A 72,089-nucleotide genomic window follows, 5' to 3' on the forward strand; every position below is an offset into this window, starting at 1 on the left:
TACCAAGTGATTCGGATAGTGACGTTCCTTCAGGTTCAGCGATAGTTCTTTCGCGTGTTGTTCGTACAAGGTGTTCGAGGAACAATTTCTCCGAACCCTCAGAAATTGACCCACCGGTAAGTTATCACGTAGTGACTGCGGGTGAAAACTCCGGTATGACAGTAGTGAGTTCCGAGCCATGGGTTTCTTATATAGTCGACTCTGCAGGCCTCCCTCTCCAGGAAAGATGAGAAGATCTAAGAATGGTAGCTGCTCTTTGCTGCCCTCAATTGTAAACCGGAGGTATCGATTTCTAGAATTCAACCACGTGTGAAACTCAGTGACCTCAAGACTAGTGCCTCTCCAGATGACAATGATGTCATCAATATATCTGCGCCACAGCAACACCTGACGAAAGAATGGGTTGCTGTGGTTTAGAACATGGTCTTGCTCAAATTGGTGCATATACAAGTTCGCAAGGCTTGGGGCAAAGACACTCCCCATTGATGTTCCGGAGACTTGGAGGTAGAGCTCAACGTCGAAGCTCACCAATAGGTCGGTCTCAATGTTGAACTCGGTCTCTGCAAGGAGTCGGAGGACATCACCAGTGTCTTGCAAGTACGTAGGTGTATCTTTCACTAATGGTTTCAGAAAGAAATCCACAAAGGTGGATAATGGCTCAAGTAGAGAACCAATCCCCGAGATAATCGGGCGACCCGGAGGAGGTCTCTTCTCCTTGTGTATCTTTGGGAGGCAATAAAAGTAAGGGACCACAGGGTGTGCCGACCTATTGGTGAGCTTCGACGTTGAGTCTCTCTACACGTGCATCCCGCAACAAGAGACTCTGGACTGTATAAGGCATTTGCTTGAGTCCAAACCACCGGATACTATCACTCCAATACCTTTCATCATGGAGTGCGCCAGATTGGCTATGGTGGAGAACTATTTTCAATACCATGATGACCTCTACCTCCAAGTCTCCGGAACATCAATGGGAAGTGTCTTTGCCCCAAGCCTTGCGAACTTGTATATGCACCAATTTGAGCAAGACCATGTTCTAAACCACAGCAACCCTTTCTTTCGTCAGGTGTTGCTGTGGCGCAGATATATTGATGACATCATTGTCATCTGGAGAGGCACTAGTCTGAGGTCACTGAGTTTCACACGTGGTTGAATTCTAAAAATCGATACCTCCAGTTTACAATTGAGTACAGCAAAGAGCAGCTACCATTCTTAGATCTTCTCATCTTTCCTGGAGAGGGAGGCCTGCAGAGTCGACTATATAAGAAACCCATGGCTCGGAACTCACTACTGTCATACCGGAGTTTTCACCCGCCGTCACCACGTGATAACTTACCGGTGGGTCAATTTCTGAGGGTTCGGAGAAATTGTTCCTCGAACACCTTGTACGAACAACACGCGAAAGAACTATCGCTGAACCTGAAGGAACGTCACTATCCGAATCACTTGGTACGTCGGGCGCATAAAAGAGCATTCAACAACAATCGAGAGGCATTGATTGAACACCAACAAAGTAAGACACCGTCTGATAGGATTACAATGGTGCATACGTTCAGTACCCTATCCAATGTGGTCAAGAAAACGGTACTTAAGCACTGGAAGATCCTCAACACAGCATCCGGTGCAATACCTAGGCCGCTGTTCGCCTTCAAAAGAGGGCCAAGTATTAGAGATAGCCTGGTTCACACCAGACCTAAGACACAGAGGAGAGACACTATTACCACTCTTGATACCATCTGGAATACTACCCCGGTCCGGGGGCACTACCCGTGTTTTGGTTGCACTGTGTGCCCACAGACTCAGAAGACCCTTTCCATTGACATCGGCACATCTAGACCATGGAAGTTGACCAACCACACGAACTGCAACTCAGAGAAATTGATCTATATGATCACATGCCCCTGTGGCCTGGCATACATTGGACACACTACCAGGAAAGTCAAGTTGCGTATCAGTGAACACAAGAGCACGATACGTTGTAGCAAACAATCCACCTGCCTGACGAACCACTTTCTAACCAAGAAGCACAAAGCAGATGACTTGAGGTGGGTGGTCCTTGAACAACCCTTCATCCCAGCACACATCACAGATGTCTCACGGTTTCTGTTCATCAAGGAACAACGTTGGATTTTTAAATTGAAAACCGATGTGTCAGGATTGAACGATAACATCCCATGGGTATCCATATGACCATCTTGTATTTGCCCTAGAGCACTGACCATCATGCATTGTCAACTCTCAGTACTCTATGCCTCTCCCAAAAAGGTTTGCTGTACTCATCACCACTCAGGTTCTCCCTATTAACCATACAATGTACAGCCTACGCTAGGAATCATTAATATCTCCCCTATCTTTTAGAATGGACCAAGATAGGTTAAACATACATTAGATATGGTCCTATCCTCCTTGAGCCTAATGCATTGCCCGCTCTATTTATATAGATCATGATCTTATACTTCGTGGGTAGTACATATTTTCTGGGGTTCACCTACAACAACTGTAACTTTTTTAGTACCCCTAACCGATATGTTCTGTGTACATAACTAGAGGCTCGGATTCTTCCATCTCTATACCTCAATTATGACTTCTCAACATTTTTGACAACATTGTAAACTCAGGCGCATAACGAACTCTACAGCGCCCGTTTAGTTGTTTCACGTTATGTATGCCCTCTCACATAAATGAGGGCGTGCTCCGTCTCTGTAATGTCGCTGTCTCCACACATGCGGGATTGCAGCGATCTGAGCACGCGCAAAGACGCTAACTCAACTTGTAAACCGTAGGCGCGCCTACAATTATTCAGCGCATGCCCCGGTTTTTGACCACATCGCTTCAAGATGCGGCTCACCGGCACGCATGCGCTGTGACTAGAATTCGCGCATCACAAGACTGGAATTAGCAGAGCAGCTGTTCATTGTTAACGCCACCTCCGCCAATCAGAGAGGGTATTTAACGCGCGTCTCACCTCTCCTCGTTGCCTCCCCTTCGGCTTTGGTTTCAGCCGAGAGGTACCGACGGAGAGGTGAGTGGTCACGCCGCGTTTCGTTTACATTGGCCTAAAACTTTGTTTCCTTGATAAATATTGAGTGGGAGATGAAGCGGTTTTGCTTGATAACAGTAACTGCAAAACCGGCTTGAATGGTCAACATCGGATTTCTGCCTCGTTGTACCAGTGAAGCGTTGGGCGTCTGATGTTGTTTTGCCTCGCCGGTTAAGCTAGAGGCTGTACTTTCTCTTAAGAATAAGCCACAATAGAGAGTCAGCTGTACCACCCTTTCATTTCTATTTTCAAGTGCTACAGTACACTTCTAACTGACAGCTGTATGCATGCTTTGGGTATTCACAAAGGGAATCAACACTATGGATAAAAATAGTGGGATTTACACATTATTTGCCCTATCTGTCAGCATCCTCACTAGTTTTAACTAGCTCTCATGCCTTCCACTTTCTTTTGTTCTCCACGGGACTGTGATCACTGTGGGCAACTAGCAACCAGTTGTTTATATGCATAAACTTCTTGAGACATAGTACTGACTAAAGATACTTACCAGATCGTTATAGTCGCTCCGGTCTACATGTTTACATATATTTGTTTGGGCATAGAGCGGGGCCTCAATCTCCGAGCCGTTGCCGGGTGAGGTAAGGCTAGACTCCCACACACTGTTGGGTAAGTCTTTTTCATTGATTTCAACTTTGTATTCAGAAATTTCTGTGGTTTATTTTAAGTGCAACCTGTGATAAATCAAAGTGGCCGGTCTAATTTGGACTGGCCGTGCTAAGTCTTATATGGGTCCTTGTGTTATAATAGTGTAACCTGCTTCGGGGATAATTGCTCCTGTAAGCTTGTTATGTTTAAAGAACACATAGTAGTTTTTTCTTCTGTTTTTTGTTTACAGGACTGCATCCTCTATCAACAAACGGTTCAAGAGGATACGGTAGGATGGTCCTAGTGACCACACTATTAGTTTGACAGTCTTAAACTTCTGGTCTGTCATCTTCACTTTTTTACACCACCATCAGAGTGTACCTTTGCAGTAGCAACATTCCATATAAATGGCCCTGAAGAATGCCGGTGTAATTTCACCTTTTGGCAGAAACATGTTGGCCTATTTAATCACACAGCAAAGTAGACAGTGATTTTGTCACACTGTCTTGCATCTCTTTTTAATCTGACGTCCAGGTGAATACTAATAAAAAGTTTTTCGTTTGCCTTGACCGTCATCTTAACATCACTTATTCACTTTTCTTTTTGCACTGCACTGCACCAGCACCGCCCAGTGGCGTGGACACTTCTATTGTATGAGCCATAATTGTGTGTTGTCTAGCCAAATCATCTAGGCTTGGACACACCAACTTGGTTCTAGACGTCCTACATGACGAGGCTCCGCCAAGTGGGTGGGCTGATAGGCTATCTATTGTACACCTAGTGTCTATTGACCACTTTGGTCTGATTCAGTGCAATCCAAATGTGTAGCTAACAATAAGGACCTTGTAGACTTGGCACTTTGCCTCTCAGACCCTCCAACTCTTCTTGTTCTTTATAGTTCCAATAGGGGTGATCCGAGTTTGGACGGTCTATAAATATATTCCCCTTGACCCTCCTTAAATAGTTGTTTTTCTTTCCCATACAAGAGCTCCAGCCTCCCACAACATCCTGAAAAACATATAACAAGTTCAACCTGCAAGACCCATGGAGGCTACAATACCCAGACACTAGAGACTACACTTTCTACTCCAACCCACACAACTCATACAGTAGAATTGACTACATCCTCATGTCAGGATCACACACACACTTGATAGAGAACACAGACATTACAGCAAGAACGATCTCAGACAACTATTGCATCAGCCTACACTTAGCAGGACGGTACAACGACCACACCACACGCAGATGGTGGTTCAACAACATAACAATAGCGAAAGTAACAGACGAGGACAAGATTGAGAAAGCGATTAAGGATTACATAAAAGAAAACAACACACCTGACATCGACCCTAAATGCCTATGGGACACCCTCAAAGCGACCATCAGATGGACTCTGATAGAAATCAAGGCCAGAAGAGACAGAGAAGCAAGAGGGCAACTAGACAATTTAGAAACAGACATAAAAGACCTAGAATCCAAACACATAAGGGACACCTCAAACGCTGAGATCCTAATAGAACGTACGAGAAAAACATATGAGTTTAATAGGATCCTTAGCGAAAGGGCAGGTCAGTGGATAAGGAAATACAAACAAATTAACCTCTGCGAAGCTAACAAGGCAGGAAAAACACTAGCGTCTTACCTCAAGCGCCAACAAAGACAACACTGCATCTCCACAATCACAGATCAGAACAACAAATCACACACCAGGCACAAAGAAATCCTGCACACTTTCATGGAATTCTATAAAGACCTCTTCACAAGGGATGACAACATTGACCTGGGGGGCAGTTCAGACTACCTAGACAGACTAAACCTATCCAAGATAACAGAAGAGGAAGCCAAAACACTAGGCCAAGACATAAAAGTGACTGAGATTGCCTTAGCTATAAATTCACTAAAAGACAACAAAGCACCAGACCCAGACGGTTACACAGCACCCTTCTGAAAAACGTTCCAAGAACACCTCCTCCTGACTCTAACTAAAACTTCAACTACTGTGCCAGAGAAGGGATAGTAACAGAAACCATGTCACAAGCCAACATAATTGTCATACCCAACGAGGAGAAAGACGCACAATGGCCCACAAACTACAGGCCTATATCACTAATAAACCTAGACTACAAGTTATATGCCAAAGTACTAGTCACCAGACTAAATAAACTACTTCCCCAACTGATGGGAAACACACAGGTGGGATACATAAAAACACGCATGTCCCATAATAATACTGGACTCCTATGCCAAGTCATAGAACACTCTTCAAAATCGCTCGACCCTGCTGTAGCCATCACGCTTGACGCAGAAAAAGCTTTTGACAGAGTATCCTAGCACTTCCTGGAAAGGTGCATGCAGGCATATAACCTAGGTGACAAATACACTAAGAAAGTCATGGCATTGTACAAGAACCCCAAAACACAGATAACCAATAATGGGGGTTCCTCGACCCAGTTCAGCCTTGAGAGTGGTACAAGATAAGGCTGCCCGTTATCCCCACTACTGTTCCTACTAGCACTCGAACCACTGATAAGAGACATTCTGACTAACAACGACATAACAGGCGTATAGATCAACAACACCACGCCAAGCTGGCTGCCTATGCGGACGATCTACTCATAATAACGGGAAACCCAGACCAATCAATACCGGCACTCATGCAAACAATTGAAACATACGCCTCCACGCAGGCAACAAACTCAACAGGGACAAATCAGAATGCATGCCCCTCAACATACACACAACTAGAGAAACTATAGGGTCCTCAGGCCTGGCATGGCAACCTGAGGCTGTCAAATACTTGGGCATCCACTTTAAAAGAAACCTAAGAAGCACTCTAGAACTTAACGAGAAAATATCGCTGGGAAAGATAAAAGATCTGCTAGACACTTGCTCAACCAAGTTCATCACATAGTGGGACAGGATAGACACAGTAAAGATGATGGTAACACCCAATGTTAACTACCTGGCAGACATTCTACCCCTGGCTCGTACAGAAGACTTCCACAAGAAGATTGACCAAATGCTTAACAAATTCATATAGAGGGATAAAAAAGCAAAAATAGGCATCCAAAAACTAAGACTAGGGAAGAAATTGGGTGGGCTTAACGTACTGGATCTGAAGACATTCCAGCTAGCTTTCATAGCCAGACAGGGTATACACTGGCTGATCCCCCAACAACAATACACTCCAACATGGCTCTCCATAGAGAAATCCATTCTGAACAACACAGACCCACTGACATTGCTCACCTCCAACAAACAAGCACTCATTAACAACCCGATCCTTAAAATTACACGGGACGGCTGCTCAAGGTAGACCGAAAGCTAGAAGTCAGCATCTGAAACTCGCAATGGGAAACACTATGGTCAAACACCAAGATTAAATATAGAGGGAAAACACTCGACATAACAACATGGAAGAAGCTAGGAATCCTGCACCCAGCTCACCTGGAAGCAGAAGGGGAACCACACACTTTTAACAGCTTGAAAACATGACATGACCTTCCTGACATAGAATTATACAACTTACTAGCAATCAAAACGGCCTTAACAAAGTCGAAACTACATAAGCAGATACCATCAATCTTTCAGTTTATGGAAACCTTGAATAAGACAGGGCACCAAGTCTCGCTCCTATACAAGCTCCTCCGACCAGTTTCTACCAAACTAAACACCAAAAAGACTGACTACTGGGAAAATCAAATAGGTTCCAAACTCACTGAACAGGAATCACAAAACCTGTGGGCATCTCCTTCGAAAAATATGATATCCCCAGTGCTGGCACAGACTTATTTCTGCATGCTCCAAAAAACGCAATGGACACCGGCCCGCCTCGCCCTGATAGGCCTAAGGGATAACGAAAGCTGCTGGAACTGCGGCGAAGAAAAGGGGAACCTAGAACACCTCATCTTCAGCTGAGATAAGGTCAAAAATTTCTGGAAAAAGGTTTTTGATTTTACGAACAGGACCTTAGGTTGTAGCTTAAACCAAACATTCACCACAACTTTCACAGCGCACATTACGCCAGACATCACCACTCAAGAAGAAAGATACCTCCTTGACTTTCTTCTCACATCAGCAGTCAAAACAGTATTAACCAAATGGAAGGACACCTCCAAAGCCACTTTCAAGGGTTGGTTAAACTGAGTGACCTTCCTGAGAGGAGCTGATAGTACCACACTCCGACACACTCCCTGGAGGCACCCCAACAGAGAGATGTGGACAAAACTAGATACATTCTTAAACAACCGCAAACCTCCATAGACTAGTGCAGCTCAAATATACAACACAGACTGATCCGGGAATTCTGTCAGGGAAAATCGCCAGACACTTTTATGTTTTATGTAACAACCAAAAACGCGTCAATCACAAGGACTGTGTGTTATATGTTATTTGTTACATGTGGGACAATCAGGGGCATACAAATAAAGACTGATAAAAGATCCAATGCGGCCACAATCGACCATCTACAATATGTTATCTTTAGGTATTTTATTATATGTGATTTGCAAATACCAATAACAACATTTTAATTTTTTTTTTTTTTAAGTCAGGTCCAATCAGGACTGGTCAGCAAGAAATCAGAAATATGTCTCAGGAAGCTTGTTGTGTCACTGTAGCAATAAACAGGTCATCCAACTAACCCTTGGGGTAATTTTAGGGGTCTCGGGGTCAACACAAATAGGGACAGTCATTCTTAAATTCTGCAGGCAGCAGAGTATGCCTTCTTCTTTTTGTGCACTGGGTCTGCCCAGGGCCCAAAAATGGGAAAATGATATAAAATGTTGCAGTTGATCTACTTCCTTTAACCCCTTCGGTGCTGATGACGAACCCCAGCCGTCATGCACTACGGTGCTCGTGTGCTGATGACGGCTGGGGTTCGTCACGACCCGCCCCTGTTCATGCTGTTTACAGCACACCAGGGGAATCGCGGCCGCATCGAAGGGGTTAATGAAACACATTGCCATTAACTGGCTACATGATTTTGACTTCCAATTCTGGCTACAAGTGGAAGAGCTCTGCTTGGTAGAGGTCTGCATGGGTAACAGAGACGTTGAAGGTATGAGAGGCTGGAGGGAGACCCACTAGAAGATTTTGGAAGGTGAATACGAAGAATAATTACTTACCGATAAAATGATGCTCAGACTGTTTACTCTGGCATTATGTTCTGGATAACATCAGAGTGTACCTTGCTATGGTACTGAAGAAGGAGCAAGGAAATCCACCTCAAAATGGAAGGTAGGTTGTCCTTTTAGTTTGTTTAATAAAACACACTTTATATTGGTTTTGCATTTTATACACATTACAGGGTAATATAGACATTGTTATGTTTTCAAATTCTGAACAGTGCTTATGGACTGTACAGAATTATAAAAAGAAACAAATGATGGCCTGTAGTCGTTCTCAGAGAAAGGAAGTCCAAATTGAAAGGTAAACAAGATTGTCCACTATGTGTTTGAGTGGATAAATGTGCTTAAACAATTTAAGTTGGAAGCTATCAAATCTGTAAAAATGAAATGTCTTTTAGCTTTAAAATCTCAATATTTTCTAGCAACAGCAAGCAGGCCTTTATGGCGGTCTCATGCATTGCAGCTCTGTTATACTAACTAGAGGTTTGGGAGTCTCTTCCCGGACTTCTTTCAAATGTTGAATCTGAATTATTTTTTAAAGTGTTTATTACATTTTTAAGCCTACAACACATCATTGTATAGTAATCAATATTACCACATGCTGCATATACCTTCCAATAATGTTGATTTTGACTTATTTTAGTATCTCAATAATTATGTTTATTTTAACAAGGTTGTCTTATAACATCATGTAAAGTTCATGTGAAAAACATAATGTATTTTAGTTTTGCTTCATTTGACGCCATGTTATTAAAAAATTGTCATATTTTACTTACCTGTATAACGTGTATCTTTATTTTTGTCAAAGAGGATTAATATAAAAAGATATATATCTATCCGAAAGTATATTATATTTTGTCATTGTCAATCCTTTATAATGCTGTGTTTGATTTTCTATATCATTATATCTCTATTCTGACCATCCATGTGGCCTTTATCTTGATACTCTCTACTTAACTGCCTATTCCCACCCAGATTTTTTTTTTTAAGAAAGCCTAAAATTTGATTTTCTGCCTAAAAATACATTAAAATGTGATTAAGCCTATTCATTACAAATGGTTCTTACCATTGTACAACATGCAATAATTTGTCATTTGATAACATACACTGTAAAAACACAGTTTTAACAATAACATCTTTTAATGACTGTGCCACTTTACAAAGTGAAGTCATTTTAACTCATAAATATGTATTTTTTTGGATCAATCACATAATGTCAACTGCATAAATATCCCCATACACAAATATCGATACAAAAATATTGATATCCAAATGCGGGGTGCCAGAGGGCTCCTCCTTAAGCCCCACCCTGTGTAACCTTTATATGACCCATTTAGCCAAGGTCATTAGGCAATTAGGCTTTACACTTATATCTTATGCTGATGACACCCAAATAGTGGTGTCAATCTCTTGCAAGCCTGAGAAAACAGCTGAGCATTTTAACCAGTGCATGTCCCACATAAACCAATCGATTGGGACACACTGTCTAAAGCTCAATGGAACAAAAACTGAGCTACTCTTATTAGCCTCTGACACATCCTTTTGGTCTCAAAACTGGTGGCCTTCTAGTATGGGCGCGGACCGCTCCAGTCCATAAAGTCAGGAACCTGGGTGTCATTTTTGATGACAGACTGACCTTCCAACAACAGGTCAATAAAGTTGTCTCATTGGTGTTTCTCACTCTAAAATTATTCCGTAAAGTGTGCTCCTTCATTCCCCCTGAAGCAGTAAAAATGCTAGTGACGGTCCTAGTCTTCTCTAGACTAGACTATGGAAATGCACTATACTTAGGCCTTCAAAAACAACACATGATTAAACTTCAGCGAGCAGAAAACGTTTGCCGCCAGATTGCTGCTAGATGTTACCAAATTCCAATCCATCTCAGATTTATAAAAATAGGACATATTTTTATTGTTAAAATGACAAAAATCCAATTTAAGGAACCAGAGATAAGAATTGTTAAAGAATAAACACTTTCTAGACCCTAAATACCAAAGGTGGCACTTTGGGATATCTGGCTGGCTTTACCAGGACAACGTCTGAGCTTCAGGCCTACCGCAATGGAGTGCAAATCGGGTACACTTGAGGTATGGCCCAGTCAAGGTTTTACCTATTAACATTTTTGAACTTTTTCTCTCAATGTTGATCAAGGCTCCCCGTCAGGCCGTCTTTAGATTCACCATCTTGGCTCAGTGCAATGCATTGGTCAACTCCTGTAAGGCTTGTCGACAATGAAAAGCTCTGGAGCTTCAGCAAGGTAAACCTTAATCTTAGGAGAGTCATGGTTTGACGTCATCGGTTTGATTCTCAACGACGGGTTGGTCACCTTGTGAAGCCTCTTGACAAAACTGTACCAAAATCTGAAGGTGGTCATCTTGTTTCTTCTTGCTGGAGATGATGCAGGTAGAGCTCTTCAACCTGTTACTTTCAGGGATTCCACACCTTTTCTTTTCAAAACAGGTCAAAGTCCTTTGGGCTGTAGTATCAAAGTGTCGAGCAGATGCAGTCATTTGGAGTCCCATCCTCTTTGGGGTACAGGGTGCCATCCAGAAGTATGATATCTTCCTCCAAAGGGTGGCATATTCTTGTCCCAGAAGGCACTATTCTTTAAAATCCAAAATGGAAAAACCCTCTTCTAGTGTTTAAAAGTTGGCTAAGCCAACACTGGCATGGCTAACTTTTCAAAACACTACCCTTCCAGCTCCTTTGCTTATTAAATGACGGGGGCTTCTCTCTGGCTGGGTGTCCAGGCAGTGGGGGTGAGTCTATGTCCTGTCTTAACTGTCATTCACTTTTCAAAAAACAGTTTCAATTCCACCCCTATCCTGCCTTTTGCTCTTCAGCAGCAGTTCTCCTCCCACCAGATGTCCTTTGTCGCTATGCAGGCCAGTTAAAGTCTCATCAGGGCAGTTTGGCTCATACTTTCAATCAGGAGAGGTTGCTGAAAGGCTGGATTGTTGTTCATCAGAAAAGCAAGATCTATATTCATTTCTGTTATAGCTATAATATATCTAATCCTGGCAAGCTGTCAGATTTACTCTATTATTTTAATACTTTGAAGTAGATTTTGTGGTTATTCTTTATTAAAGTACTCCTATGTTAGACTATGGAGCCAATGTGTTACAAGGGGGAAAAACTAAATTGGCAGTTTTTCCTTCACCAGGCCACATAAAACATTGTTTAAAATGCCCCTGCTTAAAGTTTCAAGGCACAATGCCCCTGGGGCACTTAGGGGAGAAATTAAGGATAACAGCTTCCTTGTAAAAATAAGGTTATTTAAGGCTTCGGAAGTACCTTTAATTCCAAAGTTAAATTTGCATATCATTTAATATTGAAAGTAGCCTGCAAAGCCAGGCTTGGCAGTTCCGGCTGGACTGTTCCGACATTTTGCATATGGCTGGGTCCAAACTGGGGTGGTGTGGTGAGCAAAAGGATGATGGATTAAACCTATATCCTTGTGACTGGGGTTGAAAGTTTACTTTGTCCAGCATTCCGTCCATCAATAGTTTCTTTTTCATATGTCGCCCTAAGTGGGAAGGGTATGCCCAGATGTGGGTCCTGTGCTCCCTACACCACTGATTCAAGCTAGCTTGGCAGATGAAGGGTTATGCCCTGAAACCAGTCGCAGGATGCTTGTTTCCGGTCCAGGGAAGACCTGGCTTGGCAGTTCGGGCTGGACTGTTCCGACAAGGAACAGGGTCAAGACTGATTTTCATTCGGCTGGGTCAAGAGTGGGGTGGGGTGGTGAGCAAAAGAATAATGGATTAAACCCAGATCGTTGTGACTGAGGGTGAATGATTGCATTGTCCAGCATTCCGTCCATCAATTATTTCTTTTGCATATGTCTCCCTAAGTGGGTAGGGTATACCTAGATGTGGCTCCCGTGCTCACTACACAACTGGATTCAAGCTAGCCTGGCTGATGAAGGGTGGTGCCCTGAAACTGGTCCCAGGATGCTTATATCTGGTCCAGGGAGGACCTGGCTTTGCAGTTCGGGCTAGACTGTTACAACAAGGAACAGGGTCAAGACTGATTTGCATATGACTGGGCCCAAACTGTGGTGGTGTGTTGAGCAAAAGAATGATGGATTAAACATAGATCCTTGTGACTGGTGGTGAATGTTTGCATTGTCCAGCATTTTATCCATCAATTGTTTCTATTGCATATATCACCCTAAGTGGGAAGGGTATGCCCAGACGTGGGTCTAGTGCTCACTACACCACTGGATTCAAGCTAGCCTGGCTGATGAAGGGTGATGCCCTGAAACTAGTCCCAGGAAGCTTGTTTCCGATCCAAGTAGGACCTGACTTGGCAGTTCGGGCTGGACGGTTCTGACAAGGAACAGGGTCAAGACTGATTTGCATACGGCTGGGTCAAAACTGGGGTGGTGTGGTGAGCAAAAGAATGATGGATTAAACCCAGATCGTTGTGACGGGGGTGAATGTTTGCATTATCCTGCATTCCGTCCATCAATTTTTTATTTTGCCCTAAGTGGGTAGGGTATACCAAGACGTGGCTCCTGTGCTCACTACACAACTGGATTCAAGCTAGCCTGGCTGATGAAGGGTGATGCTCTGAAACCGGTCCCAGGATCCTTGTTTCTGGTCCAGGGAGGACCTGGCTTGGCAGGTCGGGCTGGACTGTTCCAACAAGGAACAGGGTCAAAACTGATTTGCATATGGCTGGGTCCAAACTGGGGTGGTGTGGTGAGCAAAAGAATGTTGGGTTAAACCTAGATCCTTGTGAATGGGGTGAATGTTTGCATTGTCCAGCTTTCCATCCATCAATTGTTTCTTTTGCATATGTCGCTGTAAGTGGGAAGTGTATGCCCAGACATGGGTCCCATGCTCACTATACCACTGGATTCAAGCTAGCCTGGCTGATGAAGGGTGACGCCCTGAAACCGGTACCAGGATGCTTGTTTCTGGTCCAGGGAGGACCTGGCTTGGCAGGTCAGGCTGGACTGTTCCAACAAGGAACAGGGTCAAAACTCATTTGCATATGCAGGGTCCAAACTGGGGTGGTGTGGTGAGCAAAAGAATGATGGATTACACCTAGATCCTTGTGACTGGGGTGAATGTTTGCATTGTCCAGCATTCCATCCATCAATTGTCTCTTTTGCATATGTCGCCCTAAGTGGGAAGGGTATGCCCAGACGTGGGTCCCATGCTCACTACACCCCTGGATTCAAGCTTGCCTTGCTGATGTAGGGTGATGCCCTGACACCGGTCCCACAATACTTGTTTCCGGTCCAGGGAGGACCTGGCTTGGCAATTTGGGCTCGACTGTTACAACAAGAAACAGGTTCAAGACTGATTTGCATATGGCTGGGTCCAAACTGCGGTGGTGTGGTGAGCAAAAGAATGATGGATTAAACCTAGATCCTTGTGACTGGTGGTGAATTTTTGCATTGTCCTGCATTTTGTCCATCAATTGTTTCTTTTGCATATTTCGCCCTAAGTGGGAAGGGTATGCCCAGACTTAGGTCCCGTGCTCACTACACCACTGGATTCAAGCTAGCCTGGCTGATGAAGGGTGATGCCCTGAAACTAGTCCCAGGAAGCCTGTTTCCGATCCAAGGGGGACCTGACTTGGCAGTTCGGGCTGGACGGTTCTGACAAGGAACAGGGTTAAGACTGATTTGCATATGGCTGGGCCCAAACTGGGGTGGTGTGGTGAGCAAAAGAATGATGGATTAAACCCAGATCCTTGTGACTGAGGGTGAATGTTTGCATTGCCCAGCATTCCGTCCATCAATTGTTTCTATTGCATATATCACCCTAAGTGGGAAGGGTATGCCCAGACGTGGGTCCCGTGCTCACTACACCACTGGATTCAAGCTAGCCTGGCTGATGAAGGGTGATACCCTGCAACCTGTCCCAGGATACTTGTTTCCAGTCTAGGGAGGACCTGGCTTGGCAGTTCGGGCTGGACTGTTCCAACAAGAAATAGAGTGAATACTGATTTGCATATGGCTTGGTCCAAACTGAGATGGTGTGGTGAGCAAAAGAATGATGGAATAAACCTAGATCCTTGTTACTGGGGGTGAATGTTTGCATTGTCCAGCATTCTGTCCATCAAGTGTTTCTTTTTCATTTAAAATGACAGCAGGTAACACAGCAGTGCACAATTAAGTGCATTACATCTGCAGGACCTCTACACCTACAAGCCTTACCATATACTAGGGGCTTATAGGCAGGTTGTAATACCAATTGTAGATACGCCTAATAACCATGTACCTTTTACATGGAGCACTAGCCCTTGGTCTAGTTGGCAGAGCCCAAGGCACAATAAGAGTCAGTTACCAACAGTACCATTCCAAAAATGGGAGTGTATCAAAACCTTTATTCGGTTATCACATAGCAGAACCATAAAAAGTACATAAAATATTGCAATACCTGTTAAAATCACGATATTTTGATACAGTTAAAAACTGTTAAACATTTAAAAACCTTTACTAAAAATAATTCATTAAAATGCTGTACAAGAGAACATGGAATCAAGTAAACAGACGCTCAAGCTTTACAGCGAATTTTTAAAAATGATTTTAAAAAGCAAGCTACACACTTAGCAGCATATTGGGAATCTAATAACTGCAGAGCCAAATAAGGGGGCCGGCAGGTTCTCAGGCCCATTTTACGAAGGAGGGGAATGATCCAGCGCTTGCGGGGGTGCTCGTAATATCTGCAGAACAAAGTTACATGCATTGTAGACTGGGATGATATTCCGTCACATGGGCATTTCATTAAATCATGCGACCAGTCAAGTTCGCTGGGAAAAGTAACAAGGCGAAAAAAAGAATTGAATCGAAACCTAGTCAAAACATATTTTTCGTGGTTGGTTAAGAAAAATGTTAAGTATGGTTGAATACCAGGAGCGGACTGGACCGTTTGAATCTGCACATTAGATGGTTTAATTACTTCTTGGGAAAGACGCAAATCTCTGAGATGGATTAGACAAAGATTTTTCAGGTCTTTCCTGGTGATGTCTGACATTGCCATAGGCTCAGAGAAGTAAAATGTACAGTTCAAATCCTTGAGGAAATTGGAGACGTATAGAAGCCAAGGAATTTTGCTCCTATTTGCCAGGGATAAGCAGTCGGTTATCAATGAACGGGTTAAATGGCATTGCGTTTTGGTCCAAATACGGTGCCACAACTTGATCGGCTGGCATCTGATGTTATCTGTCAGGTAATCAATACCCAGCTCGATGTGGCAGCCGTATGTTGGGGCACTTTGGGGAAGTGCCAATATGTATTTTAAAAACCCATTTTGAACCTTTTGTAAGTTATCCACAGGAGCGTAACCCCAAACCCCTGCGCCGTAAGTTGCTACGCTATGGCATTTAGCGTGGTAGATTTTAAGCAACTCGGCTGGGGCAGGTTTGCCCAGTTTCCTCGAGAAGGAAACAAGAGCTGAAGTTGCTCTCTGAAAGAGTAACTTTTTACTTATCATGGCTTGTTTCCAGGATAATCGGTCGTCCATTAAGATTCCTAAATAAGGATATTCCCTGGTGCGTTCCAATCTAACTTGTTCGATGAAGACTGGTTTTGGGTTCTTCGCCTTGGGGCCGATGTGCATAACAAATGTTTTATTTTTATTCACTTTCAACCCCAAGGAAAGCATAAACTGACAGTATTTGTCCAACTGTCTTTGTAACTGAATTAGTGTTCTTGCTAAAATTACAGAGTCGTCCGCGTAAAGCAGCGCGGGAATAGGGCGGTGATTAATAGATGGAAGGTCCTGACTCCCTTCTAACATGGCCGGTTCAAGCCCGTTGGTGTAAAGATTAAATAGGAGAGGAGCCAGGACACAACTCTGTCTAACTCCTTTATTTACTGGAAAGGATGGAGATAGTTCGCTGCCAATCCCATATCTCACGCAAGCAGTAGCATCGGAGTAGAGTTCGTGGACAAATTGGATAAGAGGAGGGTCTACCCCCAGTTCACTGAGAATGGACCACAGCCTTGAGTGTATCACTCAATCAAATGCTGCGCTGAGATCAACATAAACTAGGTACAGGTTACCTCTTTTTGCCCCTGCATATTTACCAATCAGAAGGGTTAGGTTCAATGCCTGCTCGACAGTACCAAGTCCTCCTGAAATCCGTACTGGAGATTTGTCAAAATGTTGTTCATAGACGCCCAGTCCTGGAGACGTTCCAAGACTAGCCGGCCAGCGACTTTCCCCAGGGATTCTAGGAGGGAGATGGGCCTGTAACAAGCTGGATTATAACGTTCGCCCTTCTTAAAGATTGGGAGCAGGATAGAAGAAGACCAAGAATCTATTAGGCCTATTTTTGTGACTGCTGCCGTTACCTGGGTGACGAGAGATGACCAGAGTTTCATGTTATTTACAAAGATATCTAGTGGAACCCCATCCGGGCCGGGGGCATTACCAGTTTTGAAGGATGATAGCGCATTAATGACCTCATTATGATCGAAATGAAGGTCAATTGGAAATATTTGGTCCCCGGTACGTTCGCTTGCCATCTGGGCCTCAGTTATAGTATCTGCGGAGGGGCCACCAAATATCTTTGAAAAGTGAGCAACCCACTCGTCGGCCGTCACTGCCACATCTAGGTGTTGGGAAGATGTGGCATCTACCAAAAAGGGTGATTTGACCGTGCGCCAAAACAGAGAGCTGTCTTTGCGTAGGCAGCTCTCATGTAATTGGGCCCATAGATTTTTCTTTATTTCCTTTTTGCGGTTGTGCTGTGCTGTGTGAGTTTAACTATCTCGGCAGGATCTCTGTCTTGATTGTGGAGGGCTCTGTTTAGGTCAGTTAAAGCTTTACAGCAGGTTGAGTTAAACCAACCTTTGGATTCCTTTTTTGGGGGTTTGTGATTGCGAATAGTTCTGCCCGTATAATTTTGATAATTTCCAGAAAACTAGTTATAATCAACTGGGGTGAGGAATCTATTGCCAAACAATTATTCATCCATGGATGGGCTTTAGATATCACTTTGCCAGTAATTACTTCTGGCTCGATTTTGGACCATTTTACAGAAAAGCTGTTTACTTTATCCATGGACAATGTTTGTTGGTTTAATAAGCTGCCCCTAGTAAGCTGAGGTAAAGCAGTGTTAATTGACAGGGTGACACTAATAGGAAAGTCATCACTACTAATATCTGAACCTGTTTTAAAAGTTTTCAGTTGACCCTTTAGTATCTGGGAGCATAGAATATAGTCAATGAGACTTGACAGACCCCTTCCATGAAATGTTGGAAGAAATTACGTGGGTGGATTCACAAGGTCATTCGCATATTCCAACTCCAATGAGAAAAGACACTCATTCAGGCTGTTACCCAAGTTCGTATGTGTGAAATGGGTCAAGGAGCAACCGTTTTCGTCTTGGAGGCCACAGATACCATTCTTATGGCTATTGCACAGAAAAACATTAAAACCCCCCGCCCCCCAAATCACATAGCAGGTAAGAGAGGTGTACTTGTTCCATTGTTCTGTTAGTAAGGATGTAATTTCAATTAGAGTTTTGACACATTCGACGGACTGGAGGTTGTTATAGAAGTTAACAAAAAAGTACAGCGTACACTTATTAAATGAGACCATTAAGATTTGAAAATTCTCGCTGGTAAGAAGAACAGTTAAGTTCATGGATGGTAAGGTATTTGAGGTGTATACAACTAGACCTCCCTTAGGTCTACCGTGAGTTTTAAGGCTAGCTGGAACATAGTATGTTTTGTAACCCTGAATGTGTATAGGCTCAGTGGCCCAGGTTTCCTGTAAGCATACTATTTGGTGTGCATTACTGTGTCTAGCCATGGTTTGTGGTTTATCTTGGAGCGGAGGCCAGCTACGTTCCAAAATAGGACAGAAAGGGTCTGAGTAGGGTTTACCGGATCATTTATGTTAGAGAGAGCGTTGGAAGCTAAAGTACCTGGTTGTGAGTGTGAGTGTGATATCAAAAAGATGGAATGTAATTCAGAGTGGTCGTCACAGATGATAGAGTTCTCTAGCAGTAAATCTGGGTCTATTGATCTTGGGGGAACTACCTTCCCAGTATTACCAGATAACTCGGTAAATATTTATACGTCTGTGGACATTGATGAATCAGAGGTTGTTTCTACTGGAGAGGAAGGTATTAATAAGCTAGGTTCTGTCGTCATATCAGGGATACTGTTTGTGGAAAATGATCTCAGGGAGCGTGAAGATGGTTGTAAGGATTTAGACTCCGAGAGCGGGGGACCTGTACTTTCCTGACTAGTACACACTGATGGTCAATCTACCCTTTCTAGGCAGTCAAATCTGTTTGCAAGTGGAATGCCTCTCCAGCCCAAAGGGGGAGCAGCATCTCTACCTCCATATCCGGGCCAGTCAACCCAGTCTCTTCTCCTGTCCCAGTTTCCTACTTGGGTCCAGTTCCATTCTGGGCCTTCGTTATATCGAGGTGTTGGCGGGTAGAAGTAGGAGAGTCTTTTTGTATCTATCCCGTCGTTTGTTGCTGGCATACCCCAGGAGCAAATGTGCTCAACTGTGAGTGGGTCATCAAAGTTGACAAAAAAGCAGTCTCCCAGGATTCTTTTCGGCTCTTTGCCAATCCATGGGACCCTGCGGACCATTGAGACTCTACTAGCAGAATACGGTGGTATATAATAGACAACCAGTGCAATACTTTATTTTTTAAAGACCAGCCTGGTTCTTCCGTATTTGTGCTCAGCTCAGGAACTCCGGTCATAATCACCACATATAGACTTGCTTCTGGTGGTAGGTGAATCGGGTGTCCACCCCTCCCTCTGGACCTGGAGTTAGTTGGTAGAACATCTGGGTTATAGGGGGAGCTGGAGTTTTTGTTGTAACAGGACCCTTCTTCACCACTGTGGCAGGGGGCTTTTGTTGTTTGGATGACACTTTGGTGGCGGGTTTTGTGGCTTGCGCCCCTTCCTTAGTGGTTTTGTTATTTGATTTTTGCACCACTGTTTGACCAGGGCCCGTTCCCTTTTGGGTTTTAGAAGCTGCAGTAAGGGCTGCTATCTGGTTTTCTATCTTTAGGAGGGTCTGTTCAATGGGTTGCATATAGGTTTTAATTATTCCCCTAATCTAATCAGCAGTTGATTGTTTGTACCGCAGATTTTGCACCCTCCTCCTGTATTACTGTTTACACTGAGGTTTGCTATGTTTGTGGAAAGGTTAATTATTTCTGTTGGTGAGGAGATTAACTCTCTCTGTGTTGGACCAGCTTGACCTGAAGGCTGAATAGTAGGTAAGGCTTTATGATTAGGTTGTTTCTTGGAATGGTTCGCTTTATGCGATTTCTTTGATTTCTTCTGTTTAGGTATCGCTCCCTCCCTTAATCCCCTATTTGGTGCAGTGATGGAATCCTCCCTGTTCGGGTTTGCAAAAAGAACAAGTGTTTTCTCTAACAGCATAGATGACTGTGAGTCTGAGAACTCTAAAGATGCTGACAGGTCGACAGTACATGGCACAGTGTGTGTTTCTACGTGCACTTTCAGTAGTGACCCGGGTTCCAAAAGGCGTGAAGGTGTCTTAGCAACAGCAAGGGAGCCCAATGAGGACCGTTTGGCCATGGCCAAATCCTGCGATACCCTTCGTTCGAGCAGGATTATGCCCTGGGCAATTGCTTCGTTTGCCCTAGTGATACATTTGTCAATTGGGCCAGTTATCTGAGCAGCACCTTGTGCTGTTTTGCTTCTGCTACCTCTAGTTGTCATGGTGTGATAGGGGGATTATCAAGAATAATACAATATATCAAAAGATGTAAGATAGTATTAGTCCGATGAGGATAGGTAGATAGATTTCACGGTGCAAATGTTAATAAGGTGGCCCAGTCCAGTCTTACCCAGTCTTTAACGGGCTTAAATGGGCCCGCCCTTGGCCCGGGCTTTGCCTGGCGTCCCGCTCGCATCCCACGAGGCGGGGCTTACGCTGGTTTTATGCGCCTCCTGGCGTGGTTTGTGACAGCGCTGGGTGCATGGGGTGGTGGGACTTGAAGTTCAGAGCCTGCACTCCACTCGGCGGCCACGCTGCAGCGATGGTAGGACACAGCGAGGCAGCGGGAGGCAGGGTGCTTGACCCCCGGTGTCCACTCATCAAGGAGACGGAGTTCAGAATCGGCAGGTCAATCCTGGCATGTGTCCGCAAACTAAACAAATAGTTCCCCTCTCAGCTGGGGCTTACGCTGGTTTTATGCGCCTCCTGGCACGGTTTGTGACAGCGCTGGGCGCATGGGGTGGTGGGACTTGAAGTTCAGAGCCTGCACTCTGCTCGGCGGCCGCGCTGCAGCGATGGTAGGGCACAGCGAGGCAGCAGGAGGCAGGGTGCTTGACCCCCGGTGTCCACTCAGCAAGGAGACGGAGTTCAAAATCGGCAGGTAAATCCTGGCATGTGTCCGCAAACTATACAAACAGTTCCCCTCTCATCTGGGGCTTACGCTGGTTTTATGCGCCTCCTGGCGCGGTGTGTGACAGTGCTGGGCACATGGGGTGGTGGGACTTGAAGTTCAGAGCCTGCACTCCGCTCGGCGGCCGCGCTGCAGCGATGGTAGGGCACAGCGAGGCAGCGGGAGGCAGGGTGCTTGACCCCCGGTGTCCACTCAGCAAGGAGACGGAGTTCAAAATCGGCAGGTAAATCCTGGCATGTGTCTGCAAACTATACAAACAGTTCCCCATGGGAGTGATCTGGGGAAAATTATGACTTTCTCGCATGGGGTAAGGGAAGGTTTGTTCAGGGTGGGAGGTAGATTTGAAAAGGTTGTTCATGGCAGCTGGGTAGGTGGAGTAAGTTGGGAGGTACCTGGTGATTGAATGTGTGATTTTTTTTGTGAGTGTTAAGCTTTAATGTAGGTTTTCGTTCAATTAGTATTTGCTTGTGTGTGTGGATGTGTCAGTTTGTTGGTGTGTGCCTCAAAGTTTTTGTATCTTTCAGTTGATTTGTCTAGGCCAGTTAAGGTTTCTACGCATGTGTATGTACATGTGTATGTATGTGTGTATGTGTGTGGGTGCATGTGTGAGTGGGTGGGTTTGTGTTACTATCCTTGTGGGGACTTGGGTGTGATAACACACTCACGCTGTGGGGACTTGATTGCACTGTGGGGACCTGAACCCAGGTTTATGTTTATATTTTTGCTCCCTCTGCCCCCATAGACAGGAGGCGGTACTGCAGTCTTAAACACACTTTTCATTTAAACACACTTTGTTCACCAGGAACACAAGTTAGCAGCAGAAAGGACAGATATTTAAAAGGAAAAGCTGCAAAACCCGGGGTTAAAACATATTTTTCATGCAAAGTAACATTTTCCCCATTTAATAAAGTAAAACTTTATTTACATGAAAATTTTGAATTCAGACTATTTGAGTTTAAAAATTGTTAAACATTGTTACAAGCAATTTGGATACGATTTGAATCCCAGATTACATCTCTATTGTGGTATGATCCTTATCTGCAATTAAAGAATGATGGTGCATTAAAACATGATACAATATAAACTGATCTGATCGTTTTTTACAAATTTAATTACATATTAATATGCACTTTGGAATACGTTCTTAAGATGATGGCTAGATGAGTGACTGCCTAGAGTTGCATTGTGCTAACAGCTATGCTCTCTCAGATGCTGAACTGCAGTAATGTCATGCCCACAGGAATGGGAAGTTTAATTTTAACAGAAAAAGCATGTTCTTAGAACATTAGTGACATTCTTAAAAAATATATTCAAATATTGCCATAAGTTGAAATTACATTTAATTGAATTGCTTAATTTTCAAACTGTTCCTAATGCTTTTACAAATTAAATCAGCTTCATTCCCATAGATGGGTGAAGAACAGTCATACAACAAGCATTGGCAAAGCCAACAGGTGTTACCTATGAGACAGCTACAGGCTTTGACAGAGTTTTTTTGCCCTGTTGTACAGCAGCATGCCTGCTCTGCCTCATGGATGACATTAAAATAAAAAAAAATTAAAGCACTATGATGCGGCCGAAACAGACCACATCATGACATTTTTTTTATTGCTGGTAGTAGGGTGGGGGCGTGTTAGGGGTCAACACTATCAACGGAGTGGGTAGGGAAAAGAAAAATCACTGACGCTGCCACTATTGATCAAAGTTCATAAAGAAGTTGTCAGAGCCTTGTTAGCCTTATTCAATTATAAAATGCAGACTCTGATATATATATCAACCGTAGTGAAGTAGGTGCAGAGGCACAGAGTCCTGTTCACCCTAAATAGTGGGTATGTTTTAAAAGCCAAAAAAGGGGAGGTGGATAGGAGACCAAAACCCTGGCTTGCACTTGGGCTCAAGGGGAGGGTTTAGAGATATATGAGGAAGCAGGAAGGATTGTGGGTTTTGAGCTCATGGACATTTAATGGGCTGATGTCAGTTTAGGGGTATAGGAGGAAGCAAGATGGGTGGTGGAATTAGGGGGATAAGTAGGTTCCGGAACAGGGGGAAGTTTAGGAGTATGAAGGTGCAGGGTTGGTTGTAGATTTAGGGGTAAAGACAGTTTTAGGAACAGGGGAGGTTTCAGGCAATAGGGAAAGTGCTATTGCATGTATGCTTATTAATTGTGATGTAGCTGTTGTTTGGGTGGATAGCTATAAGTTTGAGTCTTGTGTGTATTTGAGTGTAAGTAGTTTTTGAGTTTTATAGATGTGTTCTGTTTGGTGTCATGGCTTTTGTTTGTGTTGTGCCTGTAAGTGTGCTAGCGTACTGAATAGGGCCATTGTATTGACTATGGAAAAGGAAAGAAAATGGATCTAGGGGACGTTTTAAGGTTGGGATCTGGAATGGTAGGAGGTGTGGTGTTTGCGGTGGTGTCAGAATAGGCACTTGGGCATAATCTTCTCTCTAGGGCAGACAGGGCAGAGTGAATGTGTTAGACCTGACAGCTTCAGAGTGGTCTTCCCCCAACTTTTTCCCTGCCTTCCTCCATTTTTGCTGGTTTAGGACTATCTGCTCTTTACCATTGCTAAACAGTGCTAAAGTGTTTGTGCTCTCTCCCCTAAACATGTTAATATTGGTTTCCCAATTGACATTTAATTTACCTATAAGTTCCAGTAAAGTGCACTACATGTGCCGGGCCTATAAATTAAATGCTACTAGTGGGTCTGCAGCACAGATTGTGCAGCCTTGTTGGAAGGTGGATCATTCGTAGGTGAAGGTAAGTACCTACAGCTATTATTAACACCATAAACACAAATAGGTCTAGTCAAGTACTCAATGAATTAATCATTGCCTAAACATTGGTAGCTTGGTTAAGAGCAGACAGACTTAATTTAGGTGTGTAAACCATTTAAAACACCAATACAGTAAATAAGTAAGACTTAGCACACAATAACAATCCAACACCAATTTATACAAATAGGATATATTTTATTATTAAAATGACACCAACATGAGAAAAAATCAATGCAATGAATCAGTGATATACATTTTTAAAGATTACATGTAAAAAAATTGCTTTCTAGTTCTTAAAACCCAAAAGCGCCAACTGCGGACATCTGGTTGCTCCTGACTGGGACCAAGGCAAAGTGTAAGCCAACCACAATGGACTGCGGCTTGGCTACAATGGCATGGTTGGGGCTGGTCAAAAAATGTTACCTTGATCCTACGGGCCTTACACGAGTTTGGAGATGTGGCAGTGAGCAGTCATACCAGAGCCTCGCTGCCACAATGCCAAACCCGTACTGAGATCCCCGCCGGATTCCAGCTGAGATCTAGGTCGGGCAGTCTTGCTTTGGCAGTCCCTTGGCGGTGCCTTCAAAAGGTTCATATGTGAGCCTACAAAGGCACTGTATTGGGTGTGCCAAAGTCTGTTCCTGCATGGCATGCTGGAACTGGAGGTGCATATCTACAGGGGCCACACCAGGTGTCCCCTGCATGCACCCTCGAACCCTGAGGCAACAGGGCCCTATAGGTCCCCCTTAGTTACCTCACGAACCACATTTTTCATGGTGGACTTACTGCCATTAAAACTGTGGCAGTGAGGAAACCTATATTATGCGTGGCGGTGCAGCAGCTGCAACGCCAGCATATTGTGGCCTCTGCGCCACCACCATAGGATCCAGGAACCTGGTGGTAGCAGCGGTCCTGTGGTGGTCCCACAGCTGTATTTGTAATGTGGAGGGTCGACAGCCAGTCTGGTGGTCTAGGGCCCGCCACCATGGGTTTGGAGGTCCATTGTACTGCAAAACTGGTAATAAGGGCCTTAGTCTTTTTTTGGGTTCTTTTTCGCTCGATGTCAAGTGGATTCCTTCGGAGGTAGGATTTCGAGGCTGCGGCTTGCTTCACTGCAAAGCCTTTGTGAAGTCCTGGATGTCTTGGAGCTTAAGGAGCATCATCAGGACAAATCTGAAATTCAGACTGGGCCGTAGTTCGAAGATGGCAGAGAGCCTCTTGACGATGAATCGGTCAACTTATGGAGCTTTTTGATGAAAATTCTATAAATGGTCTCAAACGTCTGGATCTTCTTCCAGAAGGTTCTTTTGGGCTCTTGAAGTGTCCACAACACCAAACCAAGGTTCCAGAAGATCTGAGTTACTCATTGGGAAGTTGGGACTACAAGACCCACAATGCCCTTAGTCAAGGTCCAGGTGAAGCTAGTAAGCTAGGTACTTCTTGATGAAGATGACGCAGGGGGAGCTATTTAAACCAGTTGCTTTCAGGGGGTACACTCATCAAAGTTTCAGAACAAGGCTAAGTTATTCTTTAGATGAAGCCCAAAGTGTGCAGCAGGTGTAGTCCTGAATAGTGCAGTCCTCTTGCTGCAGGCCAGAGGTTCAACAAGGCAGTCCATCTTCCTTTTGTTTCTTCCAGACAGGGATCTGAGTTGCTTGGAAACTCTCCCATATTTATCCAGGTTTCTGATCTGGAACAAGGGAGGTTACCTCTGTCCAATGGGGTGCAGGGTGCCATCCTCTGTGATGACAATTTCCTTAGAAGTGTGGCATATTTGTGCCCAAGAAAGCGCTGTTCCACAAAAATCAATAAGGAGAAAATCACTGTTGGAACTTTGGGTCTGGCTAAGCACACCCACATGTGTGTCTAGCGTTAACTAACACTCCTCTTCCACTCCCTCTTCTAATTCAATTACAGGGGCCCCCATCTGGGGTTGCAGGAAGTAGGGATGGGTTTGGCTCCTGTCCTTGCTGTCTTTCTTTCTTGGAAGACCAGTTTGGCTACCCAACCCCTCCCCCTGCCTTTTGCTCTGCAGCTGCAGATCTCCTCCCTCCTGATCTCTCCCTATTTCCTTTCAAGCCACTTCACACCTCATAAGAGCAGTGTGTCTAGTCCTATCAAAGGCTAGCCTGTCAGAAGAGGCTGCCCCAGAGCTGCATTCAGGCACATCAGATAAGCAAAATATTTAACTTTGTTTCAAATCAAATCAAAACAACACAACTTTATTCGGTGACAGCAAGGCAAACACCATAAAAGCATACTTCAACACATGTATCTAAAAAATACATTCTGACTGTACAAATTTAAAATACATGGGAAATAACACTGTAAAATAACAAGTCAATTTTTCAAAGATCCTTAAAATGCAGTCTACCACTAGTTCATACAATAAAGTGCAAGTGCGATCAGTGCAACAGAATGTGATTAAAGAATGTTATTACTCATCATCTTTTTCATACAGCAGAGCGTCCAAAAGTGCGTAATCTTTTCTTTTTCTAATTGATTTTTGTATGAAGCAGATTACAGAGCTTATAATTTTCATAGTGTCTAAGCTGCATATAAAATTAAACGCATTATAGTTAAAAAGCATATTTTTTTTAAATAGTGGTTTCAATACGGTTTTTCGAATATCCATATAAAAAGGGCAAAAGAGAATGAAGTGCAAAGTGGACTGTGAGGTTTTGCCATCACATGGACAAGGGGGCAGAGTTCTATTCCATTTCTCAGTTCTTGGGAAGGCATTTTAATCATATAAAGTGCTCATCCTCAGCCTGGTCCGGTAAAATCTGTGCTGGACGTTCTGGACCAAGATAAGATATAACTGAGTACCCCTCATGTATGGACGTTCACAGTAAGCTGTCACTGTCTGTTGTTGCTTTATCATCCTGTCCCTATCATATTCTGTGGCAGTAAGATATCTCGATTTCAGGTCGCTTTTACTATATTCTCGTATGCTTATGGGGTCATCTGTGCCTATTTCACATTTAGTCAGAAGTTTAGAAATGTGACACAGCGATGGTATTTTCATAGTATGATCTAATGCTAGGCAATCTATAATTAGGTCCTTAGAGAATTTTGTTTATTCCTTTGTCCATAAGCCATGCCAGAGTGTAAGGGCAGCTACATTGAGGGTATCACTTAAATATGGGACGGACAATTCTTTGTGTACGATCATGTTTGCGGCTGCGCTAGGAATTGCCAATAGTCTTTTTAGAAACTTATTTTATTTACTTTGAAGGATTGTCGTATTTGCTCTCCCCCATATGGCGGTTCCTTAATTTACAGCTGGAACACACTGGCTCCTATACAGATTTAACATTTCTTGTAGGGGTTTATTCCCAAGTTTAGCCGCAAACCTAAGAATTCCCTTGGTCGTTTTTTTAAAAATTTCATTTTACATAATTCAATATGCGAATTCCATGTACCGTTATTGAAAAATAGCAACCCCAAATAGGAAAAAGTCGGGGTTCTGCTTATAGAAACCCCACCCACATGATGCTATCTACACTTTTGTCTCTTGCCTCCACATGACATCACAAATGTTTTTATTAAATTCAGCTGTAAGTCTATGTTAGTCATATATTGGGAAACATGTTCTATTAGGCATTGTAGGCTTTTTGCAGTTCTGGACATTAGGACATCATCATCTGCATATAATAACGCAGGGTGGGGCGTATTCCAACTTTTGTGGCATCTACAGCCAGTTCTTGTAAAAACAGATCCAATTTATTTATGTACAAGGAAAATAAAAGGGGGGCCAATACGCATCCCTGTCTAATGCCAAGCTTTACTGCTAAGTCAGGAGTGCATTCCCAAGATTTTCCATACCGTACCATTGAGGTTAAATAAGTGTAAATTTGCGATTATTTGTATGGGAGCAACAAGCCCTCTTAAAGTTTGCCATAATTTTTGATGATTGACTAAATCAAAGGCACTAGTCAGGTCTACAAAACAAAAGTGAAGAGTGCCTTCCTTGGCTAACGTTTACTTCTCAATTATCATGTCTAAATTTAGACATTGCTCCACTGTCCCAATACCCCTTCTGAAGCCATACTGTGCCTCTGTTAAGATGTCATTTTCACTGGCCCAGTCTTCAAGCCTTTCTAACATAATTCGGCCCATGATCTTAGAAGAGGAATCAAGAAGGGATATTGGGCGGTAGCAATTTGCCTTTTCACTGTCCCCTTGTTAAATATGGGTACGATGATACTTTCAACCCATGTGATTGGCAAAACGTCTCCCAAGGCGGCATTTAAAACTGTCACTAGTATCTGAGTCCAGAAATCCACGTCATACTTAAAAACATCTATCGGCACACCATCTGGACATGCTGCTTTCCCACTTGCACTTTTCTGGAGTGCAAGTTTCACTTACTCTGGTGTGACTGGCGATGTTTTAACTAAATTTACTCTAATGTTTGTTGTTTTCCCAATCTATAATATTTATATCTTCTGGATTAAAAATACTCTCAAAATGTGACACCCAGTCTTCTGGTGGTACCACTGTATCAATCCTTACTGCATTATTATCTTTAAAGTATGGATGGTTAACTATCTTCCAGAAGAGAGCTGGGTCTTTCAGCTCTGCTGCCCGGTTTAGGCCTTCCCAAACCTCATCACGGATCTCCCTTTTTCTTATTTCTAGTGTCTTTTTATAATCTCTCCTGGCGGCACTTATTTTTTGTGGATCCCTATTTTTTTGTTTAAGCGCAAGTTTCAGTTCCCCATTTAACCTTGTGCATTCATGGTTAAACCATCTTTGTGTTGGGCTATGTGTTTTTTTCCTTCTTTTAGTCTTTAAGTCACCTGTAATTACTTCAGGGATGTTAAAGAAGGCATTAATGACCACAGTGTGTGTAGATGAACCATCCAAACTAATTTTTAGATCTTTTGGTATTTTCATTTTAAGGGTTTCCATAAATCTGGAAGGATTACCACCTGTCCATTTTACAGAAAGACTATTATTACCTTGGGTGACAATATTGGGGTCTCCATCCTTGCCCCTTTGTTTTGTTCGTAAATTTATCTCTAAAATCAAACTTAGGGATGATCACTACATATACTGGTATTTATCAGAACTTCCTTGGCCAAATCATTGCCATTAGATGATATAATGACATGATCTATATTTGAGGATGACCTTGTTTCCACAAAATTATGCACATTTTCTTCCCCATCTAGGGTAACTGGTTCTAAGATTATTAAATCATATTTGTGTATTACATTATTAATGGCTTCCCCATATCTATCATGTTTAAAGTGTGCGATCTTTTCGCCAAGGTGGTCACAATACCCACATGGCTCACCAGCTTCGATATCACATATAACACAGATAAATTTCCCAGCCCAAATTAAAACATAAAACCCTACAATTCCCTTCATAAAAAAATCTAAATCCCTTTCTAGTGAATCAATTACAGTGCTCCTTGAATTGTCAAAAACATTATTATAGAAATTTATGATAACAAAGTTGTAATTTTCATTAGAAGTTAATTTTAAAAACTGATAATATTGTCATTCAGTAAAGGTTTTCCCTACAATCAGGGGGGAGGCAACTGGAATTAAAGTTGCCAGGCCTCCCTTCGCCCTTCCCTTTCTAGCTGATATTGCACTTGTGCAAATGCTTTGGTACCCATTTGGACAAAAAGTTTCAGGGCACCAAGTTTCTTGTAATAAAACAACCCTAGTCCCTCCAGTGTGTTTTGCCAGTTGGCAACATTGATCTTATTTTTGATGCCAGCTTTATTCCATGTTGTAATTTTAAGGGTGTTACTCAGTCGTGGTTCAGGGTCTGCTATCATGGGATTAACAGGTCTGGCACTATAATCCTGCTCAGTTACTTCCTCCACCTCCCTTTCACAAGTATCTATTAAGGTGATCTTTCTCGCATTTGTTTTAGGATTGCCATTTCTCATGTTAGTGCTTGTAGTACAATAATGATCACCAATGATCGGCACCCTGCTGCCCCCGTCTGTAGCGCAAATATCAATGCCTGCAGACAATGGGGTTTTTACTTCTAGGTGTATCCTATTTAGGCTTGCGCTTTGCTCAATAACAATAGATTTGGCATTTGGATCACCTTGTAGGATAAATTCTGGAAGGGTGGAATCCCCTGGGTTTTGACTATTATGGTTTAAGACCGACACTCCCTTGTCCCTTGTAGCTAGATGTACAGGTCTAAATCTTTTGGGTATCAGACCCAGTCAATCATTCTCGTTGAATGTGCTCAATGCCTCATATCTATTACTGGTTGGCACTTCGCAGATAGTAGGGCCCAGCAACCATCCGGGGATCCTTTGTATTCCCCCTCTAGGGAGTACATTTGCTTGATAGAAGAACCCCAGGGGGAGGACATTAATAGCGTCATTCCGTATTGTCAAAGAAGCTGCCTTTCCAATATGCACCTAAAACTTAAGACCACATTATCCCCAGTATAACCCTTTTCATATATTCCCACCCAGGCAATGCTTCTGACTATCATAAAATCATTAAATAAATGAGTTCCAAGCCCAGTTTTTAGATTTAGGTAGTGGAGGGCCTTATTCTTTGTTGACAACCAATGTTCCTCCTCTTGTGGTTTCAATCTCGGGACATTGGCTAACACTACAGTATGCGGCGTAGCATCTGGTGGAAGGTTAAGAACTACCCCTTCGATCTGTCCCCCTCCATCCCCTGCAATCTTATCACAGGGCCATTTGACGTTTGCATGCGTGTATGTGAAACATTGGGTACTAATAATGATGGCACAGGCTGGATCGGAGGACACACTAAAGCAGGGGAGGGAGGGTGTGGTTGTACTTCTGCCTGATGTTGTGACCTAGGAGTATTTCCTACCTGGCTAGGCTCCATAGTATTTGTAGAGCAATTCCCAATGCAAATTGCTGGAAACTTCGCCAAATGGTCCTCTGTTTTGGCTAATCTCTAGTCTATTGCCATTAGCCTAGACATGAGAGGATCAATTAAAGCCATATGTTTTGCTTCCATTTGATTAAGAAACACATCTAAATTTGGCGAACCAGGCTGTTCACTATCAATTCCCTCTATACCTTGTTCCTTCTCAGCCGATGGGACTGAAATCAATCCCATTCCTAGGGTCACACTCTTGTTCTTAGCTGGATTTGCGGCTTGTTGACTGGCTTTGGGGGCAAACCGCGCTTTCCTTTTCTTTGCTTATCCATTATTTCCGGAAGCAACTGCTGATTTTTTCTATCTAGTGCAAACATTAGTGGTATTAACAACAGAGATGGATGATTTACTGGCTTTGTTACCCAGGTCTGAAGCGCCTAACAGGGAACTATCTATAGTGATTTGTTGTGGGTCATGATGTAGAGTTGAGCCAGTATTAGAATCTTTAAAAACGGTTTGTCCTATAAGTGGATTTAAGGGATCCAGTGAAAGCCTCTGTCCGTTATCTCAATTTCGTGCATAAACACGGATTCAGCTTGGTTGAGAAAAGCATCTAGAGTCCCTGCCACTCCCCCCCCCTCTTTACATGCATTCTTGCTCATTCCCAATCAAGAATTAGTGGCAATACGGTGTAGGAGTCTATTTGTGCCAAGTATCAAAGTTCTTAAGCAAAATAAGCAGATCAGCGCACCCCCCTTCAATCCAATCAATCCTTAACGATTGCTTACTCGAAGTCCTGGGATAAGTGTTGGAGGGGGGCCAGCCCAGCCTCTTCTGGTTGCAAGACCCAAATGGCAGCAACAGGAGTACTGGCGAGAAGAAACAAACAGCAGTGGTGGTTAATCAGCAGCGCGTCCCCGCTTCGTTTCTGTCACAGTTATAATACATCCAACCGATGCAAGTTGCTGGATATATTTTCAACACTTTGAAGTAATACTTTCTCACATTCCTGTCAAAAGCTAGACTTTATTAATGTTAAATAAATCCTTATCATGTGAGACTCTGGAGCTAATGTCCTACAATGAGGGAAAACAAAATTGACAGCTTTTTCCTCACCAGGGTACATAAAACAGCAGGCAACACAGCAATGCACACGTAAGTGCATTACATCTGCTGTGCATCTAAAGCTACATGACCTACCATATACTAGGGGCTTACAGGTAGTTTATCATAACAAGGGTAATAACACCTAATTACTGTATACCACATAGCACTGGCCCTTGGTCTGGTTAGCAGGGTCTAGGGCGCCATTAGAGTCAGTAAACACTAGTATCAAGGCAAAAATGGTGGCAAAATGTGGGGGTAGACTCCAGAAAGCCATGGTTTCTCACACACCTGCATAAGTACCCTAGTAACCATGTCTCAGGCCTACCACTGCAGAGCCTTTGTACGCAGTTTTACACTGCTGTGTTGACCTGGCAAGTAAACCCTCTTCCCTTTTTAAACATATAAGTCACCCTAAGGTAGGCCCTGCATAACCCACAGGGCATGGTGCAGTGTATTTAGAATGCAGAACATGTACTTTTAAGTTTTACATGTCCTCGTAGTGAAAAACAACTGATTTAGTTTTTCACTACTGCAAGGCCTATCTCTCTCACAGGTTAATATTGGGATTACATTATTACACCTTTTAAGTGTATTTTTCAAATATGAAGAGGTAGACTTTTCAAGTTGGTGTAACTTATGGTGAAGTTGGATTTTAAATTACAGCTTAGCAAATGTAATACAAAATAATTATGACACCATACTTTAAGTCTTTTTTTAATAGTGCGTGCAATCAATGCTGTGGATCGCCCCCACCTCAGAAAATACAGTTGTATCCAAAACAGAGCACTCTTCTAGTGCTCATTACTGTTGCACTGCAAAAACCCGGAACTTATCCCGCCAGAGTTTCGGTTTGGGTAATCAGGGCTCAGCATGATTTGTATGTGAGGGGGTATGCAGGGGTCATGTGTTTACATAAATATAGTTTTGGATTTAGTGTATATGCGCGCAGTGTTGAGGATCAGTCAGTGAAACAGTTTATTTTATCTGTTTTAGAACTCCCTGACGAAGAGCCTCAGGGGCATGAAATGCATTGGAGAAACAAAACTCTGTGCCTACTTCTAAACCTATTTTGTGATCAATTTGTACATACTGTTATATAAATCTCAGAATGACATACAGTTTGTAGAGGAAATGTTTAATAAAGATTGCAGATTGATTCACGCTGTCTCCGTTGTGATAAAAAGTACTAAGGAAATGTCGGATAAATGGTAATTGAAAGCAAGTGAATACTGGTGGACTTTGGAATACCAGGATGAATTTGAAACTCTGGCAGAATAAGTTCCAGATTTTTGCAGTGTGACATTAATGAGCACTAGAAGAGTGCTTTGTTTTGGATACACTTTTAGAAAGTTGACATTTACTTAATTTAGCCATTTAGGGGCCAGATGTAGGTAGGCTTTTACCGGTCGGTAACAGCCGAATCGGCCGTTACCGACCTGTAAAAGCCTTTTTCTATTTAGGAGGCTTATTTACTGATTCGGTGCCATGTGACAGACATACATGCCCTTAGGGCATGTATGTATGGCACATGTGCACACCAACACTAATCAGTTGTGTAACAGTGTGTCAAAGTGACACCCTGCCACCCTTGACTTTTTCCAAAATTTACCGAATCGGTAATTACCGATTCGGTAATTGACATTCATTCCTATGGACCTCCAGGCCCACAGGAATCAATGGCAAATACCGGTTCTTACCGATTCTGTATTTTTTACCGATTTTTTACCTACATATGATTTACCGATTCTTAAATACCGAATCGGTAAAATTCTGTATTTTAGAATCGGTAAATCCAATTTACCTACATATAGCCCTTAGTGCCTACTGTCTGTCTCTGGGCTAAGTTACAGTTTGCTTCCTGCATTCTCTCTAGCCAGCCACACACAAAGGAATAGTAGGTGTGACTGAGTGGCCATTTGCATCTTGATGGCTCATCCTGAGCATGGTGGGAGGGAGGTTGACAGACCTGATAGTGCTGTGTCCACACACAAAGGTGAAAATACCCCCTGTAGTGAGTCTGGATACAGGGCATGAAGGGTAGACCTTTGTGCACCCCAAATCTTTCTTTGAAGTCTCCCCAAAATCAAAGACACAACTGGGAATAAGTAGTGGACCCCTGACACCGCAACTTTAGTACACTTCTGGACATGTGCCACTCTGCCAGAAAGAAGAGGAACTGCTGTGCTGCTAAAGGGCTGCCACTCTGGTGGATCTGCTGTTTGCAGAACTCTTGCCTTGCTCTGTTGCCTTGCTGCTGCTGCTCCCTCTCTGCCTGGGTGGGAAGGACTGAACCTGCATCACTTAAACTCAGAGTGACTTCAAGGGTTTGCCGTCTTGCCTTCTTTTGCCCAAGTGTCAGGCACACAAAAGATGTGCAGCTCTCCTTTTCCAACCCTTGGGCTCATCTGCTTGTGAGTCTGTCCTGCCAAAAACCCAGTTCAGGGCCCCTGAAAGTGGACCTAGGGGTGTGCTTCAGTTACATTGACTTCTAATAAAAGAGAGAGGGACCCTCTACCAAAGGGATGGGGTACCAACTAATGACTTTGTCAAAAAAGAGATTCCCTTTGGGCACATTAATGAGAACACAATGACATGACGTACAACAACATTACAGGCAGACTCAGAGCAATACAATGGTAAACCAAATTCTGAAACAACAAATAAATTCAATATGCACAGTTTTATTATATAATTAAAAATAGAATTAAAAAACTGATTAAAACATATGTCAATCAAGGGAAAACAGACAATATATGGAAACAAATTATACTCTAAAGTTCATCAAATGAGTTCCTAAAGCTAAATCAAGGGAGATACTCAAAAAGGTATATTCAGCGTAGTCAGAATACTCCTTTAGTTATTATAAAATGGATTCTCTCCCCCAATCCTCAACGCGTTTCGACGGACCAAATATCATACAGCCGTCTTCATCAGGAAAAATATTAGCTGTCTTCCCCAGATAACTGTAATTTAAAGTAAAAAATATCTCAGCAACAATAATGTAACAGATTAAAAAACTGAACACAAGGCAACAATCCATCTGCTAACCAGAATTGTTTTTTTTTAACCATTGCTCAACACATTACAACACCTTACATCATACATATATAGATTTGACATATCTCACAATATTAAAATAAAAACAAACATTTTATCGTTAACATTGGGTGTTTCCTCAATGTCATTCACATTGCAAACCATACAAAGTATGCTCTATATACAGCGTGGTCACTCAATTACATTTCACATGATTATGTTTGTCTATTTGAGCATTTCACCAACATCTCAGGATGGTAATTGTGGTTTCAAGATGGTTTAAATTGTTAATACTCAGGAGGTTCATAGTCCCAGGCCATCCCAGATAATACTTGCTATATATCATCTAACTCATTTGTCAAGTCCCATACTGACCTTAAAATGAGGCGTGTTAAAAAGTATATAGGGGATAGATATCTCCCTTCTTTCTGATAGGACGTGCTTCCTGTTGTTAGCAGTCTTTTATAGGTCGTATTGCCAACTGAAATGTATAAAGGAACATAAAAACGACTTGTAAGTTCGGTTTCTAATTAGCTATGTTATGTGACTCTTATAGTACCATGTCGCCTATGGGGTAGCTATGATAACTATCTAGATTAGCAATAGTTAACTTAAACAGGCACAGAGATATACTCACATCTTATTTGTGCGGTCATATTGATAGAAGCTAGGCATAGTCACTTCAGCGAGTAGGTATATCTATCTCTTCATTATATCACACTCCTGCAATATGGGGATATAGTTACCAATCTATACTTTCAGCTTAGCTGACAGATTTCTAACAGTTGTATCATGCTTAATACTTACTAACAAAGGCAGATTGTCCCGTTTACACGCAGTAGCTAGGTTCCGATTTGTTAGAATTCAAAACTGGGGCATCGCTGGTAAGAGATAAACAAATGGGATATGTTAAAATCCCATGTTGTGCTTTGTATTGTCATAAGCGTTTATTAGGCAGGGTTCAGGCAATACTCACATTAAAAGGATTTATTTAACAAGCCTTAAAAGAGGATGCCTTCGTCTTCCCAGTCTTTAACAAATGCTGCTTCTGAAACATATTAACGGCGTTTTTTTAGTTGTTAATAGGGCATACTAGGCAAGTATAATGCTCTAGAGACTATCTACAGATAGCGCATTCACATACCTTAAGGGACAGATGAAACCGATTCCCGCGTGTAGTCTCCGTAGTGTTCAGTAGACAACACGGCTGGACTAAAGTGCGCCGGTTACATACTTTTCCGCTGGCGTGTAAATGCGGAAGTAATCAGGCGCCCTTGAGTTTTGTATATGGAGCTAGAAAGTGGACTCCGATTTAATGGTACACGGGCCGCTCAGTCGGCGCCAAGATACGGGCACTTAATGTTACAGGCAGCACTAAAGTAAAAATATAGCGCATATGCTGTCCATCCAGCATTTATATATTATGTGTTTAAGTCTGTAATTGTGTGCGCGCTTGATCCAAAATTTTAGGTGTCTTTCCGACAGTTTTACAGAAACTATTCTTTTTTACAAAACGAGATTCCCTAATCTTATAAGGTATTATTGAGGCAACATCTACATATTTTTTGTTTAGTTAACTCTTTATGTGGAAACAGGATCAAAACAAATGATAAACTCTTGCGAATATACTACTATTGTATATAATTTTTTCTTACACCCTATATCTAAAGGGAAGTACTTCAGAGGTACTGTGCTAGTTCTATAGTTCGCCGTGAGCAGCATCGACTCCCTACTTGAGCCTATCAGCAAATATGTTGATCATTTTTTTGCGGCCATTAGTGTGCAGGTTAAAATCGTATGTGAGAGACTCTGCACACATTATTTCTCTGGTTGAGGGAATTCACGAATTCGCAATCCGCAAAATCCGCGAACTCTCGCAAATTTGTGGATTTTTTCTTTCTTTTTGTGTTCACAAGGGTTTCTTCCAGTTCGCAAGGGTTTTGTACTAGTTCGCAATTGCGAACTTACTTGTCGGCTCGCAACGGTCGCAACTATGTTGTTTCTACATCTGGTTCATCATCACAGGTTCACAGCACCCTCTGTTTTACCACTGCCACCCTCTGGTTCACCCATGCCACTCTTTGGTACATCACTGCCACCCTCTGGTTCATCACTGTAGATTATGAGGGGGAAAAGCAAGCACACCTGCCCTGCTTCAACTGACATGAATTAATTTGGTGTTGATTAATGTTTCACTGAATTTCAACTTCCAGTCTGGCACCTGCTTCCTTATCTGTAATTTGCTTTCTGTTGCAGTGCAATTTTTTTTCAAAGGACCTTTGTGGCCAGCTATTCTATGAGCCTGCTGTGAGGGTCAGAGCAGGGTCATAGAACAGTTGCAAGTAGGCAACTGAACTCTGGAGGTGCCCCTCAGGAAGCACTACAGGGAATGGTTACTAATGATGAGTTTGAACTTTTGCACCTGCTGAGTGCTTTCAGTTTTGCAAAACTCGTTTTCTGCAATTTCACGGGGCGCAAATTTGCTCGAGATCGAATTCGGAAGCCGCGAATTTGTGCGAATATGCGATTTGTTTTTTTTGCGGCGTGTTAGTTCGCAAGGTTTTGTGCGTTTTAGCGAGACGCTTGTAGCGCAACGGCGCGAGGTTACCCTCACGGTAGTTCACGGGCCTGGCCATCTTGTTTGCATGACTTATTTCGTTTCCGGGCGCGATGTGTAATCTCGCAAAGTGTGCGGCTCGCTAGTACAAGTTTGCGTGTGATCGCGAGGGAAATCTCGCGCGAACCTACCCACGCGGTCGTGAACGGGCGCGGCTATCTTGTTTCTCATTAATTGCTATGGTTCTGGGCATGCTTTCTGTATCCTCTCTGAATTTCTGCCATCCTTTGCTTGTTTGAAGTTTTTTTTAATCTATTTTACTTATTATCTATCCCTCTATTTTTCTAGCTCTATATTTTTGTGTTTTCTGCTACTTTTGGTTAATTTTAAACTACTTTTTTAAACTCTTTTCTTTTCTTCTTCCCTATTCTATTTATTATTTAGCTTCCTTTCTGCCCAGACCATGGTAAAGGGAGCCCGGAAGCATCCTGAGAAGGGGAAGGGTCCCGCACCCCGTGCCCGGCTCCTGTGCGGACGTTTGAGGGGGGAGACAGTCACAGCCCGGGAGATCATCAGCGCGGAGGAGGTGGCCACACTAGTTGTTTTGTTCAGTGCCGCCTCCCCAGGACCATCATGGCAGGCGGCAAGATCGCTAGCGGGTACGGGTCCGGGAGCGCCGGAAGCGGTGGGAGAAGGTGTGCCAGGCCATGTACCAACACTCTCGGGTCCGGCGCACCTACAACCAGGCCACCCACCGTTAGACGGATCTCCTGGACCGGAACGCGACTTGATCGACCTGCTCGGCCTTGAGATCCCCGGGCTTGGTCAGTAGTAGTAGCTATTTCTTCACTACCCTGTTTTCTCCTGCTCTGTGTGTTATTATATTGCAAATTTTTGTTTTTTACCAAGAGCAATAATGCTGCTGATTACATTGTAGGTAAATTATATTTCAAAATCTTCTGTGCATTTCAGGTGCACTGCTCTCCTTCTCAGTAGCGTTGCTACTCTGCTTATTTGTTTTCGATTTTGTGTTCATTTCATTGGCGTGAGAAATTATGTATGAGTGTAGTTTAAAGAACTGCGTAAAGCTAGACACTAAGGGTCAGATTTTTAATTACCGGCGCATCCCTGCAAAGTAGCAGGGATGCGCCAGTAATTGTGCGCCATGCCACCACCACCCATGGTGCGCCGTATTTACAATGCGGCGCACCGTGGGCCCAAAACGTCACTGAAGCTTTACGCATCTGTGCCGTAAAGGCGGCGCATTGCTGGAGTTGCGTCGCAATGATGGCGCAGCTCCAGCAATGCTCTGGGATGCCCTATCTCCCCAATGCTGCGTCAAGCCGTACGTCTGCTTCAAGCAGGCACAGGGTTTGAGTCACGCATCATTGTCCTAAAAGTGACTGATTGAAATCTTGTAGATTTCCCTCAGCCACTTTTAGGATGAGTTGCTGAGCAGAAACGCCCTCCCTTGCGCCGGAATGCCCCCTGATGGCGCAGGGCTTTACAACGTGTTGCATCTCCCATATGCGTCACGTTGTTAATATACGCCTCTTTTGTTCTGCCGCTGCGTCACAAAAGTCACGCAACAATGGAGCAAAAGAGCCGCAAGGGGCTTCTAAATCTGCCCCTACAGACTCAAGTCCAGTCCTTCCTTTGTACACCTGGCAATAAGAAGAAATAGTGGTGGTGGATTGATAGTTTCAGTATTTTAATGACTGGTTGATGTAGTATTAAACTTTTTAGTGTTGTCACTGATGTGCAATCACAATGGACTTTGTCACTTCGCGTGCTGCGGACTGCTGCCTGCCAGTCCTAGGCGAACCTTTTTAGTAGTTTGTTTAGTGAGTTACATAACTTTCCAAGTCGACGGTCCGCAAATCAAGCAATACTAATATCGTAGTAGACCACATGAGCTGGGTCAATATATCCCGTGGAATAGTTGTCTATTTGCTATTTCGCCAAAATATTTTGTTGTTGTTCTTTTGAAATGTTTGATTTGGTTGACAAATATCATCCATGTTTTCTGGTCTTTCTTTCTTTCTTTCATGTTGTACATCAGCTCCCCCCAGGGGCAAGAGGGCATTGGAGGAGGCTGCTGCTGCTGCTGAACAAGGCCAGGATCGGTCAGGCGAGGGCTCCTTTGCTGGCCCCGGTAAGTTTTAATTTTAATATAGAGTACCTATTTTTTCCTAGAATTCCTCATTCAAATTTTTCTAAATCATCTTTGATCTTCTTGTAGACTGTATCTAAATTCTTATCCTGCCTCGACTATGACTCCCTGTGGTATTACTAGATTATTCTTATTAGTCTGTCTGTGTAGCTAACTAAGATTGCACATTTGGCAAAAGGTGTAAAACGAAACTCCCATTCTAGTCAGCAATAGCTCTATGCACTGAGTGCAGTCCTCTGGGATTGTCCACAATGTCTTTTCAAGTCTTCTAAATGTTTATGCTTTGACAATTACCAACAATAAAAATGTGAATGACCACCAAGAAAGAATAAGATACTACTTTACTTTTGTTTTGGATAGGAGGACAATCCATACTACTACTGTTGCAGGGACAAATCTGCACACACAGAACTATGGACACTAAATAGTTCATTGTTTATCAATTATAATAGGCGCAGGTAGACTTTCCACATACCTCAGTGATATCAGACTTTGAAGAACCCCCAATCTCCTTACTAACTACATAGTGTGGCAGAGTCATTTAGCTCCCGAATTCATCGATGATTGATCCCCAATGATGATTATCCAACGCAGGACAAGAGTACGGAGTCAGAGTCCAGAAGTGTCAGAGGCCCGGACTCATGCTTGCAAATTGCAAAACCTATTGCTCATTCACTCATGACCAAAAACCACAGAGTCTATTTAAGTTTTAAAGCTTTATTAAAAGTAAAAATATTTATTATAATCAAGCTTGTCATAAAACATAAACGGTTGATTAAAAATGGAAAAGTTCTTATAGTGATTTATTTCACACATTTATTGTGGGCGAGCCGAGCCCTCACCTGGTTTGAACTTTCAGTTTTCTTTTTGGTGCTGAATCATTAGTCCCTTCGTCCTAGTTATGATGATTTGTTCTTAGAAGTGAAGCTTCTGTCTGTTATGAGAAAAATGGTGCGTGTTAAAAAGCAAGCATTCATCAGTTGTGCCAAAAAGTGCAGCAAGACAACACCCTTCCTTGGAAAAAGGGACATTTTTACTTTAGAGTAGACAGTCACAAATTATTAGATTGGTTTCTGTATTCACATTTCTTCATTCCTAGACAAAATACTAGTGTGTGGTGTATGTCTATGAAATCTAACATTCTTAAATGTACTTTGTAGGTGGAACATCTGGTTCTGGGCCCAGCACTAAGGTGGAGGAGGAATGCTCTGGGGAGGAGGCGGTGGAAGTGCCGGACCAAACTGCTGTGCGGGTTGCCACGGTAGTGGCGGGCAGTGATAAGCTCTTATATTCGTTACTTATTGAGATTGCAGACTGCATAGTGTGCTCCCCATAAGAAAACGTAAGGTTTGTCCAGATGAGAGACATGAAGAAGAATGATTGACATATAGTTTGGATGGATGGATGCCTGGATCATGTTACTATCTGACTCTTAGATAGCATATGTGTATCTAGAGAGAGTAGACGGTCACTGGATGAGCTAAGTGTTACTTTGAAGAGCATGTAACACCGCACCCGCACTTCATTCCCAGTGTAGGAAAGGCAAGGAAAAGAAGTTGTAATTTTGTCTGAATACTACCATGAATAGTAGCAGTAGTTTGTATTGCAAGCACAGCATACATCCGGCTATTACGATGGCCACTCACTACCTCTGTTAATAAGTTTAGTAGAACTCGGCCATTCATGTGTGAATGTATCACTGTTTACTCAATAAAAAGCAAAGCACCTAAAGTCATCCCATATATAAGCAAATACATACTATGTGCAGTGATAGATAATCAGATTATTTATCTTCTTCATTTTCCTTTCCTAGTATTCATTGGCACTGTAGGGTGAAAGTTAAATTAATTAAGCAGTAGCCCTTGTAACAGAGTATTCTCAGTGCCAGTCATAATAGAAAAGTAAGAGCATCACCACCTGCATGTACTGGACTGGTACAGTAACGCAAGTCTGTCTCACTCATCATGGCGGGCGTCTGTTTTTCTCGGGTGCAAGTTGACTGCGCTGGCATTATGCCGGCTTGCAGAAGTTAACATACCAATTTTGCTAAACAAAAGAGAAGAAGAAGAATAAGACTGGTGTACTGTCATAGTCGACTCTAATGGAGTGAGTCCATAGTGCTCGTAGAATTGATTCCTTAAACTCCCACTAATGTTAGAGCAAGGATGAAGAAGTGGGAGGTTAGATAGATACTGGCCACAATAGTTATGTACTGCGCTTGCAAGTTGCTAGTTCTATTGTGACACAACTATCTGCTGAATCTTTTTGTGTTAATCTTAAAGAGCATTGGTTACATATAGATGCTCCTTCCAAACCAACACAGAAGGAGCTGGCTAGACGGGCCCGGCAACGGAGGCTGGAGGCCACTGTCGCTGAATATCGGCGGCTGGTGGCCCAGGAGGAGGAGGACACGTAGAGTACGTCTACAACATCTACGGCGACACCTGCATCCTCCTCCGTGCGCCCTGGGTCAGCCAGTCAGCGCAGCAGGTCTCCAGCGGTACGGAGCGGGGGTACCGCAGCCACCCGCCACAGCCGAGCACCATGGATTTTCTTCAAACTTCTTGCAATCAAAAGTATCCATACCCAGCAGTGCTCCCAGACCCCGAAACCCACCCACAAACACCAAGAAGCACCCCAAAAAGGCCCCCGAAAACATGATAGTGAGCAAAAAGGCAAAAACGTTTTCAAGTCTGATTTTGCCCCAAGACCCGCCAACTCACCCGCAAAAAAGCACATATATTTTTCGGCTTTCTGTCCAAACGTGCTGTGCAGCTCGGTCAAGACTCCACTTTTCCACCATGGATTTCCTAGAAAACAAATGCAATCAACATTAGACTGTGCCAGCAGTGCTCCCAGATGCTGAAACCCACCCACAAACACCAGGAAGCCCCCCAAACAGGCCCCCGAAAACATGATAGTGAGCAAAAAGGCAAAAACCTTTTCAAGTCTGATTTTCGCCAAACCACTTTTATCCGGTATTAGACCTTCCCAGCAATGGCCCCAGAGCCATCAACTCACCCGCAAAGAAGTAGAACACCCCCACATGTGCAGAGACTTTCTTCATTGGGCATAATTCAGCCCTCTGCTTTGAGGGAAATAGGAGTCTGGAGGAGGAGGATAGAGGAGCATGTTCTTGTGAACTTGTGAACCTGAGGAATGCAGACTGCGGCACCTTCAAATAAATAAGGAAATAAGTGAAGACAGCTCTGCTGATGGGCTTGTTTTTGTGATTAGGTGATTAAAGTTTTTTATTTATATTGACTTTGCAAAACAAAGAAAGACATACACACAGGAATAAAAGTTAATGTGAACGAAAAAGAAAGTTATTGATTTATTGGCTTATTTTCAGGGCTCGGTGTCAGGGAAGAAGAGTTTGTCCTCATACTCTGCGAATTCAGGCAGGAGTAGGTCACCTAACAGAGAAGAAATTCCCTCTAATTTGGTGTCTTCCTCGTCTTGTTTCGACGTGTACTCTCGTACTTTGTAATCTGGTGGTATGAGGTGCTGATTCATCTTGATCATTGTTAACCTCTCCACATTTTTGGGCGAGAGTCGGGTCCTTTTGCAAGTTACAATGCCACCAGCAGCACTGAAAACACGTTCAGAAGACACGCTTGCGAGTGGGCAAGACAAGTAGTTTATAGCCAAGTTGGAGATCTCTGGCCACAATTTTTTTTTCCCATGGCAATACGCCAATGGGTCATCATGAACATAGACCTCTGTTGAGTCATTCAGGTAGTCCTGCATCATCGACTCAAGGTTCTCCACGGTTCCTCCACTTTGCTTACTTTTTGCTGGGACCTTTTGAGAAGCAAACCCAAGCTCAGTTAGCCAATACTCTTCTTCACACAATGTTACTGTTGTGTCTAGTGCAGATGATCCGGTTGCTGGTGTCTTTAACGATTCAGAAAAGGGGGTGGTGATGAACAGAGTGTCTGAATTAAGCTGACCACTCTTACCCAGTCCAAAGATCAGGGCTTGATCCATCACCGTTATTTATCTCACTGCACCATCCCAGCTCAGAACCTGGCTATATGCAAATCAGTCTGTCCCTGGCCCAGTGCATCATGGGAACAGGGCAGACTAAACTACCAAGCCAATTCTTCACCAGAAAGGCGACAAGCTACCGGGGACCGGTTTCTGGCATTTCAGCCGTCTTCGGCCCGGCTTGCTTGAATCCTGATGGTGCAGTGAGAAAGGGACTCATGTCTGAGTATACCCTGCCACACCTATAGTGGCCAAAAACGATTCAGAAAAGGGGGTGGTGATGAACAGAGTGTCTGAATTAAGCAGACCACTATTACCCAGTCCAAAGATCAGGGCTTGATCTATCACCGTTATTTATCTCACTGCACCATCCCAGCTCAGAACCTGGCTATATGCAAATCAGTCTGTCCCTGGCCCAGTGCATCATGGGAACAGGGCAGACTAAACTACCAAGCCAATTCTTCACCAGAAAGGAGACAAGCTACCGGGGACCGGTTTCTGGCATTTCAGCCGTCTTCGGCCCGGCTTGCTTGAATCCTGATGGTGCAGTGAGAAAGGGACTCATGTCTGAGTATACCCTGCCACACCTATAGTGGCCAAAAACGATTCAGAAAAGGGGGTGGTGATGAACAGAGTGTCTGAATTAAGCAGACCACTCTTACCCAGTCCAAAGATCAGGGCTTGATCCATCACCGTTATTTATCTCACTGCACCATCCCAGCTCAGAACCTGGCTATATGCAAATCAGTCTGTCCCTGGCCCAGTGCATCATGGGAACAGGGCAGACTAAACTACCAAGCCAATTCTTCACCAGAAAGGAGACAAGCTACCGGGGACCGGTTTCTGGCATTTCAGCCGTCTTCGGCCCGGCTTGCTTGAATCCTGATGGTGCAGTGAGAAAGGGACTCATGTCTGAGTATACCCTGCCACACCTATAGTGGCCAAAAACGATTCAGAAAAGGGGGTGGTGATGAACAGAGTGTCTGAATTAAGCAGACCACTCTTACCCAGTCCAAAGATCAGGGCTTGATCCATCACCGTTATTTATCTCACTGCACCATCCCAGCTCAGAACCTGGCTATATGCAAATCAGTCTGTCCCTGGCCCAGTGCATCATGGGAACAGGGCAGACTAAACTACCAAGCCAATTCTTCACCAGAAAGGAGACAAGCTACCGGGGACCGTTTTCTGGCATTTCAGCCGTCTTCGGCCCGGCTTGCTTGAATCCTGATGGTGCAGTGAGAAAGGGACTCATGTCTGAGTATACCCTGCCACACCTAAGCGCCTTGAAACCCTCCGGGTATGTAGTGCGCTATATAAATCCTTTGACTTGACTGACTTGACTCTGAGTATACCCTGCCACACCTATAGTGGCCAAAAACGATTCAGAAAAGGGGGTGGTGATGAACAGAGTGTCTGAATTAAGCAGACCAGTCTTACCCAGTCCAAAGATCAGGGCTTGATCCATCACCGTTATTTATCTCACTGCACCATCCCAGCTCAGAACCTGGCTATATGCAAATCAGTCTGTCCCTGGCCCAGTGCATCATGGGAACAGGGCAGACTAAACTACCAAGCCAATTCTTCACCAGAAAGGAGACAAGCTACCGGGGACCGGTTTCTGGCATTTCAGCCGTCTTCGGCCCGGCTTGCTTGAATCCTGATGGTGCAGTGAGAAAGGGACTCATGTCTGAGTATACCCTGCCACACCTATAGTGGCCAAAAACGATTCAGAAAAGGGGGTGGTGATGAACAGAGTGTCTGAATTAAGCAGACCACTCTTACCCAGTCCAAAGATCAGGGCTTGATCCATCACCGTTACTTATCTCACTGCACCATCCCAGCTCAGAACCTGGCTATATGCAAATCAGTCTGTCCCTGGCCCAGTGCATCATGGGAACAGGGCAGACTAAACTACCAAGCCAATTCTTCACCAGAAAGGAGACAAGCTACCGGGGACCGGTTTCTGGCATTTCAGCCGTCTTCGGCCCGGCTTGCTTGAATCCTGATGGTGCAGTGAGAAAGGGACTCATGTCTGAGTATACCCTGCCACACCTATAGTGGCCAAAAACGATTCAGAAAAGGGGGTGGTGATGAACAGAGTGTCTGAATTAAGCAGACCACTCTTACCCAGTCCAAAGATCAGGGCTTGATCCATCACCGTTATTTATCTCACTGCACCATCCCAGCTCAGAACCTGGCTATATGCAAATCAGTCTGTCCCTGGCCCAGTGCATCATGGGAACAGGGCAGACTAAACTACCAAGCCAATTCTTCACCAGAAAGGAGACAAGCTACCGGGGACCGGTTTCTGGCATTTCAGCCGTCTTCGGCCCGGCTTGCTTGAATCCTGATGGTGCAGTGAGAAAGGGACTCATGTCTGAGTATACCCTGCCACACCTATAGTGGCCAAAAACGATTCAGAAAAGGGGGTGGTGATGAACAGAGTGTCTGAATTAAGCAGACCACTGTTACCCAGTCCAAAGATCAGGGCTTGATCCATCACCGTTATTTATCTCACTGCACCATCCCAGCTCAGAACCTGGCTATATGCAAATCAGTCTGTCCCTGGCCCAGTGCATCATGGGAACAGGGCAGACTAAACTACCAAGCCAATTCTTCACCAGAAAGGAGACAAGCTACTGGGGACCGGTTTCTGGCATTTCAGCCGTCTTCGGCCCGGCTTGCTTGAATCCTGATGGTGCAGTGAGAAAGGGACTCATGTCTGAGTATACCCTGCCACACCTATAGTGGCCAAAAACGATTCAGAAAAGGGGGTGGTGATGAACAGAGTGTCTGAATTAAGCAGACCACTCTTACCCAGTCCAAAGATCAGGGCTTGATCCATCACCGTTATTTATCTCACTGCACCATCCCAGCTCAGAACCTGGCTATATGCAAATCAGTCTGTCCCTGGCCCAGTGCATCATGGGAACAGGGCAGACTAAACTACCAAGCCAATTCTTCACCAGAAAGGAGACAAGCTACCGGGGACCAGTTTCTGGCATTTCAGCAGTCTTCGGCCCGGCTTGCTTGAATCCTGATGGTGCAGTGAGAAAGGGACTCATGTCTGAGTATACCCTGCCACACCTATAGTGGCCAAAAACGATTCAGAAAAGGGGGTGGTGATGAACAGAGTGTCTGAACTAAGCTGACCACTATTACCCAGTCCAAAGATCAGGGCTTGATCCATCACCGTTATTTATCTCACTGCACCATCCCAGCTCAGAACCTGGCTATATGCAAATCAGTCTGTCCCTGGCCCAGTGCATCATGGGAACAGGGCAGACTAAACTACCAAGCCAATTCTTCACCAGAAAGGAGACAAGCTACCGGGGACCGGTTTCTGGCATTTCAGCCATCTTCGGCCCGGCTTGCTTGAATCCTGATGGTGCAGTGAGAAAGGGACTCATGTCTGAGTATACCCTGCCACACCTATAGTGGCCAAAAACGATTCAGAAAAGGGGGTGGTGATGAACAGAGTGTCTGAATTAAGCAGACCACTCTTACCCAGTCCAAAGATCAGGGCTTGATCCATCACCGTTACTTATCTCACTGCACCATCCCAGCTCAGAACCTGGCTATATGCAAATCAGTCTGTCCCTGGCCCAGTGCATCATGGGAACAGGGCAGACTAAACTACCAAGCCAATTCTTCACCAGAAAGGAGACAAGCTACCGGGGACCGGTTTCTGGCATTTCAGCCGTCTTCGGCCCGGCTTGCTTGAATCCTGATGGTGCAGTGAGAAAGGGACTCATGTCTGAGTATACCCTGCCACACCTATAGTGGCCAAAAACGATTCAGAAAAGGGGGTGGTGATGAACAGAGTGTCTGAATTAAGCAGACCACTCTTACCCAGTCCAAAGATCAGGGCTTGATCCATCACCGTTATTTATCTCACTGCACCATCCCAGCTCAGAACCTGGCTATATGCAAATCAGTCTGTCCCTGGCCCAGTGCATCATGGGAACAGGGCAGACTAAACTACCAAGCCAATTCTTCACCAGAAAGGAGACAAGCTACCGGGGACCGGTTTCTGGCATTTCAGCCGTCTTCGGCCCGGCTTGCTTGAATCCTGATGGTGCAGTGAGAAAGGGACTCATGTCTGAGTATACCCTGCCACACCTATAGTGGCCAAAAACGATTCAGAAAAGGGGGTGGTGATGAACAGAGTGTCTGAATTAAGCAGACCACTGTTACCCAGTCCAAAGATCAGGGCTTGATCCATCACCGTTATTTATCTCACTGCACCATCCCAGCTCAGAACCTGGCTATATGCAAATCAGTCTGTCCCTGGCCCAGTGCATCATGGGAACAGGGCAGACTAAACTACCAAGCCAATTCTTCACCAGAAAGGAGACAAGCTACTGGGGACCGGTTTCTGGCATTTCAGCCGTCTTCGGCCCGGCTTGCTTGAATCCTGATGGTGCAGTGAGAAAGGGACTCATGTCTGAGTATACCCTGCCACACCTATAGTGGCCAAAAACGATTCAGAAAAGGGGGTGGTGATGAACAGAGTGTCTGAATTAAGCAGACCACTCTTACCCAGTCCAAAGATCAGGGCTTGATCCATCACCGTTATTTATCTCACTGCACCATCCCAGCTCAGAACCTGGCTATATGCAAATCAGTCTGTCCCTGGCCCAGTGCATCATGGGAACAGGGCAGACTAAACTACCAAGCCAATTCTTCACCAGAAAGGAGACAAGCTACCGGGGACCAGTTTCTGGCATTTCAGCAGTCTTCGGCCCGGCTTGCTTGAATCCTGATGGTGCAGTGAGAAAGGGACTCATGTCTGAGTATACCCTGCCACACCTATAGTGGCCAAAAACGATTCAGAAAAGGGGGTGGTGATGAACAGAGTGTCTGAACTAAGCAGACCACTATTACCCAGTCCAAAGATCAGGGCTTGATCCATCACCGTTATTTATCTCACTGCACCATCCCAGCTCAGAACCTGGCTATATGCAAATCAGTCTGTCCCTGGCCCAGTGCATCATGGGAACAGGGCAGACTAAACTACCAAGCCAATTCTTCACCAGAAAGGAGACAAGCTACCGGGGACCGGTTTCTGGCATTTCAGCCATCTTCGGCCCGGCTTGCTTGAATCCTGATGGTGCAGTGAGAAAGGGACTCATGTCTGAGTATACCCTGCCACACCTATAGTGGCCAAAAACGATTCAGAAAAGGGGGTGGTGATGAACAGAGTGTCTGAACTAAGCAGACCACTCTTACCCAGTCCAAAGATCAGGGCTTGATCCATCACCGTTATTTATCTCACTGCACCATCCCAGCTCAGAACCTGGCTATATGCAAATCAGTCTGTCCCTGGCCCAGTGCATCATGGGAACAGGGCAGACTAAACTACCAAGCCAATTCTTCACCAGAAAGGAGACAAGCTACCGGGGACCGGTTTCTGGCATTTCAGCCGTCTTCGGCCCGGCTTGCTTGAATCCTGATGGTGCAGTGAGAAAGGGACTCATGTCTGAGTATACCCTGCCACACCTATAGTGGCCAAAAACGATTCAGAAAAGGGGGTGGTGATGAACAGAGTGTCTGAATTAAGCAGACCACTCTTACCCAGTCCAAAGATCAGGGCTTGATCCATCACCGTTATTTATCTCACTTCACCATCCCAGCTCAGAACCTGGCTATATGCAAATCAGTCTGTCCCTGGCCCAGTGCATCATGGGAACAGGGCAGACTAAACTACCAAGCCAATTCTTCACCAGAAAGGAGACAAGCTACCGGGGACGGCTGAGAGGTCACTTCTGCCACAGCCACAGGTGCAGAAGTGGATTCCTTTGACTCGGGATGGCCTGCTGATGCTGATGTACTGCCTTTTCCTTCAGTTTCCTGCCGTTCTCTTTCAAACCGAGTGGCTGACACAGCTAGCCGATGTTTGTGCTTTGTAACTTCTGCGTCATCAAAAGGAAAGAATACTCTGCCTGCCAGTGCCTTTTTGTACCGTGGATCCAGAATAGTAGCACAAATATAATGCTGTTCTAGGTGGATCATTTGAAGACGTTCATCGCCAAGTAGGCGCTATAATAATTTCTCCGCCAAATCAAAAGCTTCTTGCTTTTCTTCATGTTTTTGAAACATAGAAGACACCACCTTCAGTTGGTGCTTTAGCATGCGGCCTAGGTCTTGTTTTGGAAATATATAATTGAGTGGAGGGCGACCAATGACCATTTTTTCCCCTCTATACTCCTTTGTGTGTACTGCTCTAGCATGCGCAAGAATGGGATAGCTTTTCCCAAATTACAGTCCTCCCTGCTGACTGCACGCGTGAAGACCTCAAAAGGACGAAGCATGTCTGTCAGGCTTTTAACTAGCTCCCATTGCTCCGCATCTAGCCTCAGGTCCTTCATAGCTGTATCCAGTGTTAAGAAATACTGATCGACCACCGTAAACTGCTCATACAGACGCTCAAGCATGTAGAAGGTTGAGTTCCAATGTGTTGCCATCTCCTGGATGAGTGCTTTCACTGGCAGTCGACGTTCATGTAGCAGGCCCCTCAGATACTTCCGAGCCTTAAAAGAATGGCTGAAATGTGTGCACATTCTTCGGCAGGTGATCAGTAACTCGCACACTGGACTTTCTTTACTCAAGAATTTTTTAACAACCAGGTTTATACAGTGCGCCAAACACGGCACTCCGAAATATTTACCCAGTTCCATGGCCTTAACTACATTGGCGCCATTTTCCGTGGAAACATAACCAATCTTGCGTTTTTTGGGGGACAGCCATTGAAAGACCTTTGTGTTAAACTCCTTCAAAATGTTTTCTCCTGTATGACTTGTCTCCATGCCAAACATGGCTAGTGTTGCATGTTTCCGAGCAGCTTTAAAAACGTTGTCCGGGTCAACACCTGCCCTTACCTTTGCTGTAACTCCTGAAAAAGAGACCCAGAGTGCAGTGATGCACATGTAATCAGTGCCTGCGCCACTGGTCCACATGTCTGTTGTCATATGTATTGTGTGAACAGCACTCTTCTGCAAAGCTGCTCCAATCACCTCCAGCACATCTGCATGTAGTGCTGGAACCGCAACTCTGGCAAAATAGAACTGGCTCGGAACCTTCCATTTAGGGCTGAGCATTGCCACTAATTCAAGAAAACCAACCCCTTCCACAAAAGAAAAAGGGAGAAGGTCCAGAGCTAGCATTTTAGCCAGCTTAGTGTTATACAGACGCGTCAGTGGGTGGTTGCGTTCAAATGGCGCTTCTGAAAATAACATGCTTCTAATGGTGGGCTGGACCATGATTTTACGGGATGATGATGATGACTTATTTGACCCAGTTACGCTCTGTGATGATGAACTTTTTCACATTGGTGTCTCACTCTCTCCCACACTCTTAGTGTGGCTCACAGGGGGTGTGCTGCTGACAGGGGTACTGGGTGTAAGTGAAGAAATGTTTGACGCTTCTTCCTCCTCATCATCATCAGATGAACATCAACGTATACAGTTTGTTGACTTCCAATTTGGGCTTCCTTGATCTCCTTTAGGTGTGCATGCCATTGGACAGTGTGCTGTCTCTCAAGATGACCTCTCTGGCCTCCGGTACCATAGTTGGTACCAAGCTTACCACGACTAACTGCAAGCTTACAAATGCTACAAATGGCTATGTTTTCCCTTGTTGTGCAAACACTAAAGAAGTCCCAAACTGCGGACTTCAAATGTCTGTGGGGGGCGGAGGAGGCGATACTGGTAGTCATGCTGCTAATGCCAGATGAAGTGGAGGATATGTGTTGCCGAACTTTACTACGTTGTGCACTTGCACCACCACTAATTGAGGTCGAGGAGGATGGAGGTCCCTTCTGGTGTGAAAAAAATATGGAAGCGGTAGGTGGTGGTATACTAGTTAACTCCAATGATGCTGTTCCCATTGCCTCCTCGTCGACAACATCACGCTCAGCAGCTTTTCGGGCTGGGGTCAAAATGTTTGTTTGCTGCATGCCCGCTGAGGCTGGAGTGGCGTGTATGATGACTGCGTCGTCGTCGTGAGAGTCTTCATCATCAGGAGTAGTATATGCCACTTCTTCTTCACCACCACACTCCATAAGTACGAGAGTTTCGGGGACCTTCCTTTTACGCTTAGCTACCTTTGTCAGATCATGGTGTGCCTCACTTTAAGACGGCAGTGGTGTTTCCCAAGTTAGATCCATATCATCAGAAGGAAGGGGGCTTGAAGAAGATGTAGACACCATCCTTGATCTTGTCCTTGCTAGGGATGTGGAAGACAATTAATGATCAGGAGGAGTGGCTTCCTCAAATGATAGCTCGGCTTGAATGTCGATTTCCTGATGTGCCCCTACTTTGGGAGGAACAACTATTGTGGGCACTTGTGCCCCTCCATGCACCTCTGCTTGCGCATCTCCTTGCGCTGCTTCTCCTTCCACATGTACTTGGGCTTGTACTTGCACATGTGGTTGTTGTTGCTGCTGTGGTTGTTGAACACTCATCAGATGAGTTACAACAACCTGTGTTGATTGAGGGACATTGCTGCTACTTTCTGGCGATGAGCCAACATCACTGGTCGATGGTGATTGAACAACTAGACTAAGTGCCTCTGCAGCACTTAAGGGCTTGGACTTAAGTTGGCTTGGTGGTGGTGGCACTGAGCCCAATGGAGCGGGGGTGCTGCTCCCAGCTTGGTCCCCAGCAGATCCCGCTGCTGCTGCAGGCGTACTTTTTTTTTATTCCCCAAAAATGTGGGGGGTGGCACACCAGTCTCCTAGGTAACTTGCTTCTTCTGCTCCTTACTGGCAACTTTCTTGCTAGAGGAGCTACGGGGACCTTTTTTTGGGGCCATCTTCTTAAGATGTCAGAACAGCAGGCCACAGTTGCACGAATTGCAGAGTTGTCTTTTCTGTGTCCACACGTGACGTCGCGTGACGTTATGCTGCACACAACACCGCTGCAGGACTTCTTCCTGGCACTGGTGGTTCTCTTGTGCACCTAAACGCAATGGAAGACAGAGGAAAATCAGTTATACACCCCAAAAAGTCAAAAAACACATAGAAATCAGCACAATCCCATGCCATCCATGCCCTCAATGATGTTTAAATTCAAGACACCCCACAGAAAGTCTAGGCCCATGCACTACTGAGTACCCCTGGGCATAATGGATGAACGCTAGGCAAAATGGGTGCAGGCCTGAGAACACTGCCTACCTTCAAAATGGCCCCTTGCCCCCCAGCACATGGCCAGGGACTGCCTGTACCAGCACTCAAAATGGCCCCCAGCCACATGGCCAGTCCCAACAACACCCCCAAAAAGTCGAAAAACACATAAAAAACAAAAAATCCCATGCCATCCATGCCCTCAATGATGTTTACATTAAAGAGACCCCACAGAAAGACTCTGTCCATGCACCACTCACTAGCCCTGGGCAAAAGGCCCCAACAGCAGCCAAAAAAATCGAAAAACACAGAAAAATCAGCACAATCCCATGCCATCCATTTCCTCAATGATGTTTAAATTCAAGACACCCAACAGAAAGACTAGGCCCATGCACAACTCACTACCCCTGGGCAAAAGGCCCCAACAGCAGCCAAAAAAATCGAAAAACACATACAAATCAGCACAATCCCATGCCATCCATGCCCTCATGATGTTTAAATTCAAGACACCCCACAGAAAGACTAGGCCCATGCACCACTCACAACCCCTGGGCATAATGGATGAAAGCTAGGCAAAATGGGTGCAGGCCTGAGAACACTGCCTGCATTCAAAATGGCCCCTTGCCCCCCAGCACATGGCCAGGGCATGCCTGTACCAGCACTCAAAATGGCCCCCACCCACATGGCCAGTCCCCATCAACACCCCAAAAAATAGAAAAACACACAAAAATCACCACAATCCAATGCCATCCATGCCCTCCATGATGTTTACATTAAAGAGACCCCATAGAAAGACTCAGTCCTTGCACCACTCACTAGCCCTGGGCAAAAGGCCCCAACAGCAGCAAAAAAAATCGAAAAACACAGAAAAATCAGCACAATCCCATGCCATCCATGCCCTCAATGATGTTTAAATTCAAGACACCCCACAGAAAGACTAGGCCCATGCACCACTCACTACCCCTGGGCAAAAGGCCCCGACAGCAGCCAAAAAAATTGAAAAACACAGAAAAATCAGCACAATCCCATGCCATCCATGCCCTCATGATGTTTAAATTCAAGACACCCCACAGAAAGACTAGGCCCATGCACCACTCACTACCCCTGGCCATAATGGATGAAAGCTAGGCAAAATGGGTGCAGGCCTGAGAACACTGCCTGCATTCAAAATGGCCCTTGCCCCCCAGCACATGGCCAGGGCCTGCCTGTACCAGCACTCAAAATGGCCCCCACCCACATGGCCAGTCCCCATCAACACCTCAAAAAATCGAAAAAACACGCAAAAATCACCACAATCCAATGCCATCCATGCCCTCCATGATGTTTACATTAAAGAGACCCCACAGAAAGACTCAGTCCATGCACCACTCACTAGCCCTGGGCAAAAGGCCCCAACAGCAGCCAAAAAAATCGAAAAACACAGAAAAATCAGCACAATCCCATGCCATCCATGCCCTCTATGATGTTTACATTAAAGAGACCCCACGGAAAGATTCAGTCCATGCACCACTCACTAGCCCTGGGCAAAAGGCCCCAACAACAGCCCAAAAATCGAAAATTCCAAAATTGTAGTTGCAGCAACTGTAATGCCCCAAACAAACTTACTTGTGAAATTTCTAATCCAAAAGTGATCCAACGAAAGTCAAAAAGGCCTCACATCCAAATATCCAGCACCATCCACAAAAAGTAATCCTTCCAGGTAAAGATTCGAATGAAAGTGACCAGCACATGAAGAAAGCACTGGGAGGAGCCTGCTGACAGGAACAGGAAGTTTGAGACTGTGGGGCACTTCCTTCCTCCCAACCCCCCCCACCCCCAAAATGGACTCCTTGCAAAAAAAAGTGCAGGCAAATGTCAACCTGAGGAGTTATTCTGATAAAAATCATCATTTTCAGAATGTTTATGCTGCTTGCTGGTGGATTTCTTGTGCAGAATTGCAAATTTTGCAATTTCGCGAGTGCGAGATTGTTGCTGCCCGCCGCATCTACGTGTTCGCAATTGCGAACTCCCGCGATACGTGATCACGGCGTACTCGCGTTGACAAACTCTCGCTGTGCAAGGTGGCAAGCCGCGATGACGTAATTGCGGTCGCCAAACTCCCGCGGGATCCCGCAGCAAGATCCAAAATGGCTCAGCACACGCAAAATATTGAGAAAAACAACTCGGCAAACGCTGAATGACGGTAAGTGAACGCCGCGCGCCGAAATATTGTATCACCAAGCAAAAAAATCCGCTGCGTGCGAATTTGCGGATTTTCGGGAAATTCGCGAGAGTTCGCGGATTGCGAATTTACTGAAAATCCGCAAAATCCGTGAGCGGAACGGATTTTCTGCCCATGCTCAGTATACACCGGAAATGATATTCTCAGCACTTTGCCAAGTTCCCCCCAATAATTTGAAGGTGTCGTCACAACTGCTACTTCCTACATGCCTTTTTTTAAAAAAAAGTGTCCTCATTTATGCGAATATTGAGTTTATGGTAAACAAGATCCACATGTCACACTTCCTACCAAGGAGATGAAGACCGCCTTCTTCACATCAAGCTAGGTTCATGTCCAAGAACCCTCAAATTCATTGAATAAACCAGTCATATATCCACCAAGTTAATTCTTTCAAATTTGTTAGATCACATAGGGTAAAATCATTGGACAACCCTCCCTACCCTACCTACTATTCTTATCCCAAAGTTCAAGGTATTTAGTTCTATTGCTCCTCCCTCTAGCCCTATCAAGCATACTGACCTTCCTTACATAGCAAAGCCATTCTACCCCATTTGGAGGAGTAGCAAGAATCCAGTTTGCACATATCTCGCATCTGGCTAATAAAATTAACATAAGAATTTTTGTTTTTTACTTAAAACAATAGTGGAAATATTGTTATCCAAAATACCAACGATAATGATAAATGAGCTTACCTCAATAGTCGTAGCTAATGCTTTATCGATAATCTTACTCACTTCTTCCCTGAAAGTATCAAGTTGAGGGCACAAGCAAAACATGTGGATATCATTCGCCCTTAGTTCCCCGCATTTTGGACACTTTTTCTCCACTTGGTTAATCATTTTGGATAACTTTTCCGGTGTCCAATATGACCCGTGTAAAGTAAAAAGGTGGTTTCTCCTAAGAGGTGCAGAAACTATAAATTGCCATAAAAAGGTGCAGGATACTTGCCAATGTGCTGGAAAGATATTTTTCCAAACATCATCTGGGGTAGTAAATTCTTCCTCTTCTCTTTGTATGAAATGCAAACACCAGATTGATACTTCCTTCCTTATTGGGTCACGTTGAATCTCTGTCTCTAGATGTTCCATGGTTTCCAAAATGTTCTCTTGATCCTTTGACCAACTCAAGAGTTGATAATGTTTGAATCTAGAAATTTTCACCTGTGAGTCTTCAAGCATAGAATTCCAACTACGTAACATACCACACTCCAGCAATTGGTGCATTTTGTAATTCCTTCTTCCTCAACCCAACTGCTAAAGAATCTTTTGAGCAGTCTGGGGTTCCTGGGGACTTCCCCATAGGTGCTAACTGACTGTAGTAGGGAATCTCCCACCTTCCTCTTATTTCATACCATAACTTATATTCTGAGTGCAATATCTTTCATTTAATCTTTTTAAAGTATTTGGGGTGACCAAATTTATATGGACAATAGTCTTCCTCTGTAGCAGCTTCCCAGTAGGAAAAATAGAAGACATGAGGTCTGAAAATAATTCTTACATTCTTAAATTGGAAAGCCCTAAAATAAGAACGCATGTCTGGGCTTGCTATGCTGCCTCAATGTTTTTTTTGGCATAGCTTTTTCCACAATTTTCTTACGCCTATGGAAGCCAATATGAACCCATTAATTTTGCTCTAAATCTTTTTTAACCATTGGGTCTTAAACTCCAGAGGTATTGTGTTAAATAAAAAAGTTCACTTTGGAAGGATAGACATTTTGATACCATTCGATCGTCCCAAACAGGAAAGAGATAAACAGCTCCATGATTTTAAATATTTTCTCATTTCCTTAACTTTTAAATTCAAATTTTCCTGAGCAATTTCGTCGATGTTTTTTAAAACCTCTATTGCCAAGTATTTAATTCTGTTTTTTGTTACATTTATTGGTGATTCTAAGTTCCAGGACATTATTTCTGTTTTCTGAATATTGACTTGGTAACCTGAAATATCTCCAAAATCAGTTAATAGCTTTGTAATATTGGGAAAGGGTTTGTTTAGATCACTTGTATACACCATTAGGTCATCGGTGTATAGAGCCACTTTATTAATCCATCCCTTGAAATGGGACTTTTTCCTGGGACCTTCTTATCATATTTGCCAAAGGTTCTATATATAAATTGAAAAGGTGGGGGGATAGCGGACAGCCCTGTCTCGTCCCCCTTTTGATTTGAATTGCTTTTGATAGGCTGCCATTTATAACTATGTTTGCTGCTGGGGCTGTATATATATTTCCTACTGCTCTCAAAAAGATCCCTCCTAGGCCATAGTAAGATATGACTTTCTGCAGAAATAACCAGTTACTCTATCAATCGCTTTAGCAGTGTCAAAAGTAAGAACTGCTAGTGGGATCTTTTCTTGAGTAGCAATGTCAATTGCTCAGATAAGTTGGTGGGTAAGGTCATGTAGTTGTCTCCCCCTTATGAACCTTTTTGGTTAATATGTATAAGTTTACCTGTGATATTTCCTAATTGTGTGGCTAATATTGAGTAAAAATCTTGTAATCGTTATTTAAAAGAGATATGGGTCTATACGACTCACATTTAACAATAAATTTTATTGAACAGGTCCACTTATCTTGGAGTCAATGTTTCTTTTAAAGCTACATAAATCTCATTGGCGATGGCATCAGGGCCTGCTGCTTTCCCTTTTTTTGATGTATTTAGCGCATTCAACACTTCCTCGTTACTAATTCCTGCATTTAATTCTTCGCTAACCCCAACCTCTAACTTTGGAGTCAGGGAATCTCTCAAATAGGAGTCTACTTCATGATTTATGGGTACTAGATCCTCTTCATATAAAGATTGGAGGAAATATTCAAAGGCTTTTTCTATTTCTGTCTTATTCTCCACCTTTCCATCCACCAAACCACTATGTACTGCCATAATTTTATTTCTGTTGGAGTCAGTTTTAATTTTCCATGCTAGAAATTTCCCACTGTTTTCCCCATATTCATAATTTGACAATCTGCTAGATTCCCATCTTTTCCTTACCCTTCCCTCAAGATAATTAGATTAGTCACAATTCTTCTTGGAAAATTCCTCTTTTGCTCTTTCCTGTTCTATATTAGAGGTTGTTGTCTCCCAAACATTATGCCAATCTAAAATGTCTGATTCCAATTGACATATTATATGTCTATTCTCCTTATTTCTTTTTGCTGCAAGGCCGATCAGTGTTCCCCTTACAACCTCTTTATAAGCGTCCCACAGTACTTGCAAGGGGATTTCCACATTAGCATTAATTTGAAAAAAAAATTCAGTTATATCCTTCATCTTTTCCATAACTTGTTCGTCAGACAAGAGTGTGTGTTCTAAAGTCCACCTGACCTCCCCCTGAGAATAACCTTGACTTATTTCTATTTGAACTAGAGAGTAATGGTATGGGGGCAGGTACATGTTCTACTTTCGTTACACTTTTACTTAACAATTTGTCTATCAAGAAAGAATCAATTCTTGATGCATGCCCATATTTTGGATTTTTATAGGTGAATCTATTTTTTTGATTGGCTTTACTCTTCCAAATGTCGACTAGACCCAGATCCTCTTTAAGTCTATTCATCCATCCCTTTATTTAAGGGAGATTTAAAGTTCTCCCTGGCGATGTCTTTCATTTATTGGATCTAATAATAAGTTAAAATCCCCACTCAGGATAATTGGAATGGGTATGCTAATCAGCTGGGCATATAAAGACTGTAGGGGAGCTGGGTCGTCCGTATTCGGACCATAGTACCCAACTACAAGAAGATGCCTCTCCTCTAGTTTAATCTTAGCAGTTGCCCATCTGCCTCTGAAGTTAACGTATTCTTCTACTATAGTTATAACAATTATTACCACTCCCTTAATACAGCACGTCTGGTTTATACAAACATATTTATCCACCCATTTTTCGTATTTTATCATTTCGGGCCATTCAGATTTTAAAAGATGCGTTTCCTGTAAAATTATTGCATCGCATTTTAATAATTTAAGGTAGTCAAAAATCTTTTGTTGTCTTCTCCTTACTCTCAGCCAATTTACATTCCAGGTTACAATTTTTATTTTAACCTTAGTATCAGTCATCTTTGTTTCCACCTCTCTTCCTCACCGACCTTACAGGTATTGGCTTAGTCATACAGTTACCAGGATCTTGGCTTAATTGTTTCTTGCATAATGGACAATAATTTTTTTTATTTTCTCCCCACATGCTCCCCACCCAAAAAACGTGAAATTGTGCTAAAAAAATCAATACAATTGCACCCATCACCCACCCCGGAGAACCCTTGCTGCTATCATTGGGCATTTCTGATTGCCCTTTTGAGCTCTGTTTTTAAGAGGCTTTATAATATGTCATATGTTATTTGGCCCTATTTTTTTCTCTTCAATTTGTTAAAGTAATGTTTCTACTTCTTTCGACTCCCTGATGTTATATGTCTTGTCATTCCACATGATCCTTAACAGAGCTGGGAACTTCATTTGGACTGTGGCTCCTAGTGATCTCAGTTCTTGCATATAGTTCCCAAGCTCCCACTCTATCTCTAGTGTAGCTTTAGATATATCAGATCGCATTTTAAAGACGTGATCACCCCTGGGGAGATGTTTTCTTTCAAATTGTAGGTTTTAAAATTCATGAGTATTTTCCGGGCATTTTTCCTTAATTTGTTCTGTCTAAAATGGTCCCTATGTACTCTTTAAATATCTTCGTCTAGAGTTTTCTCTTCTAGTTCCGGAAAAACATTCTTTCAAAAGAGTTACCATGACATTTTTTATATTCTGTCCTTCTAAGCCTTCCGGAATATTTCTCCTTGAATTATCTCCAGGGTCTCACTCTTATCTCTAAGCACTTTTTCATTAGATCTTAGTTTGTCTATGCCATTCTGACAGGTTTTCACCTCTTCCCTGGTTTGCTCTACTTTATTTTCCATATCTAACACCCGGTCTATTAAGGCGTTAACTCTACACTCCAGTGCCTCGCCCGCCCTGCAGTGGAGACTCCATGTCTTTTTATCGTGGTCAATGTGAGGCATATTTTGGCCTAAATGATCATATAATCTCTATGCCTTCCTCAACTTCTGACCTGTTTCCTCTGCATGGTCTTTTGACATAAGAACTTAGTAGCGGTTAGGGGATTCCACACTTTTTTGCCGATAAGAGATGTTACTTTCTGCATGTTTTGAACTCCTCTGTTAACACTTTCTCCCTTGTGTTTTATATTACTAATTTCCAATTTTTCTTGTACTTTAAAGAATGAGCGAAGAAAGGGCGTCATTTTAAGATTTGCCCCTTTCCTGGCATGCTCAATTTTTGCAGCCTTAACAGCTCTAGTTGATACTACTGCTGTATTTTTGGCCTTTGTTTTCTGAACCCTTTGCTTCTTATTTGTATATTTTGTATCGTCTCCACCTGTGGTAACTATGAATTCTTCTTCTATTGAAATCTGGCCCCTTTTTTCTAAGGGGTCCTGTATGGAATGTGTATTCCTCAGGGAGTAAATTGTGCCTTGAGAACCACTTGTACCACTAGTAGTGGTTTCTTTGTGTGTTAAATCTTTTGGCTCTGTTGCTCCATCTTTTATGTAGTCCAAAGCTGCTGCTTGCACTTGTGTCGAGTCTTCCTGAAATAGCTTAGGTTTACAGGTTAGAGCAGCTCCTCTCTTAGCCCTTCCCCACCTCCTTACCAAAGTCATACACGCCGAGTGTCCCAGCTCTTCCTCCTTGCCTTCCTTCCCTTCAAACCAAACTCCAGAGTCCACAAACCATCCAAAGCGGCCGCTCGGCGGACCTCTGAAGGTGACTCTCGCCGATAATCTCCTTTGCGTCTGAAAACCGGACTCTGCTTCTGCCCAAATGCCCCAGTTCGGCAGGTAGGAAAGTCGTTTCCCACAGGGCCCGCCTCCACCTCCTTCCCAGCGTAGCAATGAACTGAGAGCTGGCTTTGAAACTCCGCCGTACCTTTCATAGAAGCTCCAGAAATTGCAGACGTGGACGAGCACCAGCCTCGGATTGGTAACGCGGGCATTCGGGCAATGCCCGAGGGGCCGGTGTCTGAGTTACTGCTGGGGGCTGCTTTTGGGCACTCTGGGGCCGATTTGGGCGGTGTCTCTATTTTCGCAATACAGCCAGCGGCCCAGTGGTTGGCTGAGTGGCCTTTCTGCAGACAGATGGGCGCTCATTACCACCCTCTCCCGCCTCCAACACCGCCGATTCCCCACCCAGGTTCAGCAACAGGCAGCGGTATCACTCCCTTTGTCTCGCTAGCCGGCCTATTAATGTGTTCACATACATAGCGAGGCAGAGGGCCTCAGTAGAAATGGCCTCACTTGTTTTCAGGTGTGTTTCCGTAGTGTAAACTAATGTGTGCATTTTTTTAAGCCCCCCCCTCCTTTTTAATGCAATAAGGGCTAAAGCAGTGATTTGAGGAAAGGAATTATGCAAATGAGGGCCGATTTTTCTGTTTGCCCGGGCTGATTTTCAGTCCCAATCCGACCGCGACGAACACCCACCCGGAAAGAAAAAATACAAGTCCAAATGTTTAAAATGTTCCTTGTATTTTCCTGATTCAATTACAGGTAAGGATCATATCGTCTTAGGGCAGTAGCAATCAATTTTGCATGTCTCCAGCAGAGTTCGCGGCCGGACCTCTTAGCAGTCTGCCATGTTCTCCCAGCTACTTCCTACATGTCTTGTTCATTCTTGTGTTTGTCTCTAATAAATTAGTCATTCCCTTTATGTTGGGAGTCTACTCTAAGTTTTGGATATGTACATTTTCTTCTAAGTTCATTTTCCTCCTTTTTCCATAAATTTTCGAATGCATCTCCCTTCTGATCAGCATTTTTTTTCATTCTTATGTATTTTTCTCCTAACATCATATTATATGCCTTCTCTTTGGGATGCATTAAGCAAGTCAATTTTCTTTTGTAAGCTTCTACTTTGTTCACTGGTAAGGGGGGAAAATAATGCCAAGTTGTCTCCATTGTTTTCCTTTCTGGGTGTAAATTCATACTTTCCCTTAGAGGTACTTGTGACAGCCCTATGTCATAATTGAAATAGAAATATTCAAAATGTTCCTGCCTATAAACTAGTGAAAGCAGAATACTACATGAGATTGCATATGATAGGGGTAAGTGATAGTCGGTGACTTCTTCTGAAAGTGAAGATGGCAAAGGTGAGCAAACATACCATCCTTAACGCCTAAAGCAGTTATATATTCCTGTACTAGCCTAGAATAAACATTAGTAGAATAGTCTTTGCCTTTAAAATTTCTAAAAATGTTTAATAAGTGAGCTGTCTCTGAAATGTTGTGCATAATCATCAGTAGTGTTAACCCTAGGTGTTTCAGGTCCTGGAGTCAAATAGAACCCTATTAGTACTATTGATATTATAATAACTTATTATGAAAATCACATACATAATGCATTTACAATGCCAACTAATGCCACATATCCGTTTGAGTTAAAATGTTGTAATTAGAATGTCTTTTCTTCTGGACTGGTCCCTATCAGGCAATCCAGAGCCCTACTCTGTGTTCTTCTAATATGTTATCCCTTTTCTTCTGTAACTTTCTTCTTTGTCCTAGGCTAGTTTTCAGTAAAACAAATAACCAGAAAAATAAACATCTAATATACACAGTTCAGTTTTTCACTCTTGTAACACTCTATAATTCAATGGGGTTGTAAAGGTCCTGGTTCCTCCTCCATCTACCAAAGTTTGTAAGCTTTGTTGAGATCTCCAAAGCACTAGCTGTGTGTTCTGTGTAGTCGATACTTTGACAACTAGACTCGCCATTAGATCTGGATTTCAGTCAATCTGGGATGGTGCAGTAGGGGTTACTTGTGACACAGCTGAGTCAGTGTCAATAGGGACCACAGTTATTGGTTGCCTCATTATTGACGGGACAATTTGCAAAACCTCTAAATGTTGTTCTATTGAAACTAATTCTGGCTGTACTAAGGCAGTAGGCACAAACTGAATCACACTAGTGCTTATGTTTTAAATAGTTCATCTCCTGAATCAGTGTTTGATCCTTCTCCTTCTCCTCTGATGTGAGAACTTGATACAGTCTAGTTCCCTCAATAATTCCCTTCCTCCACCTACACTGCTCTTCATCCAATCAAGCATTTGCATAATTTTTCTTTGCCGTTTCTGCTCTCCCCTGATATTTCTCTATCTCTTTCTTCCTTGCAACCTTTTCCCAGATTTGTAAAGCTTTATATTGCACCCTCCCCAGTCCCATTCACCTCCCTGTGGCCCAATGCACTGGGTCCCCCCCCCACCCCAAAGGAAAGCGTGAAGAGCCTGGGAGTGTGGTTGGATAACAAACTCTCCTTCTCCACCCAGGCCACAAAACTATCTGCCACATGCTTTGGCCTACTGAGAACCCTGAGGAAGGTTCTTCCACTGCTGCCGCTAGAAGCTAAAAAGGTTGCGGTTCAAGGGTTAATCCAGTCCCGCCTTGACTCGAACAATGCCCTATATATGGGGGCACCTGAGTTTACACTCCGAAAATTACAGGTTGTGCAAAACTGTGCAGCACGTTCCCTGCTGGAAATCCCGCGCACTCAGTCTGCCAAACCTGCCCTAAAAAGTCTCCACTGGCTGCCAGTGAGGCAGAGAGTAGCCTTCAAAGCGCTATGCCTGGCGCATCGCACCTTCTGGAACACAAGTCCAGCAATTAACAGAAATCTTGTCACCCCCTATCATCCCAACAGGAACCTGCGATCAAGGGAGGCCTTCCTTGCTGTCATCCCCAGAGTAAAGCGAGCCAGAGCCGGGGGAAGACTGTTCTCGCTGAATACCGCCAGGCTCTGGAATGACCTTCCCCTTTCACTCCGGTCCAACTCAGATCTTCTTTCATTCCGCAAACACCTAAAAACATGGCTGTTTGACAAACTCCCTGTACCCTAGCACCCCCTCCGCCACTTCTGGTCAGCTCAGCGCTTGGACGCCCACGGGCAGCAATCGCGCTTTACAAATACTGTTACAATTACAATTACAATTATTGCATAGGTCAAGGTATTGGCTTCACTTCATACAAATTTCCCCTAAAATGATCTAAAATTCTGTTTTTTAAAATTAACCCCAGGCATAGTAGGTGTAGCGCGACTACGCGGAGGGCCACAGAGTTGAGAACAAACTCCGTGGGAACTCCATGGAGCTCAGCTACCCCACCCACCGCCCACCCCTTATTAACAATTGAGTAAAACTTAAATATAAAAAAGTTTAAAGTAAATAAAAACTACTTACCTTGGCTGCGTCGTCCCTGGCCTGCCCTACTCCTCTTCATTGCTGTCTCAGGAGAAACTACAAATGCATTTCTCGCTTGCCAAGGTAAGTGGTTTTTCTTTACCTTAAACTCTTTTATTTAAGTTTTACTCAATTGTTAATAGGGAGGTGGGCGGCGGGAGGGGTAGCTGAGCTCCATGGAGTTCCACTGAGTTTGTTCTCAACTCTGTGGTCCTCCGCGTAGTTGGAACTAAATGAACATAATACTAAAGCCAGCACATTTCTAACATGGCATCAGTGTTAGGCTGTTGCACAGAACAATTTGCTATGAGCAAAGGTCGAAACAGAAACACCCAGGCCTAGTCACTGTACAGGCTAAAGTATAGTTGCTTGGTGCAAACTTTTAAATTACATGCATTTGCAATGAGGCATTTCTAATAGTATATTTCCAGTTTATGTTTGCCATTATACAAATGTTTTGGCTCTTTTTACTTATTCTACTAAAAGGCATTCACACATTTTGTAAGTCATTTCTAAATATGCATTTTACTTGTATCAATATATGTTCTAAATTGCATTTCTAAGGTATTTTGATTTCTAAATGTGCAGTAAGTTCTCTGAAGCTTCTTTTGTTTATATGGTTCTTCGCTGATTTCTCGAATATAAATGCCCCTACATAAGCATTTTATACACATGATTTGGTACAGCAGAGTGTTAGAGAAACAGGTGAATCTGCCCCTTTGTAGTTTTTCCTCATGGGTTGTGTTGGGATGTTGTGAGAAGTGTTGAGATGGTGGATGTGGTGGCAAGCTACACACCTCTTGATTTGTCTGGCATTGTTCCATGGTCTGTTTAGATATGATGTTTCGTATTTTCTAACTTTGTGTACAACGTTGATGTTTTTTTGTTGAGAGGCACTTAAAGAATAACAGTCACCATCTGCAGCAAACTGTTTACCAGAGCATAATCCCATAAAACCACAGTGTTCATTTGTTCAATTTGTCACAGAGGGATAGTTGGAACTTGTCAGCAATGAGTGAGAGACATAGCCAAAAGTTCAAAAGGGCACTATCATTAGAACGCACATCTACATGCAGTGACATGTCCACAAAGTGCTTACTTGAAAACAGTTAAGACACAGAGAATTGCACCATGTCATTTCAAGATAGTTGCATCATACCTGCCTTATGTACGTTCGACAATGCAAATGTCTTAAACTACCGACTACCAGGCATCATACTTGCATACAGTGGGCAAAAAAACTAATCAGATGTAGAAGCATCAGGAACCAGTTTTTGCAGAAAGGTGCACAACGTCACCATGAGGATTACACTTTCAAATATACTGATGATAAAAATGAGAGGAGAAAAAAATGCATCTTCAGCATTAGCAAAGGAAAGCTTTTAAAGGGACTACAAATATAGGCAGCTTAGAGCTAAATATAAAAAATGAGGCAAACCTGAATCCCAGCACAATGATGGTAAATAAATCAGGGCAACACAAACAACTTAGTCCGTGAAGGAGTCACAGTCATATGTTAAGCGCACTACATACCCGCGAGGGTCTCAAGGTGCTGGGGGTGGGTGCTACTGATCGAACAGCCAGGTCTTTAGTATCCTCCTGAAGGTCAGCAGTTCTTGGGTCTGTCGTAGGCTCAGTGGGAGGGTGTTCCATGTCTCGGCGGTGAGGTGGGAGAAGGATCTCACGCCGGTGGTTGTTCTTCGGATGCGCGGTACGGTTGCGAGTGAGAGGTCGGCAGAGCGTAGCTGGCGGTTGGGGGTGTACAAGGAGAGCTATCTGTTGAGGTAGGCTGGGCCGGTCTTGTGGAGTGCCTTGTGTGAGTGGATGAGGAGCTAGAAGGATATCCTCTTGTTGACAGGGAGCCAGTGCAGGTTTCTCAGGTGGGGGGTGATGTGGCTGTGTCGTGGTACATCGAGGATCAGTCGTGCCGAGGCGTTTGGATGCGTTGTAGTAAATTGAGGAGCTTGGTCGGGGCTCCCACGTAGAGGGCGTTTCCGTAGTCGAGTTTGCTGCTGACGTGGGCCTGGTTGACTGTCTTTCTTGTATCTGTCGGGATCCATCTATAGATCTTGCGGAGCATGCGGAGGATGTTGAAGCAGGAGGAGGAGACGGCGTTGACTTGCTTGGTCATTGAGAGCGTTGAGTCGATGATGTTTCCCAGGTTGCGTGCGTGGTCGGTGGGGGTCGGAGCTGCCCCCAGTGCCGTTGGCCACCACGTGTCGTCCCAGACTGACGTGTTAGAGCGGAGGATGAGGACCTCCATCTTGTCCGAGTTCAGCTTCAGGCGGCTGATCTTCATCCAGTCGGCGATGGCCTTCATTCCTTCTTGGAGGTTGGCTTTGGTGGTGATGGGGTACTTGGTGAGGGAGAGGATCAGTTGAGTGTTGTCGGCGTAGGAGATTATGTTGAGGTCGTGCTGTCGGGGGACATGTGCGAGCAGGGCCATGTAAATGTTGAACAGTGGGGGATACTTGGGGTACGCCGCAGATGATCTTGGAGGCTTCGGAATGGAACAGGGGGAGGCGGATGCTCTGGGTTCTGCCGGAGAGGAAGGAGGTGGTCTATTCCAGAGCCTTGTCTCGGATCCCTGCGGCGTGGAGGTGTGCGCGTAGTGTGCAGTGGCAGACAGTGTCAAAGGCGGCGGAGAGGTCTAGGCGGATGAATGCTGCAGTCTACCCTTTGTCTGGCAGGGTGCTGATGTCATCGGTGGCGGTGATGAGGGCGGTCTCTGTGCTGTGGTTGCTGAGGAACCCTGACTGGGAAGGGTCCAGGATTCAGTTCTCTTCGAGGTATCAGTTTAGCTGTCTGTTAACGATTTTCTTGGTGACCTTGGCCGGGAACGGGAGCAGAAAGACGGGTTGGAAGTTCTTGAGGTATCTTGGGTCTGCCTTGGGTTTTTTGAGGAGGGCGTTGATCTCAGCATGTTTCCAGCTCTCTGGGAGGTCGCGGTCTCAAGGGAGAGATCGATGACGTAGTGTAGGTGGGGTGCGATGGAGCTGCTTGCTTTGTTGAAGACGTGGTGCGGGAAAGGGTCTGACTGAGAGCAGGAGTGGATTGTGCTCATTGTCTTGATGGTGTCATCAACGCTAGCAAGGGGACGTGGTTGATGGTGTGCGGAGTTTCAGTTGTGTTGCTGTCTGTCGGGGCTGTCTTGGTGGTGAAGCTGTCGTGGATGTCTGCTATCTTGCGGTGGAAGAAGGTGTCGAGGGAGTCGCACATGGCTTGCGACGGCGGGATGTCGTAGGCATTGGAGCTGGGGTTGGAGAGTTCCTTCACAATGTTTAAGAGATCCTTGCTCTCATGTGCGTTGTTGTCGAAGCGGTCTTTGAAGGCAGCCCTGATGAGGTGGTGTTGGTTGCAGACGGCGTCCTTGTGTGCTGCGTGGCTATCCGGAGTTTGTTCACAGTGCCATTTCTTCTCTAGTTTCTGGCAGGTTTGCCTGGAATCTAGGTGTTCTGGGGTGAACCAGCTGGCCCTCTTGCCAGTGTCTCTGTGGGGGGATTTCTTCAGCGGGCGAGGGTGTTGATGCAGGCCTCGACCCAGCATCTGAGGTTGTGGGCAGCGATGTAGGTGTTGGAGGGTTCGGTGGGTGGGCTGAGAGTGAGGTTTGCATGTAGTTGGTCTTCGGTTATTTTGCTCCAGAGGCGGTGGGGGATCTGTTGGGTGCGGTGGTGTGTGGTGGGTTTCTGGAAGGTGAAGTGGATGCAGCAGTGGTCGGTCCAGAGGAGTTTGGTGGTGTGGCTGACGGAGATGTGCAGGCTTGAGGAGAAGATGTGGGTGGGCATTGTGACGAGTTGCCTCAGTCTGAGGCTGGCAAGGTTGTCGATCAGGGTGGTGGTGTTGCTGTCGTTGTTGTTTTCAAGGTGAAAGTTCAGGTCTCTGAGGAGGATGTAGTCGGTGGAGGTCAGGGCGTGCGTGCTGATGAAGTCGCTGATGGAGTCGCTGAACTGGGGGCGGGGTCTGGGGGTTTGGTAGATGAGGGTGGAGTTGGGGTCTGTGCAGATCTGGAAATGCATGTGTTCGGCGGTGCTGAGCGTGTCGTTGGTGCTAGGCGAGACCCTGATGCTGTTCTTGTGGACGATGGCGATTCCTCCACTGACTCCGTTGGTACGGTCTCTGCGGGTGACCTTGTAGCTGTCTTGGATGGCTATGGCGATGTCGGGTGCGGAGGAGTTGTTCAACCAGGTCTCTGTCAGGAAGGCGGTGTCCGGGGAGGTTGCGTGCGGAGCGTGTGTTCAGTAGTATGCATCGGAGTTGGTTGAGGTCTTTCTTGGCGGGTGGTTCGTCAGATCTGTGGCTGGTGTTGCTGCAGTTCCGGCAGGTGAAAGAACGGTGTGTGCATTTCAGGGAAGCCTTGAAGCAGTTGTGGGTCTGTCCGGGGTTGAGAGGGTGCAGAGAGCTGGCGTCGTAGTGGTGGCGGTTGTTGTGGCGGGTGCGGGGGCCAGGGGTTCTGGAACTGGGCGCGGTCCAGGCGCGGAAGGGTACAGACGGGCTTGCTCTGCTCCAGCGGCGTGACCGCCCAGAGTCCAGCATGTATAGGGAGGTGAGAGTGAGGAGCAGCTGTGATGCGGGAGGCGGGGGCAGCGAATGGTCTGTCAGGGGGGCGGAGCCGCAGGGGACACAACGGCGGGGCCGGTGAGGGGCGATGAAGGAAACAGAAGGCAAAAGGGCACAACAATTGAGGGGGAAACGAGTGGCACAGAGGGCAGAAAGGTCACAAAAAGGGCAAAAAGGTCACAAGAATACAGGGAGAAACGAGTGGCACAGAAGGCAAAAAGTTCAAAAGAAGGGCAAAAAGGTCACAAAAAATGGGGGACAACGAGTGGCACAGAAGGCAGAAAGGTCCCAAGAAAGGGCAGAAAGGTAACAAAAAACGGGGGGAAACGAGTGGCACAGAGGGAGAGAGGTCCCAGGAAAGGGCAGAAGGTCACAAAAAAACAGGGGGAAACGAGTGGCACAAAGGGCACAAAGGTCACAAGAAAGGGCAGAAAGGTCACAGAAATGCAGGGTCAGCTAAGCAACAGAAGGCAAAAACGGGCAGAGAGAAACGGGGGCAGCGGGGGGGACAGAAGGGAAACTGAGCAGAGAGGCACGGGGGCAGCGAGGGGAACAGAGGGAGAGAATGGGCACAGACCATGTACAGGCAGCAGGGGAGACAGACAACAGCAGTCATAGACACAACAATGAAAATGCAGTCACTACAACAGGAGCAATGAAAGAAAATACAGGCAAAACAATGGAAGATGAGCAAACCTACGGCCTACCACTGGCCACCAGGGATGAGGCGCAGGTGGTAGCCTGCGGGTGGTGGATGGCCTCGAACTGCCTCAGCAGTGGCAGCTGGGGCAGGGAGGCACAGGCGGTGCTGTGTGGAGGGGATGCGACCTACGTGGTGGGGTCAAGGGTCACTCTCCTCATCACGCAGCGGCCGGCCTATGGGGGGAGATGGGAGGGAGGAGCATCTGGGAGGTGGAGGTGGGGGCAGCGAATGCACAATCAGGTGGGCGGGTCGCAGGGGACGCAGCAGCGAGGGGCGATGAAGGAATTTGAAGGCAAAAGGGCAAAACAATTGAGGGGGCAACAAGTGGCACAGAGGCAGGAAGGGTAGAAAAGATCACAAAAAACGGGGGAAACGAGTGGCACAGAGGCAGAAAGGTCCCAAGAGAGGGCAGAAAAGGAAACAAAAAATGGGGGGAAACGAGTGGCACAGAGGCAAAAAGGTCCCCGGCAAGTGCAGAAAAGGTCACAAAAAAGGGGAAAACGAGTGACAAAGATGCACAAAGGTCACAAGAAAGGGCAGAAAAGGTCACAAAAAATGGGGGAAACGAGTGGCACAGAGGCTGAAAGGTCGTAAGAAAGGGCAGAAAGGTCACACAACGCAGTACTTGGAACAACTCAGGTATTACAAAGCAAGTCGTTACAACGACTTGCGCTGGGGGGCGCTGTAGGATAGGGAATAGTTCAATTTACTATCCAAAACCTTCCCTACTATGCACGGGGACTGGAGTTGGAATAGTAAATTAAGCTATTCCACTATCCAGCGCCTCCCAACGCAAGGTGTTGTAACGACTTGCCTTGTAAAACCTGCGTGGTAAAGGCATGCGTTGTGAAGCATGCGTTGTAACAACATACATTGGGTACAGAGGCACAAAGGTCACAAGAAAGGGCAGAAAAGTTCACACAAAAACGGGGGAAACGAGTGGCACAGAGGCACAAAGGTCACAAGAAAGGGCAGAAAAGGTCACACAAAAAAGCTAAGACTAATCCACCCTTAAATGGGTCTCATGAATGCGCAAGTCAGAAGGATGGTGCCCCTTTGGCCTATGATGACAGCGTAAGTTTTGATAAAGGCCATTAGTAATTACTGCACGACATAACAGCCTATTATTACCAAATTATGTTCGGATGGAGGCTTATCTTGAAGCCTGCTTAAGGAAATAATGGTGATGCAAAAAGTTTTAGAAACAAGAACTATGGGCCTGTTCTGAATCTACAGTAGCAAGTTTGCATGCAGGATTTACTCAAAACAAAGTACCAACACTGCAACCAATACAGTGATAGCAGGCAGAAAGGCAGATCTAAAACATCTACAGCTGCATCACCCACGTTGAGCATATAAAGGTGATTTGGAAAGCAGACAAGCTTATCATCATCCCAAGGGTGGGCGTGAAGCAAAGAACCGCTCCTAAAGATTGGAGTTCTGGCAAATGTTTTATGAAGTGATGCAAATTAATTCTAATGATCATGGAAACACAAGTATACACCCTGCCTAACGTTGACAGGACACTGGTTTTCAAAAGTTAAAATTACAAACAAAATGATACTGTCCTGAACAAGTATTTGTGATGATTGAACAAGGTTTGCTAGAGCCTGGTGCAAGATGATAAATGTGTCAGAAGTCTCAACATTTCAGAAGGGGCTCAAGAATTAGGCTTGGTTGCTTTCAAATGTGAAGATGGACATTTCAAGAAAAGCCAAAGCCTTCAGTACAGCAGCTGCAGGTTTGTCATAATCAACCCTGCAGCTGCTACACGGCGTCCTCTCAAACCACCTCTGCCACATCCAGCAGTCCCTAACTGTGATGAAAACAGAGATTGGCCTATCACTCTTGGCACTGAAGTTAACTACTTTGTTTTAGGTGGATGCAGATATGTGCAAGAGCAACATACTACCATGCACGATGAAGCGAGCAACCACTAGCTAAAGTGGGATGCACAACTACCCCATGCCTTATAAAGTAACTTGCGGAAGCAAAATGTGAATGACAGTTGGACATACTTGTTAATGAAGGATGCTGCCCGGAAGTTCCTCTATAGATAGTATATGTATGTATTTTTATTATTAAGTTTGAAAAATAATAAGGCTGGTGGAACATTAATAAATGATAACTAGCCATGTCAGAAATTTAAATTATCAGTCTAATCAGGAATGTACAATGAAAGGATGGCTTAGGATTGTGTTTGTGTGTTCAGTATTTAATCGTTTTTGTCGTACTGATACATTTTGTTGCTTAATAAAATATTCTGCCTCTTTAATTTCAGAAGGTCCTAAGATCCCTCCATGAGTGACTCAATCCCCAAGCAAATTGAAGGAGAAAATCAAACTGAAGCAAACGAATTTATCATTGTGGGTTTTGTGGGTGTGCCACAGCTGCAAGCTTTCTTTTTTGCTACTTTGCTGTTAGTTTATCTGATAACATTATTAGGAAATGTTCTTATCATTGCAATTGTTTTTTTAAATATACATTTGCACACCCCTATGTACTTCTTCCTCACAAATTTGTCACTCCTTGACATCAACTGTCCAACAATTATTTTACCAAAGTTGCTGGCAAATTTCTTTCAGGAAAAAACAGTATTTTCCCTCACAGAATGCCTGATGCAGATTTATT

The sequence above is a fragment of the Lissotriton vulgaris genome, chromosome 7 (assembly GCF_964263255.1).
Source record: "Lissotriton vulgaris chromosome 7, aLisVul1.2, whole genome shotgun sequence".
Lineage (NCBI taxonomy): Eukaryota > Metazoa > Chordata > Amphibia > Caudata > Salamandridae > Lissotriton > Lissotriton vulgaris.